The following is a 71,269-nucleotide window of genomic DNA, read 5'->3' as shown; positions in this document are numbered from 1 at the left end:
GTGCTCATCCTGTGTCTCCTTTTCTCTGTAAATCTGCCTTTCAAATAAAAATAAATCTTCAGAATCTGCGGAGTACAGCTGGCTCTTCTTTGTGTGTTTACTCAGGATTTGATCACAACTGGAAGCTCAAATAAGGAGATCTTTGCTAATGGTTTTGTGTGTATGGTTTTTGTATATATATGTGTATATATATACACATATATCTGTCCATTCTACTGAGCTTGGAAACTTCTCCTCAACCTTAAATCCAGAGTGGGATACACTGCTATTTGGGACATCCATGTTCCACATGGGGTGAGCCCTGTTCTTCCTCTTCTAATCCAGTTTTTACTAATGAACTTGGGAAGGGAGCAGGAAATGGCCCTAGGACTTGGGTTCCTGCCACCCACATGGGAAGTTGTCCTGTCTCCAACCTGGTACAGGCATGGCTGTAGCAAGCACTAAGGAAGTAGCAAGCAGATGGAAAAGTGATGTTGCTCTTTGCTGTCTTGCACTTGATTTGAAATAAATAAATTTTAATATATTTTACCAGAAGGATTTTTTATTGTTGGAAAGGCAGATCAGAATTACAGAGAGAAGGAGAGAGGGAAAGATCTTTTATCTCCTGGTTCACTCCTCAAACAGCCTCAATGGTCAGAGTCAAACAGATTCAAAGTCAGGAGCCAGAAGCTTCTTCCAGGTTCCCCACACAGATGCAGAGTCCCAAACACTTGGGCCATCCTCGGCTGCTTTCCCAGGCCACAAGCAGGGAGCTTGATGGGAAGTGTAGCAGATAGGACATGAACCAGTGCCCATATGGGATGCTTGCACTTGCAAGATGAGGATTTAGTCATGGAGTCATTGCCCTTAATGTTTTAATGTGGTAAAAGTAATGTGAACAACAGCAGAGGCTTTTTTTTTTTGTCAGATGGTGGCTGATACGGACCAGTGCTGCACAAGGCAAGAATATCTCCCCCACAAGGACCCATGAGGCCTGTGCCAGACAGGGAGGTGACCCCAGGGAGCTGAGTCCTCAGGTAGAAGCAGCCTGGGTGTGCTGGGGCTGATTTGCCACACAACCCACACTCCAGCTAATGTGCACAGTAACAACAATTTTGAAAAGACCCTGGGCTCACTGCACACAGACCATAGGCAGTCTTTCTCCATCCCTGATCCCCAGTGCCCTAGGTTCCTGAAGAGAAGACTCACTTTCTTTTTTTCTTCTTTGTGCACAGAGCTGCGGGTTGAGGAGGGTGTGAGAGAGAGTCCTCCAGTTTCAGTCCCATTCCACAATGTGCCTTGTTTGGAAATGGGGACTTAAAGTCGACAAGGTGGGATGGAACAGAAAGCCAGGAATGTGGAAAGCCCCAACACTTGCCCTCCTTGTGCACAGCAACAAAGCTGCAGAAGGACATGGCGAGAGTTGCCATCCCCATGCCAGGATCTCTGTGTCCTGGTGCCTTGACCTTCACTTCACTTCACTGAGTGTTTGGGTCCCCCCAACCGTCTCCACTGAAGTTCTGTAATATAAAGGTCTGGACCTTTGGGGGTGATGAGGCTCAGATGAAGCTGGAGTACAGGGCAGTTACTATGATGGGATTAAAGTTAAAAAAAGAAAGAGAGGCAAGGCCAGCACTGTGGTGTATCTGTTACCACTACCACCTACAATACCAACTTCCCTTATCTGGATGCTGGTCCCAGCGCTGCAGCTCTGCTCCTGGTCCAGCTCCCTGCTAATGTGCCTGAGGAGGAAAATGACCCAGTGTTAGGCTCCTGCCACTCATCAGGGAGACCCAAAGTTCCAGGCTCCTGGTTTCAAACTTGCACAGCCCCAACAGCAGTTATGGCCACCTAGTGAGTGAACCAGGGATTGAAAGACTTCTGGCTGTTTCTCTATTTCACCATATCTTTCTCTGTACCATTGCCTTTCAAGTAAGCAAATAATTATTTGAAGAAAACAAAGAAAAGATAGAACCCCTGGGTGTGTACTGAGTGAGGTGATAGCAGAAGGTTGGCCATTTAAAACCAGGACTTGGCCCTCTGCAGAAGCCACATTTGCCAGCACCTTGAACTTGGGCCTTCAGCATCCAGAGCTGTGGTATAAGCCCCAAGTTTATGCTGTTTTGTTCCTGTGGCCCAAGCTGACTGATACACCCCTCAAAACCAAATTCCGGGAAACTTCCCTGTTTCAGTATCAGATGTAGCTGTGTGAGAATTCTGGTCAGGGTATGTGTTCACTAAAGTAACAGATAATTCTTGAGTGCCTCTGTGCCAGGCCTGGTCCTGCTGAACCACAGCTGACCAGATGCCTCTGTCCCTGATGCTGCTGCTGCAAAAAAGAAAAAAAAAAAACAGAGAAATGGCAATATAACTAGGAGGGTGTTCCTGTCATCTACTTTTGTATGCATGATAGATTTTTAAATATTTATTTGAAAGGCAGAGATACAAAGAGAAGAAGAGCCTGAGAGAGATAGAGATCTTCCATTCACTGGTTCACTCCCCAAATGGTCACAGCTGGTGGAGCTGAGCCCATCAAAGGCTGGGAGCCAGGAGCTTCTTCCTGATTTCCCAAGTGGGCACAAGGGCCTAAAGAGGGAGCTGCATCAGAAGTGCAGTAGGTAGGAGACTGACTGGTAGCCAAAGAGATGCAGGCACTACAGGCAGACACTTAACCTACTAAGCCAAAATGTCAGCCTGTGTTGTCTTTTTCATTTTGATTTTATTTATATTCAGGTCTTTATAATGTCTTGCCTTCTACTAATTTGCAGTTTAGGATATTCTTACTTTTCTAGGTCCTTATATATATATTCTTTCCTAAAAATATATTTTAAAATATTTATTTATTTTTATTATAAAGTCAGATATACAGAGAGGAGAGACAAAGAGGAAGATCTTCCATCTGATGATTCACTCCCCAAGTGAGCACAATGGCTAGTGCTGCACCGATCCGAAGCCGGGAACCAGGAACCTCCTCCAGGTCTCCCAAATGGGTGCAGGATCCCAAATTTTTGGGTCATCCTTGACTGCCCTTCCAGGACACAAGCAGTTGTCGGGGTCCCTTGGCCAGCAAGTCAAACCCAGACACTCGTTGTCTTTGTGGAACCTTTATTGTAGAGATGACACAGCAAAACCGGTGCGCAGCGGCTGCACAGCGGCCGCCATGCAGCCGCCGCGCAGCCGCCACATCGCGAGGCACACAGCAGCTACATCTTGGCGAGACGTGCTCTCTCCCTCTCTCCCTCCCCCCCCCCCAGGCGCGCTCTCTCCCCCCCCCCCATTCGTGCTCCCTTATATATTGGGTAACCCGGCCAATCAACGTAAAGGTCACCTGTGCACGCAGCGGGCAGGCCAATCATCACACAGATCACGCGCTGTCCACGCGCCATCCACGCACCCCTGGGCCAATCACAGCAGACTTCCTGTGACTTGTTTTTTCTAGCACAGCAGGAAGCAGCAGTTCGGCGCCCGTCTGTCTAGGGTGTGGGCTGCAGGCTCTCTACAGCTCCCCACAAGCAGGGAGCTGGATGGGAAGCTGGGCTGCTGATATTAGAACCAGCGCCCACAGGGGAACCCCGGGTCCGTTCAATGAGAGGACTTTTAGCTGCTAGGCCTCCCTGCCACACCCCTTACATATATTCTTAAGCTATTTATCTGAAGTCTTTCTGTTTTTGATGTCTGCACTTAATTTTTTCAAAGATTTATTTATTTTTATTGCAAAGTCAGATGTACAGAGAGAAGGAGAGACAGAAGATCCTCTTTTCAATGATTCACTCCCCAAGTGACCGCAACAACCAGAGCTGAGCCGATCCGAAGCCAGGAGCCCAGAGCCTCCTGGAGGTCTCCCACATGGGTCGTTCCCCACTGCTTTCCCAGGCCACAAGCAGGGAGCTGGATGGGAAGTAGGGCTGCAGAGATTAGAACGGCTACCCATATGTGATCTAGAATGTTCAAGCAGAGGAAATGAATGCCTTGTAGGCAGCCCACACTTATATCTTGGCTTTTTGTTATAGATTTACTTATATATTTCTTTAAGCATTTATTTGAAAGACAGAACATCAGAAAGCATGAGAGGAAGAGACATATTTATTCTTTTGTCACCGTCAGCCAGGTTGAAGCCAGGAATAAGGAATCTTACTGACCTCCTAAGTGAGTGGAGGAGGCCCAAGCAATTGCACCATCCCCCACTGCTCTCACAGGCACATTAGCAGGGAGCTGCAGCTGACTGGAGCAGCCAGGACTTGAAACAGCTCTGTGATATCACGTAATAGATCTAATGGAGCATCTTAACCTGCCACTGCTGGCCCCAACAGTCTTGCTTTATGTTTTGTTTTGTTTTGTTTTATCCATTTGACAAGCCTATATTCTTTTATTGTGAAATTTTATGTATTTACATTCAAGTTTATTATTGGAAGTCAAGAACTCACTCTGTTATTTTGTTAATTCTTACTGAATGTCACATATTCTTTGACTGCCTCTCCTGTTTCTCATCTTTGAGTCTTGGCAGTGTTCTGTTGATAAGTTCTGATCCTGTTCTCCTTCGTGTATTTTCTCTACTAATTGTACTTTCCACCTGTTTTCATGAGGACAAGTATAATCTGTTTATTTCTAACATCAGACCTCCTGAAGCATTAAGGCATTTTTTGTAGAGAGGGACGGCAGTGATTTTCTGTTATTGCTAGCCAGCAAAAACTTACATTCACCTTTATTTCTGATGGAGCTGGATGTGTTTCCTTGGCTGGTGATCTTCTTTCTCAAAACTTTGAGTGCATCATCCCAGCAAGGTTTCTGAGGAGCAGTCTGCTGTTGAGGCAATGGGTTTTCCTTTACAGGTAACTTGACATTCTCTTGCCTGTTATAAATATCCTCCTGTGTCCACATTTACCAATTTAATTATCATACACCTCAGAGAGATTTTTGGGGGGAGGGGGCTGGGTCTGGTTGAGTCCTTCGAGGTTCCTTGACCTGGATGTCCATGTCTCTTTTAAGGTGTGGGAATTTTCAGCTGCTATCTCATTAAGCAGGTTTTCTTTCTTTTCTCCTTCAGGCAGCTCATAGGCAAGTATGCTCTGCCCTGTACATCTCAAAGGCTTTCTTTATTCTTTTAAATGATTCTTCTCCTTTTTCTTCTTCTTCTTATTGCTTTGTTGTTGGATTAACGGGCTTGTGTCTCTGAATTACCTATCTGTATTCTCTTCAATCTCAGGGACTTTCCCTGAGAACATTGCTTTGAATTCGTGAGATCATTATGTTGAATTCTTTTCCAGGCATTTTATAAACTTCCTCCTCATTGGGATCTATTTCTGGAGAAGTGTTGAGCTCCCTTGGAGGTGTCCTGCTTCCTTGCTGCTTCTTGTTTCTCGCGTCCCTGTGCTGATGTCTGTGCATCTAGTGTCCCAGTCCCTTCTCTTTGAAGCAGCTTTCACTGGGAAATACTTCTTCTGATAGGATGGGGGACGATGTCAGCTGGGTAATTTATTCATTTGGGTTGCAGATGAGTCTGGAAGTATGGCCTCTGTGTCATTTCTTCAGCCACAGCCAATACCAACCATGTCCGCATGTGCGGTGATAGTCCAGACTGCAGCTCTTCATGGAGGTGGCGGAGTGACTGTGCCATGAACAGGAGCTTCCAAATACAAACGCTGGTCACACTGGTGTTCTGACAGCAGCAGCCATGGTCTTGGGGCTGCAGGGCACAGAGGGATCCTCCCTATTTCCTGTTGGATCTGTGTCAGCAGGACCCATGATCCTGGATCTGTGGGATCCAGAAGAAAAGTTCCTTAGGCTCTGTTTCGCAAGTGAGGGAGGACCAGAATTTAAAGTGGCAACAGCAACTTTCAGAGCTGGGGTTGTAGGGAGAGACCTGACCCAGGACCACAGGGTTTGTTTGCACAGGTGGTGCTGAGGGTGTGGCAGCAACATTGGTGGTCCTGAAGCTGTGGGACCAGGGAAACCCTGTCTGTGTCTCCAGCTCCAAAGGGACAAGCAAAGCATGTACTGAGGACTGTGTCCTGACAGCTGAGTGCCTTGAGCTGTGTGGCACTGATAGGCCTTCTCCAGCTGTCACAGGGTGAGCACAGCTGAGTCCAGGACGGGCCACATCAACAGTGGGATCTTCAGGATGTGGAGGGAGCCTGTCCCCTGGGGTCAGTGAGCATGGCTGACACCGTGCTTGTGACTTTGATGGCTGTAATCATAGAGCTGCAGGATGAAGGTCGGGGGATCCAGCGACTGGGCTGCAGCAGCCTCCATCCTTGGGATGGGAGGAGGCCTGATGTGGGTTTTTTGGTAAAGAGGTCATTTGCTATAACTACAAGTGTTTGCCAGTCGGTTTCAGAAAGTGGATTTAAAACCCCTGAGGGCTGCACAGCACTTTGGAAATTACAGCTGCCTGTGTGCAGTAAGGGTAGGGATCCCTAATCTTTTCCCAGCCATCTGGAGTCCCCTCCCCACGCGGTGACACCATGATCTGTCAGTCTCCAGCAATTTGCAGAGCCTCTGTGCTATTCCCACCACCTGTCTGATAATTCAAAGGGATCTCTCACTCTCCTCAAAATGCTGCCCTTCACTGTCCTGGATCTTCTCTGAGGCAGAGGCAAGCACAGGGCATCTCTGTGTAGCCCCTGGGATTCATCTGAAGTTGTTGTCCACTTCAATTTTTCCATGGCCATTTGGAAGTAGCCTCCTGTAAGCTCAGGAGCCATGCTTCAATGCTTGCTAGGATTTACCTCTAAAACAAGATGGATACAATTAAAGGAGATGAATTTTTATACTCTTTCAGCTTGCACTTAGCCTCCCTGTCAATACACCTTTCCCGAGATGTTCAGATTGTTTGAATCTCTGCTATATTGGTGGTCATGTGTTCAACTCTGACAATTCTGTTTTGCTCATCAGAAAAAGGTTTACATCTCTTTTCAAAGAAAGAATTCTTTTGAGCGGGCATCCCCAGACCAGCCTTAGAGATTAGAATATTGATCACTTTGCCCAGGCTACACATAGCCAATTAGGAATCAGGTTGGTGACATCATCAGCAGTACTGTGATGCTGGAGCAAGAGGCTGAAGAGGGGTGACAGGTGTCAGTCACCTCACCCCCTGGTGACCACAGCCTCTTGTGCTGGGTATCAGCATGCAGCCACTATCTGCATGTTCTTCCCATTGCAAGATCCAAAGCCCTCAGCTTTCATGCATCCCTTTGTTACCTCCCGTTCTTCTAATTTTCCCCAAATTCTTGCTAGAGGGTCAGTCCAATTCATTAGTCCCTGCTCATGATTCTCTCACGTATCACTAGGGCATCATTTCACCCACCCACTGCCACAGGCTTGTTGGGGATTTGATTCCTAGTTCTGGAATCAAGTCCCACAGCTCTTCTGCTGTCTGCTCCTAAGCATACCACTCTTTACATTTTCCTCTTCAAGTCTTCTCCATGGGCACCTATTTCCTGGAATTTAAAGACTTATATCACACTTTCTTCAACACAGCATTTCTAAGGGCTTCAGTAGGATTGGATATTGGCTTACAAAAGTTGATTCAGAGACCAGAACCATAGACTCAAATGCAGGAGAGCACGCATGGAGAAGGGTAAGCAAATAGTGAGTGTGCAGTGCACTGTCACAGTGACCCCCTGGTAAACACGAGCCACACCAGGGAGCATCTACAGCCTCCAGGACACAGCTGGGCTCCTGGGGATCATAAACCATTCTTGGCACCTCCAGCAGCCATTGGCCTGATTTTCAAAGTATGAATCAGGCTGAGAATTTAAAAAAAAAAAGTTTTAAACTTATTTATTTCATATTTTTTAGAGAAATGGAGTCGGAGAGCTCTTCCGTTGACTATTTCACTCTCCAGATGCCTGTTCGGCCACAGCTAGGCCAGACCTGAAATAGCAGCCTGGAACTCAGTTGGAGTCTCCCATGTGGGGGGCTGGTGACAAAAGGAAGGAAAAAAGGGGTACCAGCTGGTAATCCCCTTCTTGCTGGACCTGTTGCTCCTGTGGTCACAGTGGTGGTCAGGGCAGCAGCTCCCACCACAGTCCTTAGGTGCAGCATGAGAGGGGGATGTTCTTGTTTGCATTGCACAATACAGTTGCTGCCAGCTTCCTCACTTTCTCTTATGTTTTTTCAAAGATTTTTAAAAAATTATGATTGCAGGGCCCGGCGCAGTGGCGCAAGTGGTTAAGGTCCTCGCCTAGCACGCCCGGGATCCCATATGGGCGCCGGTTCTAATCCCGCCAGCCCCGCTTCCCTTCCAGCTCCCTGCCTGTGGCCCAGGAAAGCAGTCGAGGACAGCCCAAAGCTTTGGGAACCTGCACCCGCGTGGGAGACCCGGAAGAGGCTCCTGGCTTCGGATCAGCATAGCATCGACCGTTGCGCTCACTTGGGGAGTGAATCATCGGATGGAAGATCTTCCTCTCTGTCTCTCCTCTCTGTATATCCGCCTTTCCAATGCAAAAATAATAAAAATAAATCTTTAAAAAAATTTTGATTACAAAGGCAGATTAATATAAAAGGGGAGAAAGAAAGATCTCCCATCCTCTGGTTCACTTGCTAGATGCCACAATGGTCAGAACTGAGCTAATTCAAAGCCAGGAGCTTCTTCAGGGTACTCCCACACAGGTGCAGGGTCCTAAAGATTTGGGCCACCTCTACGGCTTTCTCCGACCACAACCAAGGAACTGGAAGGAAAGTGGGGCAGCAGGAACACAAACCAGAGCCCATATGGAACCCTGAAGATGCAAGGTGAGGATTTAGCCACTGAGCAATCACATCGGACCCTGTATTTCTCTAAATACATAAGGGCACAGTTGCTGGGCCATGGGGTGAGTGAATGCTTGTCTTTAACAGGTAGGAACTGTGAAATCATTTTCTCAAAGAAATGGAATCAGTTTACTTTCCAACAAATGAGATATAAGAGATTGGATCAGTTTGAATTCTTGGCAATACTTGATGGTGTCGACTTTCATTTTATCCATTCTGGTAACTGTGCAGTAATACCACATTACGCTATGATTTTAATTTCATCTCTGACTAAAGGAGTTAAATGAATTCTGAATATATTATTGTCTATCCAATAGTCCTTTTCCTGGCATCCCTGTTTAATAACTTTGCCATGTTTCTGTGACATTACCTTTCTCTTGTTGAATTCCTAAATCCATTTTATTTATAAGAAATATTATTATATTTTATTTATTATTAAATTTTATTTTGTTTTTGATGTTGTTTATATAGTTGAGGACCCTGATTAGGGTGGAGAGATTCAAGGCATGGGGGAAGGTGGGAGAAATGATTCCAATATTCCTTTCTTCCTTTTCTCCAGTATCTTGGGGGCTGGGAGAGGAAGGTTGAGAGGCTGTTCCCAGATGCCAAACTACATCAGTACCTGGAAATGGAGAATGTCCACTTGATGTCTTCTTAAAAATCCCAATGTGTGAAGGATGTTTCAAGGGCATTGCTTGAGTGGTATTGATAGTTCTGTTATGCTGTTGCTGTTCCAAGATGGTGAAACCCTTCCAAGGTGCACTGGATGACAGAGTCCACCTTGGTGCTGCTACTAACCGAGACACCTGCTGCCAAAGCTCACCCAGGAGGTTCGCCAAACCTATTCTGCTCTCCATCTTCTTACATGGCACTTGCCATTCCCTGCAGGCCCGAATGAGCTGGCTGTTGTGTCTGCTTTATGCACCTGAGCATGCTGTCCACTGCACAGGCATTAGCAACCAAGGCAGCCCTATCCTGATACATGCATTCCAAGGTCAGAGCATGAATCGTATGATTCTCAATGTGGTCAGAATTTTGAGCCCAGTGATCCAGTTTGGGAGTACCCCCAAAACCTCACCTGGAGCGACCCTAGTCTTGACTCTTGCATGGGTCAGCCACGACAGGGTCCAGTTTAGTCCATCACTCGTATCAGCCTATGCACACACTGGTGATTGTAGTTGCCTGATTAGCTCTGTCCCCACCTCCACATCCTGTGCACACTGACAAGTGCTGCAACCCATCCCAACCCAGCATGGCTTAGACCTGGCCCTTGCACACACTAGCAAGAAGGGCAGCCTAGCTGGGGCAACCTCCAATAATTCCTGCCAGGCCCACCCCAAGTCCAAGTTCCTACACACGCCAACATGTGCAGCAGACTAGTTCAGTCCATCATGTATCCCAGTTGGGCTATTGTAGACACCTATAGGTGCTGCTGCTTAGCTCCACTCACCACATCCCACGACCCAGTCCGCATGTATGCCAATAGGGTGCTGCTGCCTTGTCCAGAATGGCCTGCCCCCATCCCTGGCTCTCATGCACAACAGTAGGAGCTGCAGCCAAGCAGTGGAGTACCCAGAGTTTCCCTACTAGGCCCAGACCCAGTCAAGGATCTTGCACTTTCCAGGGGATACTGTGGCCCAGTCTGTTACAGCTTGGTACCCTGTCCCAGAACTTAGCAGGACATTTTTTGCATCTAGTATTTGCATCTACTTTCTGGGAGGTTGCCTAAAATATGTGGTGCAGAAGCTTTGGCATAGCAAGCTAAGCTTCTGCCTCTGGAGTTGGCATCACATATGTATACTGATTCAAACCCAGCTGTTCCCCTTCTGATCCAGCTCCCTGCTGGTGGACTAAGAAAGCAGCTGAAGATGGTCCAAGACCATGGGCTCCTGCACCCTGGTGGGCGACCTGGAGAAATCTGTGAAATCCAGTCACAAAATGGAGTCACTTTGGTTCAGGCCTGCACAAGTTTGCTAACCTGTTCTTTATGCTTCTGTACAAAACACATTGCCAGTTTCCTGTTTTGGGGGGTCAGATCACAAGGAGTAACATGCCCTGCCTACAAGACTCAGTTCCAACAATCAGTATCGTGTGATTTATTCACTCATTGTTCCGATAACTGCCTCCTGTGGCTGCCCAAGCCCACCCATTGTCCCCATGGCAGCCTGCTGTGGCTGTCCAGTTCACCTGGTTCCCACGGCTATATAACTCTTTCTATAAAAGCCCATCTAACCCTCACCTCAGGGTCACTCTCTGAAGGAAAGGAGAGCTGACCCCAGCTGGTTGGTCTGTTTACCTGTCTCCTCAATAAAACTTTGCTGCTTTGCAGAACTGTCCAGCCTGCATTTCTTGGGGAGAGACTCCAGTTGGATGCAACACTTCATGCTCCTAACTTTAGATGTGTTCTTCTCTGGCAATTAGGACAATTTGGAGAGTGAGTCAGTGGATGGAAATCTCTCACTCTGTCTCTCCTTCTCTGTGACTCTATCTTTCAAGTAGAAATAAATAAATTCACACACACACACACACGCATCCTTACTTATGGTAATTGAAGGAAACGGGTTAAGGATCCAGGTAAAGTTGTTGCAGGACGTCAGCCCAACAATTCCCCAGCCCTGGTGAAGTGCACACTGAGGGCTCTGACCTGCTCTAGCCAGCAGGTGACAGAAGCTTGAACATGCTGGCTGACACATTCTGTACTGATGATTTTTTCCTAATACCTGATGTGGGCCTTTGAGCATTATAACAAGGATTTCATACACTTTTATACATGAAGAATAAAGCCACTGCTTTACAGATTAGATTGCAGATCACTGTAGTTAAACCCGAAGGAAACTGGTATCTACCAGGACCTGTGTGTGGTGACTGAGCAGGACTTCTCCAGAGAGGAACAGGAAGTCAAAGTTTCTTCACCTTCCCTCCCAGGCCAGCTAACACTGACATTGCATTTTCTGGGTGCAAATTTCCTTCTGTAAGACTCCAGGGCACAGTTCAGGAGCCAGAGGATACCAGAGTGTTATCCTGGAAAAAACCAGAAGAGGAGAAGGGGCTGGGCTGGACTGTGGCTGGGGTTGGGGAGTCTCCCCCAGCTTCCTCAGACAGCACCCCAGGCCAGGCCCCTGGGATCCATGTGGAAAAGGGGCATTCAGTGCAGAGCAGGGGAGGCAGATCCACTCCCAGTCCCAGTCCAAGGCGTGGCTCTTATTTAAGGTGAGGTTCTTATATGGGTGGAGCACAGGGCTAGGAATTCCACATATTTTCACTTGCAGTTTTGATTCTGACAAGCTGGGCCTGGGCCTTCTGCCTGCATACTCATGCCCTCACATTGCTTGCTCCCGGATGATCACCCTCGCCATTCCCAAACCACCTCTCCCCACCCCAGGATACTCAGATGCCCAGACCCTCAGGATCTAGTTCACAGAGCTTTGAGCCAGCTTCTTGCTGTTCTTGGGGGGCAGAGAGGTGGAGTTGGGGGCTGCTCTACCCGAAGCTCAGGCGGGTGAGTATGGGGTGGGCTGGGAGATAGCACCCATGGGAGATGGCCATGTGGTCCATACAGCCAGGAAAGGGCTCTAGGGACCCCTGCCCGCCGGCAACCACTCACTACCAGTGCTACCTCCACATCGCAGTGTCCCAGCCAGCACACTGGGAGCTCCACTACACCTCGGTGGGCTTGGTGGACGTCACGCTGTTCCTGAGCTTTGACAGCTACACCGTGAAGCCGCGAGTGGAGCAGCGGGCGCCACGGGTGGATCATGAGGGGACCTAGTATGGGCAGAGGCAGGACGGGACTGTGGGTGTGACCAGCCCAAGAACACGAGGGTCTCAAGAATATATGTCCCCACACCCTGGCTCCAGGTGGGCACAACCTCAGGGCAATGTCCGCATGCCAGACCAAGCTCTGGTGGAGCCCTGAGGCACTACCTCCTGACTCACCTGGGTCCTGCCCACCTTAGAGGGCAGCCCCCGGTGCCATGGGTGAAGAAGGCTAGGGACACTGTGTTTCCAGCCTGCATCAGGACTGACTGACTTTGTCTCCTCCAGTTCAGGGAGGAGTCTGGTTAACCAGGCCTGGCTGGGGTCCTAGCTTACGGCATTAGGATTCAGGGTCCCACATGCAGCAGACACAGCAAGGCCTCGGGGTGGCATGGAAAAGCACCTTCCTGGGGGGCCTTCTTTGCACCACCTTCTTTCTGCCTCCCACCATGAGAACTGAGGACTCCTTCACCCAGCACAGGACTAACAGGTGCCCACAGCAGCGCAGACCCTGCAACAAGGGGCAGCGACCACCCACCCCGTGAGGCTGTGGGGATCCCTGATGGTTCCTGCACTCAGGGTCTTCCCAGAGCCCAGCACAGCTCACCTGGACTTCAGGGCACAGGCCAGGACCTCCCTGAGCTGAAGGCACTCAGTAGTTCTCTGGTGTGACTCCCTGGAGGACCTAACCTCTAGGCCAAATAGCTGCCCGAGCCCCTGGCTCACACACCCGCCCCTCCCACACTCAACAGGCAGACACAGGCCAATGCACACATTTCCCCACTATACACATGGTTACACACACAGCATGGACACCCAACATAGCACGGCTGCACTCACTCATGAATGTGAATTATTTAATAAAGAGACACAGAGGAAAATGCGATGTCTTCCACTTTCCCTGTTGTTGTTTTTTCTTTTCTTTTCTTTTGTTTTCTATTTGGGATGTCCACATGACAAAAGGCAGGTTAACCCTCTGCATCACAATGCCAGCCCCCAACTTTCGTTTTTCAAAGTATTTGTTTATTTAGGGGTCCAGTATGATGGCTCAATAACTAAACCCTCACCTTGGAAGTGCCAGGATCTCTGTTGGACACTGGTTCAAGTCCCAGCTACTCCACTTCCCAGCCAGCTCTCTGGTTATGATTTGGGAGAACAGCAGAGTTGGCCCAAGGCCTTGGGGCCCTAAACCCATATGGGAGACCCAGAGGAGTCTCCTGGCTTCAGATAGGGTCAGTTTCAGGCATTATAGCCATTTGGGGAGTGAAATAGCAGATGGAAGACTTTTCTCTCTGTCTCTTTTTCTCTCTGTAAATATGTCTTTCCAATAAAATAAATACATCTCTTAAAAAGGATATTTATTTATTTGAAAATTACAGTTACAGAGAGAGTAAGAGGGAGGGAGGGAGACAGACCCTCCATCCCCAAATGATCCCAGGCAGGTCTCTGAGTCTGGAAGAAGCCAGGAACCGGGAGCTTCCTTCAGGTCTCCTAAGGGGGTGTAGAAGCCAAACCACGTATCCCATCTTCTGCTGCTTTTCACAGACACATAAGCAGGGAGCTGGATCAGAATCCGAGCAGCCAGGACAAGAACAGGTGCTCATAGGAGACTTTGGCTTTCCAGGTGACAGATTGACCCAAGGTGCCACAACGCCAGCTCCATTTTTTTCCAATACGGAGATGAGGAAATTGAAGCACCCAGGATGATGCTGGTGAGACCAGGGCAGGAGGGCACCCAGGCCCTTCCCTGCAGGAGACACAGAAGTTGATTCCACAGCCTGACCACTTGGCTGCTTGCTGCCATCGTGGTCTCTTGGCGCCCTCTGCTGGTCATCCAGTGGGACAGGCTCACAGATTGCAAGAGAAATCAATGGGGAAGGAGAGGGGTTGCTTTTTATTCCCTCAGGACCTTCTACTCCTCAGCTGCTCTAAACTCAGATCCAGCCCTGTGGAGAAGCCAACGCAGCACAGCGCTCATATCATCCCCTTTGTCAGCAATGATTCCCCTCCTGCAATTCCGTCCACATGCCCCCTGCCCCTGCTGTCACCACACAGCAAGGGAATGGGGAATGGAGGGCAGCAGAGTGAAGGATGAGACCCGAGAGGGAGTGCAGCCCCTCCCCACAGATCCCACTTGCCCACAGGGCTTTGGCTCTGTCCTCCAGGCCCATACAGAGTCATACTTGCTCCTTCTCCTGTGGTCCCAGCTGCCCCTTCTCACAGAGCTTCTGCAAGCCAAGTCACACTCCACCCCACACTGCACTCAACCTCCTCTCCCTGTCCAGCCCTGAGCCAGCCCCTTCCACCTACACAGCCCAGCCCTAGGCCAGGGGCACAGCAGGCCCAGAGCTGCAACCATGGGCAGCTTTAGCTGTCCCTGCCCTCCCAGGGACATCTTAGGACAGGGAGGTCACCAGCCCCTGCCCTGCCCAGCTCCCAGGCTACACTGCATCCTCCTGACCCTACAGGAGCTGCACCCATGGGCTGCCATGGGCCTGAGGCTCCATGGCCGTCCTGCCCCATCCTAATGCAGACCCACATACCACAGCCTTCAGCAATCCTCTTCCCAGTGGGGACTGAGGGAATCTGAGGCCCTGGTATACACTGTGCCTGCCTCTGCCTGCCTTCCATGCCCTCAGCTAGTCTGCCATAGCCACCCTCACCACAGGCACTCCTCTGGACAGAGATCTCCTACGCTGAGCTCCTGATCCATCTTTCAGCTCCCAGTCCTGGTGATGGAAGACACCCCAGGGAACCTGTCCCCAGAGAGGGGGCTTGTAAAGGCCACCAGCACTAGAGCAGGAATCCTGAGCAATCCCTCCCTCACTGCACGCTCTGCCACAGAGGACCAGAAGGAACATGTCCACCACAGGAGATGCGACAGAGAGAACAAGATCCACCTAACATCTGCCCTGCCCTGCCAGGGGTGTCAACTTGACAGGGTCTCCTGGCTGTGACACAAAGGCCGTGTCATCCTGTGCTGCCCAGGCCACAGGCCTGTCTAATTATAGAGCTGGGTTTATGGATGAGAAAGTGTAGGGGTCAGGTCACACTGGAGGAGAAGCCCCACACAGTCCCAGACCCACGCCCAGCCCATGTACCATGCTGGCTCTGCATTGGCACAAATCTCCCTGACTCCCTGTCCCTCTCCCTCAGGCAGCCTCCTATGGACGTCCCTAGTGCCAGCCCTGGAAACCTGGAAGCCAGGAAAGGGTTCAGCCAGGCCCAGGGGAGGCGGGGAGGACACACAGATGGCCTAACACACAGGATGGGGCAGGGCATGGTCACAGAAATGCTGCGCTCACTCCTCCCATTCAGCCTGACTCCCAGGGGCCCCAGCACCACCCTGGCTTTGCCTGCACTGAGCCTGTGGGGAGAGACAAGGCTCCTTTCCTACTCACTGAGACCCCAAATTCCATTCCCAGTTCTGCTGGGCCCCTCCTGCCTGTGCAGAAGAAAGTGCCAAGGGCCCCACCTCCCAGACAGACCACCCTCATCCCCACTCCCCACAGGGCTCCCCTGGGGCTTCCTGAGTTGACTTCCTGCTGCAGATGACCCCAAAGGAATGGCAGCTAACAGAGCAGGAGCAGCAAGGGGCCCAGGCAAGGGACAAGGGACACTTGGCTTAAGGGAAAACAAAACCTGGGTGTGCTCCTGTGGGAAGGCGTGTCCTCCCCACCTCTCCCTGTGCCTCCATGATCTTCTCAGCCCTTCCCTGTCCAGTGCTGCTCCGTGGCACCACAGTGCCCAGTATGAGTGCCTCACGCTCCCTGGCACAGCTGAACCTCTGCTCCCTAGTGATACCCATGAATGGAAGGTCTCCCTCCCATTGGGCAGGGCATGCCCGGCCAGTGGCCAGCAGGACCAGGGCCAGGGTGATGTTCCCGGATAGCAGCCAATGACCCAGCACATCAGGTCGAATTCTTGGCTGGAGGAACTGCCATGGCCAGAGTGGGGCCAGTGGGACAGAGACCATGCCCCCTTGTGCTCTAAGGAGGCAGGAAGGGATAGGTCTGCTCCCCCTGCCACTGGAAATCCCGACCTTGGGCAATCCCTCTCACGTACTCAGACCTCTGTCTTGATCCTGGACAGCTGAGTCCCTGAACCCCCTGCGCCAGCACGACAGTCAGAGTAATGCCCACGAAGCTGGCACAGCCCTGGCTTCCAGACAGAGCAGGGAAAGTCGCAGGTGTCTCCATAGTCGCACACAGAGCTTGTGCTGCACTGGCCTGGGCCTGGGATGCCCTGCTCTTGACACCATTTGAGTCCAGAGTTTCTGCTTCTGCACACTGGAGCTGAGCGCTAAGCAGCCCACGCCTCCCATGGCCTTTACCTCGACTCTAGGGAGTATAAGAGGAGAAATCGTCAAAGGCCCAGGTGTCTCATAGCTCTGGGTCCTCACCTGTGCTGACTTTTTCTCTTGGGCCACGGAGAAGCTTCACCCATAAGGGACCTCCCTGGCCTCCCAGGACCCCCATCCTCAAACCACCTGCTACACTAGAGAAAGAGCCTGTCACCTGAGCATGTCTCCACTGCAAGAGAAATGAGGGGAAGGGAAAATACAGCCAGAGCTCCAAGAAACACAGCGGCACCATGTTTGTCAAGCAGAGACAAGAAAGACTCCTGACAGGCCTAGGGTCTGCAGGAGGAAGAGAAAGACCAGGAGGAAGAGGCCCAGACCACCCTGGATGCTGACTCTGTCAGCCACACACACACACCTGCCCAAGCCTCAGGGTAGCTGGTGTCCCTAAGAACAGAGGGAAGCCTCCTGGTGTCCACACCCAACTTCACAAAGACCCACACATGCTCAGCGTGCGCATCCCACAGCCAAGGACAGTGGTCAAGAGCCTGAAATCCCTCCTGCCCTACCCTGGTCCAAGGTCCACCCCAGGGGGGCAGGAAGCTGAGGCCTGTTGGGCTCTCCCGAATAGCAGGGACTAAGAGAGGAATCAGAAAGCACATGCATGGTCTCTGCACCCAGCAGACAGGGTCTGGGCTCCACAAGGCCATGCTGCCGGCTCTGAGGGTCACCTGACAGGTACACAGGTGCTGGAGGAAGCTTTCCTGGTCACACTGAGCCTCCAGGACTAGTTCATCACTCACAGTCACCTCCCTCCAGTAGTGTCTGTGTTGGCTGTCATGCAGTTTGATGGGTGAATATCAAAAGATGAGAGATAAGGGTCAATGTTGCATAGTGGGTAAAGCCTCTGCCTGTGATGCTGGTATCCTATTCAGCTGCTGCTTTGTGTCCCGGATCCTCTGCTTCTGATGCAGCTCCCTGCTAATGCACCTGGGAAGGCAGTGGGAGATGACCGATGTGATTGGGCTGCTGCACTAATGTGGGAGACCTGGAAGAAGCTGCTGCCTCCTAGTGTGAGACCCACCCTGCTTCGCCACTGCAGCTTTTTGGGAGGTGAGCGGCAGATGTACAACTTGTCTCTCCTACCCTAATCCTTCCACTTCTCTCCTCCTTTCTTCCTCTCTTCATTTTCACCTCTCTTTCTGTAGTTCTTTCAAATAAATAATATTTTTTTCAAAATGAATAATATCATTTACAGCATAATGGATAGAGCTGAAAAACGTTTATGCTAAACGACAAGTCAGACATGAAGAGACAGATGTGTCCTGTTCTCTCTTATATGTGCACGCTAAACAGCAAACAGGGGTTGGCACTGTGGAGAGAAACAGGTTGAGAGACAAACACCCTTCTTATATGGGCACCACTTCGAGTCCCAGCTGCTCCATCTCTCATCCAGCTTCCTGCTGTGTCATGGAAAGTAATGGAAGATGCCCAAGTGCTTGGATCCCTGTCACCCACAGGGGAGAGCTGGATGAAGGCTCAGGCTCCTGACTCTGGCCTGGTCAGTGTCAGCCTGTGCAGCTCTCACTCTCCCTGTGCAACTCTGCCTTTCCAATACAGAAATAAATCTTCAAAACATAAAGAGAAGATAATGTACTGAAAAAGACATGGAAATCATAATTGACCATTTTGATCAGTACACACTGCACACATGCATTAAAATGCCACAGTGTCCCGGAACGCATGCAGTAAACATGCATGTGAAGATCAGGATATATGGGACAAAAGTTCCAGTTCTGAGCATGAGGCTGGCCTAGCATGGATTCTGGTTCAGGATGGTAAACATGTTGGAGCTTCCACTGTTCTCTCTCTCTCTCTCTCTATCTCTATCTCTGTCTCCACCCATCAGATCTGGAAAAGCCATCTCCCTTGGCACAGACAGCCTCAGGTGGAAGGACCTGAGGCCTCTAACACCGCCCACCAGAGGCCCAGCCTCAGTCGGGGCAGCCCTGGCTCTCAGCTCCACTGCTCCCTGGGACAGTCTCAGCAGAAGCCTTCATTTCAAACAAATGAAAATGACCAGATGAACATTTCTATAGAAAACAATGGGAGACAATAAATGTTCATTGTTTCCAGTAGCTAAATTTTGGGAAATTTATTATACACCATACTATGTAAAACAGCTTCCAGAGAGGAGGAATGATTGCAATTTAATTGACAATAACTAGATGATGATAAATGTGTCCTTTGGCTTCAAGATACAAGAATGACCATGGTTAGTCAGGATGCAGTTAATTACTGTTCACAATCATCTATCTGACTTTCCATTTTCAACCTGGATTCAGTTAAACATCAAAAGAAGAGCTAAACCATGCAGCCTGATCCTATACACACCCCTGAGCCGTTGCACACGTCCCTGTATTCCATCAACTGCTGATGTAGATGCCACTGGGAACTGATTTTTCCAAACGAAATGAAGGTCTTCATCAGTTGGCGCTGAGATGGGGTTACTCTGGGTTGGACTGGTCCGTCTGGGGAGCCCTTCAAAGCACCGGGTTCTCCCTGTGTGCAGATTCACGTGTTTGTCCCTCTCTGTCTGTAACAGCCATTCTGACAGGGCCAGGGGTCATCTCCTTGGGGTCTTGACTTGCCTTTCCCCGAGAGCTGGTGCTGTTGAGCGTTTTCCATATAATGATCATTTCTGGTTCTTTTGAGAACTGCTTATTAGGTCCTATGCCCATGTCTTAACTGGACTGACTGGATGGTTTGTTTTGGTTTATTCTGATTTTAACAAATGCTGGCACAGATGTAGAGAAAGGGAAGATCATATACAATGTGATTAGGAATGTAAATTAATGCAACCATGGTGCAAAACAGTGTGGAGATTTCTTTCAATCTTTGAACTGCAGCTTCCATATGATCCAGCAATCTCATTCCTGGACACATAACAAAAGACCTGAACTCATTGTGTCACAGTGGAACCTGCTGCACTGCTTACAGCAGCACTGCTCACAACAGCCCAGATTTGACATCAACTAAGATGTCCATCATCAGATGAATGGATAGAGAGAATATGGCATACACACATGATGGAATACTATTCAGCTACAAAAAGAGTCAAGTTCTCTCATTTGCATCCAAATGGTTGGAACTGGAGGACATCATGCTGAGTGAAATGAGCCAGACACTAAAACAAATACCGCACGCTGTCTGATGTGGGAGCTAAAAATTTAAATAGTAAACCTTCCCTCTGAGCACAGAATGTTATGATTGGAGGCCAGAGAAGAAGAGGAGTTAAAGGAGTTGTGACCAAGATAAAGAGAGGGACTGAGAGTGGGAGGGGTTCAGTGTCAGGCATGACATCCCCCCAGTCCCTGACTCTGACGACCCCCGGGAAGAGTAGGTGGGTGCCCTGCCTGTGGGCTCTGCTCCCCACTGAACCCTGACCTCTGTCCCTCACACAGGACCCCAGGCCTCCACCTGCAAGGAGCTTGACTCTGCCCCAAGCTCCAAGGAGGCTAGAAGAGGACTCCAACCTCAGGAGGACAGCTCAGCTCTGTGAGAGCCTGCCCAGAGAGCACGGCCACACCAGGCTTGGACTCTGACCAGGGAATGGGAACAGGGAGGAGTGTGGTTCTGAGCACCCAGGTGTGGTAACCTGTGATGCAGGAATGCAAAGCTAGCACTACCTGGGTCCCAGTGTGCACCTGACACCCCAGGAAGTGTCATCCTTGCTGGAGGGAATCGTGAACTCTGGTGAACACTCCTCCCATGAGACAAAACCTTCCCTAATGTTTGTTTTGTATGCTTGTCACATGATGCAATTAAACACTAATACAATCTTATTTGGCTCTTTGGATTGACTGAGTGCCTTTTGTCAGCATGTATCACCATGTGTTGGAGTCACAGCTTTGACCAACACCCCTAAGTCTGTGCTTATGGGCCCTACATTCTAGTAAAAGCTAGATGGAGCCATTTCAGTGAGTTACCTAACAGTCTACTTGTTTATATGAAAGGCAGTGTCAGGGAAGGCACTGTGGCACTGGGCAGGGTAAGCTGCCACCTGCAACCCAAGCACCCCAGATGAGAGCACCTGTGTGACTCCTGACTGCCCTGCTCGCTGCTCGCCCACCTGCAGAGCAGGGAAAGATGGTCCATGTGCATGGGTCCCTGCATCCACAAGGAGGCCTAGATGGAGTTGTGGGCTCCTGGATTCAGCCCAGGACACAGCAACCTTTGGAGCGTGAACCAGTGAGTGTGAAATCCCTTGGGGATTTTCTGCTGCCTCCCCAGGTACATCAACAGGAAGGTGGCTGGAAGCAGAACAGCCTAGACTCCAAGAAGCCCAGGATGTGTGATGTTGACCTTGCAAATGACAGTTAACTCACTGACCACAGCAAATGCTGCCGCTGAGCTGTTTTCATGAAGCAATGACCCCCTGACACACATCAGCAAGGCAGCTGACCACAGCGGGAAGTTTCCCTGGGTGGCAGGAGAGGGACCCTGCTAAGGCCCCAGTTCAGGACTGAGGTGGGGTGGGAGGGACCACAGGGAGAGGAGGAAATGATAAAGGAAGAGCTAAGAGGAGGTGAGGACAGGGGACAGGAATCTTTCGTTTTCTTTTGTTTTAAGAATTATTTTTATTAGAAAGTCAGAAACACAGAGAGGAGGAGAGGCGGAGAAAAGTTCACTCCCCAAGTCATCACAAATGGCTGGAGCTGAGTCAATCCAAAGTGAGGAGTCCACAGCTTCTTCTGGGTCTATAATGGGGGTCCAGGGTCCCAAGTCTTTGGGTCTTCCTCTACTACTTTCCCAGACAGGGAGTGGGATGAGAAGCAGAGCTGCTGGGTTAGAAATGCCATCCATACGAGATTGAGGCACATGCAAGATGAAACTTTAGCCCATAGGCCACTGGGCAGGGCCAGAGCTCAGGAGTCTAAAGCAGCAGGTGCTCAGGTCTCAACATGCTTTGTCCTGAATATTAACAGGAATGTTCACAGAGCCCAGCTGGGATCCCAGCATTCTGTATTTAATGCATCCTGTGAGGCTGCCTGAAATCTAATATACTCCTAATGTGAATCAAGTTGAACAATAAAACACGCATGGGTCTAGGTATAACTAATCATAAAAATGGGCACGTCCTGATCAGGTCTCTCAGGATCCCTCAGCCGGCCCAGGGCCAACTCTCAGGGAGGGGACATCACACAGGCCTGGGCAGCCGGGCACAGGGTCAGGGCATAGTCCCTGGTACCCGCCTGGCCCTCAGGGTCTCAGTCCCAGGGCTGGTCTGGGCCAGGGAAGCAAGTGCAGGGGAGTCCCCACCTCCTCCAGGGTCACTTCCCCTCTCACAGCCTGAGTGAGCTCCTTCTGCCCGGACACTCGTGACGCGGGCACAACTCGCACTCCCATTGGGCGAGCGGCTTCCAGCGGACTCAAACAGCGTCGCCCAACTCGGATCTGATCTCCTCAGCCCCCCAGGATGGGGTTCATGGCGCCCCGGACCCTCCTCCTGCTGCTCGCGGGGGCCCTGGCCCTGACCGAGACCCGGGCGGGTGAGTGCGGGTCGGGAGGGAGACGGGCTCTGCGGGGCAGGAGCGAGGGGAGCGCGGAGGGGACACAGGACCCCGGGGAGCCGCCTCTCCCAGACCTCACACCCCCTACACCTCGCCATCTCACCGACCCCGGCTTATTCAAGACCCTCCCCTCTCCTCGCCGCCTCATCTCGAGGTCCCCACACTTCCTTAGTCTCCGCCCCAACCCAGCTCCGCACTCCTCGGTCCCAAGGGTCCCGCTCCGGGCGGGGTCGGCCCTGGTCTCAGCCCCTCTCTCCCCCAGGCTTCCACTCCCTGATGTATTTCCACACCGCCGTGTCCCGGCCCGAACTCGGGGATTCCCGCTTCATCGCCGTGGGCTACGTGGACGACACGCAGTTCGTGCGCTTCGACAGCAACGCCGAGAACCCAAGACAGGAACCCAGTGTGCCCTGGATGCAGCCGGTGGAGCAGGAGTACTGGGACCGGGAGACACAGATCTCCAAGAAGGAAGCACAGAATGTACCCGTGGTTCTGAACAACCTGCGCGGCTACTACAACCAGAGCGAGGCCGGTGAGTGACCCGACCCTCCCCACGTGCGCCCAGGGCGCTCCGGGTCCCCGGGGCCGAGGTCCCCCACCCCGAGACTGCGCGCCCCGCGGAGACCCTCGGCTGGAGTAGCCCGCGTTGCGCAACCGGGTTTCGTTTTCGGTTTCGGGCGAAATCCCCGCGGTCGGTGAGGGCGGGGCGGAGCTGCGTGGCCAGGGCTGACCGCGGGCGGGACAGGCTCTCACACCTACCAGGTGATGTACGGCTGCGAGGTCGGGGAGGACGGGCGCCTCCTCCGCGGGTACCAGCAGTATGCCTATGATGGCAAGGACTACCTCGCCCTGAATGAGGACCTGAGCTCCTGGACCGCGGCCGACATGGCGGCTCAGAACACCAAGCGCAAGTTCGAGGCAGTGGGTTATGCTGAGCAGCACAGGGCCTACCTGGAGGGCGAGTGCATGGAGTGGCTGCGCAGATACCTGGAGATGGGAAAGGACACTCTGCAGAGAGCAGGTGCGCGGGGCTGGGAGGGGCCGCCCTCACCCACCTCTCCCAGGGCTGGGGCAGCAAGGAGGGGAGGAAAGCAGGAGCCAGGCCAGTGTACCCCTCTTCTGCAAGCCACAGCAGGGAAAGTCCACCTGGGTTTGAGGTTCAGAGCCAGAGACCCACTGTTCCCTCAGGGGAGAAGGACCCGGGGAGGGACACGGGCAGGGGAGGGGGAGAGGCACAGAAGATTCTGGAAAGGACCCTCTCAGTACCCTGCACTCAACCAAGATTTTGTTGATCCTGGCCCCTCCCAGGCCAGTCGTCAGCCTCAAGCCAGTGAACTGGGAGGTTTCATTCCAGGCTATCTTCCCCTCAGACACCTGGGCCCTCCTACCCTAGCCAGATACCTGATTCTAGAACTTTCCAAACACTACATTTGTCGCATTGTCTTTATCCAGGCAGGGTCAAGATTTTGACCTCCTCCACCACCCCTTTTCCCCTGTCCACTCTCAGGAAGGTTACTGAGTGTAACTTTAGTGTCAGGGGAAGAACATGAAAGGCCTGAATTTTCTAAATCTTTCTTCAGACCCACCCACAACACATGTGACTCACCACCCAGTCTCTGAGCAGAAGGCCACCCTGAGGTGCTGGGCCCTGGGCTTCTACCCCAAGAACATCACACTCACCTGGCAGCGAGATGGGGAGGACCTGACCCAGGACACAGAGCTGGTGGAGACCAGGCCTGCAGGGGACAGAACATTCCACAAGTGGGCAGCTGTGCTGGTGCCTTCTGGAGAGGAGCAGAGATACACGTGCCATGTGGAGCATGAGGGGCTGCCTGAGCCCCTTACCCTGAGATGGGGTAAGGAGGGCGGGAGTGATGGAGTCTCCAGCAAGGGTGGGAATGAGCCCTGGGGTCAGAGCCCCTTATTGTCCCTTCCCCTCTCAGAGCCTCCTCAGCCCACTGTGCCCATGTGGGGAGTCATCGCTGGGCTGGTCCTCCTGGCAGCTGTGCTCATTGGAGCTGTGGTCACTGTTGTGGTGATGATGAGGAGGAAGCGCTCAGGTAGGGCAGGGTGAGGGCTGGGTCTGAGTCTCCTGTCCCCTGGGGAGATGGTCCCCCTACCCCGTTCCTGGGAAGCACTGTTCACACACACCTGCACCCCAAGCTGAGCCCCGGGTGCTCACACTGGCTCTAATGTAAACCTTGAGTGAAGGTGGAGAACAAACACTCCATGGGGATGACTCTGCTCACAGGGACCTGAGTTCCAGCAGCCCTAGGTCAAGGGGAGGTCCCAGCTGAGGACATACCTCCAGCGGAGGTGCCTCCTAACCTTTCCTGGGTCTGTAGCCACAGTTCTAGAAACTTCTCTGAGATGAGTCAGTACTCTGTCCCTGCCTTCTCCCTGCCTCTCACTGGATGTTTTCTGTCACAGGTGGGCCTGCAGGGCTAAGTCAAGGGGGAGAAGGAAGGGGGTAAAACCACAGCCCCACTACCTGCAGGGCTAGGGTCACTGGGAGAACGAGGGTCCACAGACATGCTGAGGGGATCCCGTGAGCACTGGGAGGATTGGGACAGTCTGGAGCGGTCAAGGGTCTGCAAGTGGCTCAGGTGGGTGCTGATGGCACCACCTCCAGAGCACACTCTGGCAGCAGGAAGGAAGACAGGACTCCCACCTGGACCTCAGCCTCCCCTGAAGGATGGTCACATGAGCATATATCTGGGCCCTGGACACCACACAGTGAGGGGCTGCTCTGGCAGAGACCTGGGTGCAGGCAACCTAGTTTACAGCAGTGTCACTTATGATGTTCCAGGCTTACAAAGTGGGAAACACATACACCTGGTTCTGAGCCACACCTCCCCCCTGACCTCTGATCTTCTCTATGCCGCTGTGCTGGGCAATGGTGCCAGGCAGGGAAGGGAGTCCCAAGTCCAGGCCTCACCCTCACCAAGAACCTTCCTGTTTAGCTGGGATGTCAGGGGAGAGGGGCAGTCACTGCAGTCTCAGCTTGTGATGTTTCAGCTCCCAGTGTTCACATCAGGACATGGCACAGCCAAGGTCAAAGGTGCCTGTGTTCTCTGAGAGCCCCACGATCAACACTGCTGTCACCCACACTGCGAACCCCTGGGCCTTTGAACAAAGAGCACTACAAGATAGGGGAGGCATAAAAAATTGTTTTTATTTATTTGAAGATTTTCTTTTTATCTTTTTGAAAAGGAGATTGTTCTCCCATCCCCTGGCTCACTCCCCAAATGTCCACACAGCTCAAGGAGGGGCAAGCCAAAGCTCAGAGCCCAGAACTCAGTCCAGGTGTCCTGGTGCATCATCTGCTGCCTCCCAGGGCGTGCACTGGGTGGACACTGGGCTGGAAGTGGAGCCAGGACTCCAACAGAGCACTGAGAGTGGATCAGGTGTCCCAAGCTGCATCTCCACCTCTGTGTCCAGGTTGTCAGGGACGACAGACAAGACAGGATGTTGGAAATACGTGATGTTCTCTCTCCTGTGGGGCAGCCCAGGAGGAAGGTTCAGGAAGAGGCCACAGCTGAAAATACAGAACCTCCCTGGATCCTGCTGCCTCACACGGTGCTCCACATGGATTCTCCCTCCTTGGAGCCCACAATGAAATCTAGGAGTTTCTCATTTGCCCCTCACCTGGCTGTGTGACACTGTAGCTGACTGAAGGCAGAGGAAATACAGAGACCCTGGTTGAGGCTGCACAGCCAGCAGCAGAATCCTTGGCCTCACTTTGGGTGGTCCCACCTGGGAAAAACAGCCCTGCTGCTGGGCACAGAGGGCACAGCTCACACCCCTGACCCTGATTCTGATGCTGGACCCGGGCCTGCACCAGGACTGCTATCTCTGGTGCCCTGATTTTTACAGTAGAGATGTCACTGACAGCCCAGGGGTCCTGATCTTGCAGCCCTGAGGTGAGATAGAAATGCTTTTGTTGGGACACAGCACGGTGGCCCAGTAGCTAAATCCTCACCTTGCATCTCCTGGGATCCAGTTCATGTTCCGGCTCTAGTTCATGTTTTGGCTGCTCCACTTTCCATCCAGCTTCCTGCTTGTGTCCTGGAAAAGCAGGAGAGGATAGCCCAAAGTCTTGGGAGCCCGGACCCATCTGGTAGACCTGGAAGAAGCTCCTGCCTCCTGGCTTTGGATTGTCTCATCACTGGCCGTTACAGCCACTTGGGGAGTTAGCCAGCAGATGGAAGATCTTTCTCGCTGTATCTCCTTCTCTCTGTAAATCTGCCAGGGGATGGGGGCGCTCTGGCAGGAAGGGGAGAAGAGGTGAGGAAGTGAAGGTTGCTCCCCCGAGGCAGGCAGGCACATCCTGGATCCAGTGGGGGCAAGGAGGGTGTGGCCCCAGAGGACTAGATTATTGCTCATAATCACATCTGTCCAGCAGTGTCTGTGGGTCCCTGACTCTTCATCCCTACATCCCAGCAGGTTCTTCTGACCCAGGAACATTTACCCAGAACCCTCCACTGAACAATGCAGCCTCTCCCCTACTCCTGTCCTGAGGGATGAAGCATCTGGTCCCTCCTGGTCTCTGTGGGAAAGCCGCCTTGTGCTGGAGGGGCCACTGCACAGGCCGCTCCCTCTGCTGGGACTGTGCTGCCCCTGATGCCCCAGGGACAGTTCCCACCTGGGAATCTCTGCTCACCCCTCAGTCTAAGGAAAATTGGAGCCCTGCCTCCACCCAGCCCCCAGACTCCAGCTGCTCTTCTCTTCTCTGTAGATGCATTACCAGCTGAAGCATTGTGAAATGCACATGGTCATAACTTTTTTTCATTACTTGCTCTGAATCAAGTGTAAGGTCAAAGAACAAGCACATCTGTTGTTTGTCAAGCACTCACAACCATAGCTGTACATAGGAGACCCAGTGAGTGTCTGATGAGTGACTTAATTCCCACAGCAAACTGCGAGCATACACAGGCAGCTATTGACATTTGGGGGGTTTAGCCCATTATAAATACCAGTTGATAATGTAACATTAGATAGAAATTGTAACTGTTCAATAATAAAAAAGCAGCCTGCACTCCTGGCCATAGGACCTTCTCCCCTTGGACACAGCTCCCCGTCCTGCCACACTCTCTCTCTTTTAGCTTCTCTCCTCTCTTGTTTTCAGCACTGCAGCAGAACCCCAGGGAAACTGTGGCTTCTCCTTCCTACTGGCCAGGGCAAGCCTGTCCTCTTTCCATGACACGTTCATAAGATCTGCCCAGGGGTTGCATCTTCATCACTCAGAAGAGCCTGTGTGGAAAACTTTGAGATCTCTCAAGCACAGAAGCTTCAGGCTGGAAGCCACCCCAGCCCCTCCTACCCAGGGGTGAGCAGGGAGGGCTGCAGGAAGCAGAACCTGCCTCTACTGCTCACTCCCAGGCAGCACATCCAGGACCCAGTCCCAAACAGCAACCTCCTGCAGGAGACTAATGCTGGCTGCTGCTTTCTGCTGTGCTTACTTGATTCTTTATTTGTTCCAAAGTTTCCACATCCTTGTGAAATACATTTTATACAAAGCCACACCCACAGCAGGGAAGGACACTGTCATCAGTGAGTGGCACTGTGAGAACCAGACCCCACAGGGGACACTCGGCATGAAGCATCACCCACCCCTGAGCACCTCCAAGTGGACTGAAGATATCAATGTCGCATCTGCTCCTGGAACCTGCAGAAGGACGTGGAGAGGGACATGCTCTGGTGGAAACTGGGGAACAGACTTCCCTCATAAGACCCCAAACCCAGAGGCAATGGGGGAAATAGACCCAGGGACTGTGTCCACGTGAGCAGCTCCTGCAGCAGAGGAAACAGGCCAGAGAGCCAAGATGGGAGAAAGTGTCTGCACATCCCACTCCACACCAGAGGCTCATGGCCAAACATCCACAGGACTCAGCAACCACAACTTCAGCAAACAAGATATAGGACTGGCATGGATGTTCTTCAGAGAAAGACACACAGGTGGCCACCAGACACAGGGAAAGTGCTCGGGGTGGCACTGGGATGCACTGGGTTACCCCATGTCCAGTACTTGGAATTGATCCCACATCCACAATGATCCAGCTTTCTCCTAATGCACCCCTGGGGTTTGCCAGTGATGCCTCAAGCGTTGTTCCTGTGCAGTCCATGGGGAAACCTGAATCAAGTTAATGGCTTCTGACCTTGGCCTGGCTCAGGCCATCTGCTACAGGAAGTGAGGCAGTAACCAGAAGATACATGAACTTTATCTGCTTATCAATCTATTATATATTTATTTATAGTGTATTAATATGTATATACAATATGTATCTCTAATTTTCCTAGAAAGGATTTAAAACAAAATACTTGAAAGAAATGACATTGAACTTGCTGTAATCCCGCTGCTCTGGCTCAACAGACCATTACTCTTAGAAATGGGGATGTCAGAACTATCTGGATGGGGCTGATGTGTGGGAAAAAGCAAGAGCTTCCCAGGTGACAAATCAGACCTGAGAAATGTCCAGTGACAGATCAAGGATCCAGATTATAAGATTCATTTGTATCGGCAGTGGGTGGGTCCCGGGACAGGGCGTCTCATGCCCGGATCCCATACGCCCGCCATCATGGGCACATGGTGAACCGGGCTTGGGCCTGCCGGGGTTCCAAGGCGGCTTCCTTCCTTCGGGGTGAGTACACCAACCGAGGGGGGAGGTCTCTGGAGCCTGGCTAGGCAGGCCCACCCGCCGCTCTCATTGGGCGGCGGACGGGATTGGGGTGGGGCGCAACCTTGGTCCTGGGAGCTTTACACCTCCCATTGCCTCTCGGCAGCGGGTGGGTCCCGGGACGGGGCGTCTCATGCCCGGCAGGGGAGCCCTGGGATTTTGGTGGTTTGAATTGCTGCTTATGTAGCTCCACGTTGAACCCGATGTGTTTCTGGGAGTTGGAGTTGAATACATCCTACAGTTTCCCAATGACAGTTCCTCTTCCTTTAAAGAAGGTGTACCACTTAGCAATGCTGACCACCAAATACCAGTTCATGCTAAAGCTTTGGCATGTGTCTTGTCCAGTAGACACACTAACTGGATTAAGGCTACCGCCAAGGAGCACGTGGGCTGGAATGGGGGCTGTGTTCTGATCCGGTAACAGTGAAATCCCCCTTGGCACAAGTGTGGACTGGGATTGGACGCACCAGGCTGGACCAGACCCCAGTACTGTCTGGTGCTCCTGGAGGACCAGGATAGAAGTGGGACGGATTATGCTAGGTCGCAACCCCTACTGAACCATGTGTGAGCCGTATGTGGGAATGGACTGGATGAGCCATGGCTGGGCTGAAATATCCAACAACAAGAACCAGCTTGGGTCAAAAGCTAGTCAGGAACTGGGCTAGGGCTGGCTCATGGACCCACTGGCATGCGCAAATGCCGGCACTGGGAGAGGTTCTGATGGAGGAGCCTGGGCAACTCCTCTGGCAGGACACAGACCCCACTGGTAAGCGCAAGAAGCATGAATGGAAACAGCCCAGAGCAGGCCACAAGAAGTTTCCCACTGGCAAACATTAGGCATGGATTGGGGGCAGACCAGGCTAATCAGTTAACATCATCACTGGCAAATCCGAGCACCAGAACAGAGTAAGGGTCGAGCCAGGTTTGGTTGCGATAAAAACCAGTCCACACTACAGAATGCCAGGATGAGGTTGACTGTGCCGAATATGACTGCAGTGCCCATCCAGCACACGTGAGAAACAGGAGGGGAGGGGACAGAGCCAGCGGGGGAATAAGGGGAGGTTCCCCTGCTGGACAGCTACTCCCACTGGAGAGCATGAACTGGGATGGGGGCAGACCAGACTAAGCAGGGCTACAACACCTGTGCGCCTCATGTGGATTAGACCAGGGAAAAGCCAGGATGGGTTGATTGTTCCTTGGGTGCAACCTACAATTAGAATGGGAGAGGGCTGTTTGGGCATAGCCATAGCATCAGCTGGCAGAAACTGGCACTGGGGGCTAATCCTGTCAAGTTAAACTGCAGAACCACCTGGAAAGTGCACAATCCGGGAGTGAGAGACTTGGGAGGGAAATAGTGGGTTCCCCCCTCTTGGGTTACCACTGCCACGGGAAGGCACGAGAACTAGGACAGGGGCTGGGGTAGCTGGACAGAGAGGCACTCAACCACGCCCGTGAAGGCTTGACAGTTGAGCTGGGTAGATGGATCCAAGCTTCAATGCCATTTGCCATGTACGACAACCAGGGGGATGTGGGTCAGATTAGACTAGTCTGCCACACATATTGGCAAACCAGGGTAGGGGGTTGGCCTGGTGGGGGTTATTGTGGGCCGCTCTCATCAGGATGCAGCTCCCACTGGTTTAGGTGAAGACCAAGTATGTGCTGTACAGAACCAGGCTGGACTGCAACACCCATTGGTTCCAGTAGAAGGTGGGGCTGAAAACAGAAGCAACCTAGCACTTGCAACTACCAGCTGACTGGGTGATGGACTGTGCTGGGCCCTGTGCTTGCTGGTGCATACGAGTATCTGGCCTGGGAACACCTCAGACGAAGTTTCTTTGGTGATCTGCCCAATTGAAATGCCAGACTCAGAACACAAACCATGAAGGGACAGAAGATGGAACAAGTTAATCAACCACCTCAGCAACAAAATACCGGGCAAATAGAGACGCTATGATGGACAATGTCAATTAATGGATTTTTCAACAACCTCATCGTGTTTGGAGAGGCAAGATTGGCAGCAATTTCAAAACTGGTGACCTATTGAAACCACTTCAATGAGTATCTCGGAGCATGCCCCACATGCGGGACTTGGGGTGGGTGGGAAATCAGGTGGGGCTTCTCCCTCAATATCCCCCTCTACCTCAGATATATGAAGGAAACAATATGGAAATAATAGTCTTACCCACTTTCCTGTAGCCCTTGACCCTTTATGCACAAATTAACCATGTAAAGATTGTTAAAATAAAAAATATTTTAAAAAATAATAAAAAAAGAAAAAATAAATTCATATTTATATAATATACATGCATAAAAAAAGATTCATTTGTAATATTTAAATGAGAAAATGACGTACTAATCTGAGGTGAGGGGAGAATAACAGTAAGATATCAGTTCACGCAGCTTGATGGATAATTATCAAAAGATGAGAGATAAGGGCCAGGGTGGTGTAGTGGGTAAAGCCTCTGCCTGTGATGCTGGTATCCTATTCAGGTGCTACTTTGTGTCCCAGATCCTCTGCTTCTGATCCAGCTCCCTGCTAATGCACCTGGGAATACAGTGGGGATGACCCAGGTGCTTGGGCTGCTGGAATCATATGGGAGCCACAGAAGAAGCTCCTGACTGCTGGTGGCTAGTTGCTGGCTCCAAGGTCTTGGTATCAGGCCTGCCCTGTTCCTGCCACGTGGGTCTTTGGGAGGTGAGAAGCAGATGGATACTTCGTCTCTCCTTGTGTATCTCTCCTTCCTTATTCCTTTCTCTGTAACTTTCAAATGAATAAGCCTTTTTCAAGATGAACAGTATAATTTGCAGGGTAATGGAAAGAATTAGAAAACATTGGAGATCTGGAGATAGAGATGTCTCCTGTTCTCCCCTATGTGGACACTAAACAAGCAAACAGGGGCTGGAACTGTTGTGTAGCACTTGACCTGCCAACACCCATCTCATATGGGCCCCAGTTCCAGTCTCAGCTGTTCTACTTCCAATCCACCTCCCTGCTGATGCAGCTGAAAAAGTAATGCAAGACGCCGCAATGCTCAGATTTCTGTCAGTCACACGGGAGAGCTGATGAAGGCTCAGGCTCCTGACTCTGACCTGGCCAGTGTCAGCCTGTGCAGCTCTCACTCTCCCTGTATAACTCTGCCTTTCCAATACAGAAATCAGTTTTTAAAGAAAAAAGAATAAATACAAAGCACATGAAAATCATATTTGCTTATATTGATCAGTATACACCCTACACATACATTGAAATGCTACAATGCCCAGAATGTGTCCAGTAATCATGTGTGTGTGCAAATCAAGATACTTCTGTAATGTTTCAGGAGGTGGAAATGCTGACTTTTCTGATTCAGTCATCACATGCTGTGCCATGGACTGAAGGCTCCCCCTGCACCGCCACAATGTGCAATTAGATACATGCAAAGTGACAATTCAGGAGCCACAGAAATGGACACAGGCACATTTACTTTTACTTCAACTGTATTTTTAAAACTATAACTGGGATTCTGTAATCCAAAGTTGAAATACTTATTATTCATACTTTCAGAATCCAAGCAACTCCAAACCATGCTTCCTAAACAGTCTTCTTTCCTATTTTTACAGATCTCAGAGAGCTTGCATTTACACTACACAATTCTCAATGTACAATTTAAAAATTTTAATTGCACATATACTGATAAGACAGTTTTCTGAAATTAGTCTACCAAATATAAAGAATGATTTCTTGCCTCTGCAGCAGACCACATGCCCAGATACACATGGGCAACATGACAACGAGCTCAGTGAGGCCTGCAGAGGATGTCTATTACCAAGGAGGACAGAACAAATTGGACAGCTCTCCAGGTCAAGCTTTGACAGCAAGTATCTGGGTGAGTGGAGACTCTAAGGTGGACTATGTCAGCCAATGGACCTTGGAAGGATTTTCTCAACCTTGAAGCAACAAAATCAACAGCATCTCAGAACTATCAAAGCCATTTAAGTAGTACCTTCAGAACTTGCTCCACACTGGAGACCCTGGAATGACATCCAGTGGTTGTCCCCCATCCCGTGTACTGACATGGTAAGGATGCTGGTGCAGCTCCTCCCCTTCTCTTCCTCCTTCCCTCAGATACAGGAAGAGGAAAAAAAGATTAGAAACAGTTTTCTCATCCTCCACCCATAAGTGGTGGACCACTTATGCATGCATCCTTGTAACTATGTAAACAGCATCAAAAAGAAAAGAAATCTGTTATATAAATACATTAATTATTAATTACTGATTAATAATACTTGATAAGTAAATACATACATAAGAATCCAGGACTCATGGGGGCACCAAGAGTATGAGCACCAGCAGCCTGGAAGTCAGTAAGATCTGCCAGTCTCCCGGCCCCATGTCCACGGCCAAACAGACCAAGAAGCTCACACACGGGCTGTGCCATGGTGGAGAACCACATGAGGAGTGACCCAGCGCTGGGAACCTGATGTGTCTGCTTACAATGAATAGAGTGAAGCCAGCCCAGCCTTGTCTGTGTTCCCCCTTCCTTCCACCCCACCTGGATGGACTCCCAGGGACCCAGCTCGCTGTCCATGGTGCTGACGCAGTGGGTGCTCATCCTGTGTCTCCTTCTCTGTAAATCTGCCTTTCAAATGAAAATAAATCTTCAGAATCTGTGGAATACAGCTGGCTCTTCTTTGTGTGTTTACTCAGGATTTGATCGCAAATGGAAACTCAAATAAGGAGATCTTTGCTAATGGTTTTGTGTGTATATATATGTGTATGTATATATATATGTATGTATATATATACACATATATATACACACACACACACACACACACACATATATATATATATATATATCTGTCCATTCTACTGAGCTTGGAAACTTCTCCTCAACCTTAAATCCAGAGTGGGATACACTGCTATTTAGGACATCCATGTTCCACATGGGGTGAGCCCTGTTCTTCCTCTTCTAATCCAGTTTTTACTAATGAACTTGGGAAGGGAGCAGGAAATGGCCCTAGGACTTGGGTTCCTGCCACCCACATGGGAAGTTGTCCTGTCTCCAACCTCGTACAGGCATGGCTGTAGCAAGCACTTAGGAAGTAGCAAGCAGATGGAAAAGTGATGTTGCTCTTTGCTGTCTTGCACTTGATTTGAAATAAATAAATTTTAATATATTTTACCAGAAGGATTTTTTTATTGTTGGAAAGGCAGATCAGAATTACAGAGAGAAGGAGAGAGGGAAAGATCTTTTATCTCCTGGTTCACTCACTCCTCAAACAGCCTCAATAGTCAGAGTCAAACAGATTCAAAGTCAGGAGCCAGAAGCTTCTTCCAGGTTCCCCACACAGATGCAGGGTCCCAAACACTTAGGCCATCCTCGGCTGCTTTCCCAGGCCACAAGCAGGGAGCTTGATGGGAAGTGTAGCAGAGAGGACATGAACCAGTGCCCATATGGGATGCTTGCACTTGCAAGATGAGGATATAGCCATGGAGTCATTGCCCTTAATGTTTTAATGTGGCAAAAGTAATGTGAACAACAGCAGAGGCTTTTTTTTGTCAGAGGGTGGCTGATATGGACCAGTGCTGCACAAGGCAAGAATATCTCCCCCACAAGGACCCATGAGGACTGTGCCAGGCAGGGAGGTGACCCCAGGGAGCTGAGTCCTCAGGTAGAAGCAGCCTGGGTGTGCTGGGGCTGATTTGCCACACAACCCACACTCCAGCTAATGTGCACAGTAACAACACTTTTTGAAAAGACTCTGGGCTCACTGCACACAGACCATAGGCAGGCTTCCTCCATCCCAGAACCCCAGTGCCCTAGGTTCCTGAAGAGAAGACTCACTTTCTTTTTTTCTTCTTTGTGCACAGAGCTGCGGGTTGAGGAGGGTGTGAGAGAGAGTCCTCCAGTTTCAGTCCCATTCCACAAAGTGCCTTGTTTGGAAATGGGGACTTAAAGACAACAAGGTGGGATGGAACAGAAAGCCAGGAATGTGGAAAGCCCCAACACTTGCCCTCCTTGTGCACAGCAACAAAGCTGCAGAAGGACATGGTGAGAGTTGCCATCCCCACGCCAGGATCTCTGTGTCCTGGTGCCTTGATCTTCACTTCACTTCACTGAGTGTTTGGGTCCCCCCAACCGTCTCCACTGAAGTTCTGTAATATAAAGGTCTGGACCTTTGGGGGTGATGAGGCTCAGATGAAGCTGGAGTACAGGGCAGTTACTATGATGGGATTAAAGTTAAAAAAAGAAAGAGAGGCAAGGCCAGCACTGTGGTGTACCTGTTACCACTACCACCTACAATACCAACTTCCCTTATCCAGATGCTGGTTCCAGCGCTGCAGCTCTGCTCCTGGTCCAGTTCCCTGCTAATGTGCCTGAGGAGGAAAATGACCCAGTGTTGGGCTCCTGCCACTCATCAGGGAGACCCAGACGAAGTTCCAGGCTCCTGGTTTCAAACTTGCACAGCCCCAACAGCAGTTATGGCCACCTAGTGAGTGAACCAGGGTTTGAAAGACTTCTGGCTGTCTCTCTATTTCACCATATCTTTCTCTGTACCATTGCCTTTCAAGTAAGCAAATAATTATTTGAAGAAAACAAAGAAAAGATAGAACCCCTGGGTGTGTACTGAGTGAGGTGATAGCAGAAGGTTGGCCATTTAAAACCAGGACTTGGCCCTCTGCAGAAGCCACATTTGCCAGCACCTTGAACTTGGGCCTTCAGCATCCAGAGCTGTGGTATAAGCCCCAAGTTTATGCTGTTTTGTTCCTGTGGCCCAAGCTGACTGCTACACCCCTCAAAACCAAATTCCAGGAAACTTCCCTGTTTCAGTATCAGATGTAGCTGTGTGAGAATTCTGGTCAGGGTATGTGTTCACTAAAGTAACAGATAATTCTTGAGTGCCTCTGTGCCAGGCCTGGTCCTGCTGAACCACAGCTGACCAGATGCCTCTGTCCCTGATGCTGCTGCTACAAAAAAAAAACAAAAACAAAACAAAAAAAAAAACAGAGAAATGGCAATATAACTAGGAGGGTGTTCCTGTCATCTACTTTTGGGTATGCATGGGGCCACTTTTGACAACCCCCTCCCAACACAGAGAGAACACCAAGGAACTGCAAAACAGTGTCATGGAACTCAGCACTGGGCTGGTAAAACACAGTACTGGGTAGACCCAGGACAGTGCCAGCAGGTGACACTACTGGACTATGGTGGTGACATATGAAGTCATGTGGCACAATGGATCACAGATGCCAGCTGGCTCCAGGTGTGGCTTCCTGCAGGGCTCTGCACTGTGAGCACACCATACCAGCAGGCAGCCCACAGTGGATACACCTTGTTCCTTTGCCGAGTTGCATTGGTCTCAGCCGTGTGACCTCCAGCGAAGTCTGGCACTGTGGCACTGGTGCCCATGGGTATCATGGGGCCATGGGCCAGAGGCCTATAGGGAAGGATAGGCTCTTTCAGACACTTGCCCAATTCATTTAAAACTTGTGTTTTTGAAGAAAAATCTGAGCTACCAGCACCTTCCTGGAACAAAGAGTGACAAGACACCCATCATGGACTTGCAACAAACCCTGGCCTAGGGCTCCATCTGGCTTTGAAATAGGCAGAGGCTGAGAGTTTCTGGAGAGATGGCTACTTACCAAGAGTATGACAACTAACAGTGTAAACACATTGAACAGAAGCAAATACAAAGAACTTTCAGGAACCATGACCTCACAAAGGAACAAAATCAGATGCTAGAATGTGTCAGAGTGGCCGAGCGGTCTAAGACACCAGATACAAACCAGGTGCTAGAAAGCAATTACCAAGGGTCAGGCTCAGTGACTCAGTGGCTAAAAAACTCACTTTGAATTCATCCAAATCCCTATCTGAGTGCCAGTTTGCGCCCCAATTGCTCCACTTCCCACCAAGTTCCCTGCTTGTAGCCTAGGGAAGCAGTGGAGGATGGCCCAAAGCATTGGGACCCTGCACCAGTGTGGGAGACCTGGAAGAAGCTCCTGGCTTCAGGTCAGATCTGCCCAGCACTGACTCTTATGGCCACTTGGGGAGTGAAACTATGGATGGAAGAAATTTCTCTGTCTCTCCTTCTCTCTGTAAGTCTGCCTTTCAAAAAAACACACTCACACAACCAGAAACAGAAACCAATCACCCATGAACTGGCATTTCCAAATGCTCAGAAGAAAAGGCTGTTATAAGCAAATTCAATAAATTTTCAAAGAACACAGAGAGGGGCTGCCATCACAGTGCAGCAGATTAAGCCACTGCTTGAAACATTGCATCCCATATCAGAGTCCTGGATACTCTACTTCCAGTCCAGCTCCCTGCTAACGCACCTGGGAAAGCAGTGGGAAATAGCCCAAGTTACTTGGTTTCATGCCAACCATGTGGAGGCCAGAACGGAGTTTCTGGTGTAGCCCTGCATGTATATACTCACAACTAACAGTGTAAAACTTTGCACAGCAGCAAAACAAACAAACAAACAAACAAAACACCATGCATATATGTATATATACACACACACACAATTCTGCGTTTCAAATAAAAATAAGTCTTTTTAAAGAAACACAGAGAATCAGTTTAATATTGTCTTCAGAGATGGATGTAATTTTAAAAAATGAGATAAAATGATTGGTGTTAGGCCTAGCCATTAATACAGCCCTATTAGGACACCCACATGCCACTTCGCATGCCAGTGTTCAGTCTTGGCTCCACTTTCAATCCTGCTTCCTTTCATCAGGTCAATTTTTTGTGTTTTATTAAAATTTTTAATTTTATTGATAGATTTTTAAATATTTATTTGAAAGGCAGAGATACAAAGAGAAGAAGAGCCTGAGAGAGATAGAGATCTTCCATTCACTGGTTCACTCCCCAAATGGTCACAGCTGGTGGAGCTGAGCCCATCAAAGGCTGGGAGCCAGGAGCTTCTTCCTGATTTCCTAAAGGGCGCAAGGCCTAAAGAGGGAGCTGCATCAGAAGTGCAGTAGGTAGGAGACTGACTGGTAGCCAAAGAGATGCAGGCACTATAGGCAGACACTTAACCTACTAAGCCAAAATGTCAGCCTGTGTTGTCTTTTTCATTTTGATTTTATTTATATTCAGGTCTTTATAATGTCTTGCCTTCTACTAATTTGCAGTTTAGGATATTCTTACTTTTCTAGGTCCTTATATATATATTCTTTCCTAAAAATATTTTTTAGATATTTATTTATTTTTATTATAAAGTCAGATATACAGAGAGGAGAGACAAAGAGGAAGATCTTCCATCTGATGATTCACCCCCCAAGTGAGCACAATGGCTAGTGCTGCACCAATCTGAAGCCGGGAACCAGGAACCTCCTCCAGGTCTCCCACATGGGTGTAGGATCCCAAATTTTTGGGTCATCCTCGACTGCCCTCCCAGGACACAAGCAGGGAGCTGGATGGGAAGCTGGGCTGCTGGGATTAGAACCAACGCCCACATGGGATCCCAGCCCGTTCAATGAGAGGACTTTTAGCTGCTAGGCCTCCCTGCCACACCCCTTACATATATTCTTAAGCTATTTATCTGAAGTCTTTCTGTTTATGATGTCTGCACTTAATTTTTTCAAAGATTTATTTATTTTTATTGCAAAGTCAGATGTACAGAGAGAAGGAGAGACAGAAGATCCTCCTTTCAATGATTCACTCCCCAAGTGACCACAACAACCAGAGCTGAGCCGATCCGAAGCCAGGAGCCCAGAGCCTCCTGGAGGTCTCCCACATGGGTCGTTCCCCACTGCTTTCCCAGGCCACAAGCAGGGAGCTGGATGGGAAGTAGGGCTGCCGGGACTAGAACGGCTACCCATATGTGATCTAGAATGTTCAAGCGGAGGAAATGAATGCCTTGTAGGCAGCCCACACTTATATCTTGGCTTTTTGTTATAGATTTACTTATATATTTCTTTAAGCATTTATTTGAAAGACAGAACATCAGAAAGCATGAGAGGAAGAGACATATTTATTCTTTTGTCACCATCAGCCAGGCTGAAGCCAGGAATAAGGAATCTTACTGACCTCCTAAGTGAGTGGAGGAGGCCCAAGCACTTGCACCGTCCTCCACTGCTCTCACAGGCACATTAGCAGGGAGCTGCAGCTGACTGGAGCAGCCAGGACTTGAAACAGCTCTGTGATATCAGGTAATAGATCTAATGGAGCATCTTAACCTGCCACTGCTGGCCCCAACAGTCTTGCTTTTATGTTTTTATTTTGTTGTTGTTATTGTTGTTTTGCTTTGTTTTGTTTTATCCATTTGACAAGCCTATATTCTTTTATTGTGAAATTTTATGTATTTACATTCAAGTTTATTATTGGAAGACAAGAACTCACTCTGTTATTTTGTTCATTCTTACTGAATGTTTTCTATATTCTTTGAGTGCCTCTCCTGTTTCTCATCTTTGAGTCTTGGTAGTGTTCTGTCTTGATAAGTTCTGATCCTGTTCTCCTTCGTGTATTTTCTCTACTAATTGTACTTTCCACCTGTTTTCATGAGGACAAGTATAATCTGTTTATTTCTAACATCAGACCTCCTGAAGCATTGAGGCATTTTTTGTAGAGAGGGACGGTAGTGATTTTCTGTTTTTGCTAGCCAGCAAAAATTACATTCACCTTTATTTCTGATGGAGCTGGATATGTTTCCTTGGCTGGTGATCTTTTTTCCCAAAACTTTGAGTGCATCATCCCAGCAAGGTTTCTGAGGAGCAGTCTGCTCTTGAGGCAATGGGTTTTCCTTTACAGGTAATTTGACATTCTCTTGCCTGTTATAAATATCCTTCTGTGTCCACATTTACCAATTTAATTATCATACACCTCAGAGAGTTTTTTGGGTAGGGGGCTGGGTCTGGTTGAGTCCTTCAAGGTTCCTTAACCTGTATGTCCATGTCTCTTTTAAGGTGTGGGAATTTTCAGCTGCTATCTCATTAAGCAGGTTTTCTTTCTTTTCTCCTTCAGGCAGCTCATAGGCAAGTATGCTCTGCCCTGTTCATCTCAAAGGCTTTCTTTATTCTTTTAAATGATTCTTCTCCTTTTTCTTCTTCTTCTTATTGCTTTGTTGTTGGATTAACGGGCTTGTGTCTCTGAATTATCTATCTGTATTCTCTTCAATCTCAGGGACTTTCCCTGAGAACATTGCTTTGAATTCTTGAGATCATTATGATGAATTCTTTTCCAGGCATTTTATAAACTTCCTCCTTACTGGCATCTATTTCTGGAGAAGTGCTCTGCTCCCTTGGAAGTGTCCTGCTTCCTTGCTGCTTCTTGTTTCTCATGTCCCTGTGCTGATGTCTGTGCATCTAGTGTCTCAGTCCCTTCTCTTTGAAGCAGCTTTCACTGGAAAATAATTCTTCTAGATGGGATGGGGGACGATGTCAGCTGGGTAACTGCTTCATTTGGGTTGCAGATGAGTCTAGAAGTGTGGCCTCTGTGTGATTTCTTCAGCCACAGCCAACACCAGCCATGTCCACACGTGCGGTGATAGTCCAGACTGCAGCTCTTCATGGAGGCGGCGGAGTGACTGTGCCATGAACAGGAGCTTCCAAATACAAACGCTGGTCACACTGGTGTTCTGACAGCAGCAGCCATGGTCTTGGGGCTGCAGGGCACAGAGGGATCCTCCCTACTTCCTGTTGGAGCTGTGTCAGCAGGACCCATGATCCTGGATCTGTGGGATGCAGAAGAAAAGTTCCTTAGGCTCTGCTTGGCAAGTGAGGGTAGGACCAGAATTTAAAGTGGCAACAGCAACTTTCAGAGCTGGGATTGCGGGGGGGAGACCTGACCCAGGTCCACAGGTTTGCACAGGTGGTGCTGAGGGTGTGGCAGCAACATTTGTGGTCCTGAAGCTGTGGGACCTAGGAAAGCCCTGTCTGTCTCTAGCTCCAGAGGGACAAAGTCTGTGTCCTGACAGCTGGGAGCCTGGAGCTGTGTGACACTGATAGGCCTTCACCAGTTTTCAAAGATGAGCACAGCTGAGTCCAGGACGGGTAGCATCAACAATGGGATCTTCAGGATGTGGAGGGAGCCTGTCCCCTGGGGTCAGTGAGCATGGCTGACACTGTGCTTGTGACTTTGATGGCTGTGATCATAAAGCTGCAGGATGAAGGTCGGGGGATCCAGCGACTGGGCTGCAGCAGCCTCCATCCTTGGGATAGGAGGAGGATCGATGTGGGTTTTTGGTAAAGAGGTCATTTGCTATAACTACAAGTGTTTGCCAGTCGGTTTCAGAAAGTGGATTTAAAACCCCTGAGGGCTGCACAGCACTTTGGAAATTACAGCTGCCTGTGTGCAGTGAGGGTGGGGATCCCTAATCTTTTCCCAGCCATCTGGAGTCCCCTCCCACGTGGTGACACCATGATCTGTCAGTCTCCAGCAATTTGCAGAGCCTCTGTGCTATTCCCACCACCTGTCTGATAATTCAAAGGGATCTCTCACTCTCCTCAAAATGCTGCCCTTCACTGTCCTGGATCTTCCCTGAGGCAGAGGCAAGCACAGGGCATCTCTGTGTAACCCCTAGGATTCATCTGAAGTTGTTGTCCACTTCAGTTTTTCCATGGCTGCTTGGAAGTAGCCTCCTGTAAGCTCAGGAGCCATGCTTCAATGCTTGCTAGGATTTACCTCTACAACCAGATGGATACAGTTGAAGGAGATGAATTTTTATACTCTTTCAGCTTGCACTTAGCCTCCCTGTCAATATACCTTTCCCGTGGTGTTCGGATTGTTTGAATCTCTGCTATATTGGTGGTCATGTGTTCAACTCTGACAATTCTGTTTTGCTCTTCAGAAAATGGTTTACATCTCTTTTCAAAGAAACTTTTGAGCGGGCATCACCAGACCAGCCTTAGAGATTAGAATATTGATCACTTTGCCCAGGCTACACATAGCCAATTGGGAATCAGGTTGGTGACATCATCAGCAGTACTGTGATATTAGAGCAAGAGGCTGAAGAGGGGTGACAGGTGTCAGTCACCTCACCACCCTGGTGACCACAGCCTCTTGTGCTGGGTATCAGCATGCAGCCACTATCTGCATGTTCTTCCCATTGCAAGATCCAAGGCCCTCAGCTTTCATGCATCCCTTTGTTACCTCCTGTTCTCCTAATTTTCCCCAAATTCTTGCTAGAGGGTCAGTCCAATTCATTAGTCCCTGCTCATGATTCTCTCATGTATCACTAGGGCATCATTTCACCCACCCACTGCCATAGGCTTGTTGGGGATTTGATTCCTAGTTCTGGAATCAAGTCCCACAGCTCTTCTGCTGTCTGCTCCTAAGCATACCACTCTTTTTTTTTTTTTAATTTATTTTTAACTTGGTGGTTACATTGTCTTATGGGGTACAGTTCCATAGGTACTGGGATTCCCTCCCACCCCTCCCCCCATGGTGGATTCCTCCACCCTGTTGTGAGACCTCAGTTCAAAATCAGTTGATACCCCTTCACCGCAAGCATATACCAGACTCAGAGTCCAGCATCTTATTATCCAGATAAGTTCATCTGCTTCTTGGGGTGACTTTCCCTGGTCTGAAGGTATGGCCCAAAGAGCAAGATCCCGCTCAATTAAGAGCCCCAGCAGCAACAGTATATTTCGTTATGGAGTTAATTGACATAGTATTGAGTAAACAATATGTTAAAATTACATGTAAGTTCTTGACAACCTCCTGCAACTATTTCAATGACACCTCATCAATTGAGGTGCACAACGAGTTTGGGGGGTGTTGCAGAGAAATCTCTCATACCTTGCTGATGGGTACTTGTTCTTTGTGTTCCATCTAACAGGACATGTGTGAGTCCTTGATGACCTATCTTTCTTTATTGTTCTCTGCTTATCTATTCCTATTAGTGTGTGTATATGAGAGTGTGTGAATGTGTGTGTGTGTGTGTGTAGGGGGGGAGGGGGTTTAGGAGGAACCTTGTTGGTCATTATAGAGGGTGGAGGCCCAGAGCTGGAACTAGGTAAGGACTGGAGAAGGTTCCTCTCCCATTGTCCCGCAGGAAGTTTATTGATCTTCTGGTTCTGATGACCGATCGTGGTTCCTGGCTGTTGTTCTGATGTCGTTAGTTCCTATGTGGAAGGACTCGGGCTTCTTCCATCTCGTGTAGTTTGTCCAAAGAGGGGGGATGTCTGTCCTCTGGGTTCTCGGCATCCGGAGGCATTCCAGATCCCCGTGTTCTCTTTGGCAGTTGTGATGACGTTCTTGGTGTCCGTTCTGATAGACCTTGGTGGGAGTCCAGGAGTCCTTGTGGGTGGGATATAAGCCTCCTCCTGTCCCGCTGTTCCGCTCTGGGGTTCTCCCCTATTCTGTGCATATGACCACCTGTTAATAGATTGTTTGGGTCGTTCCTGATTCCCCCTGTATGTCATTGTAGTTTTTGCTATTGTCTAATGCTGATCTGGATCTATCAACTTTAAGATACCTATCCAGTTCCTGTAGGTTACACTACGCGGATTCCTAGCTTTTTCAAAGGAGATGAGAGATTTCTCTGTGTTCCCACCCAGTTACTGTGTATCACAAGGAATTGGCAGTATATTGGGAATTACAATCATTCAGAACATGTGGGGTGAGACCATATTAGCTGCAGGTTCATCTGAGGAAGATTTACAGTCATTGGAAATCTTTAGGGTTGCTTGGTGTCCCCAAAACACTGCAGTTTCGGCATGGAGCTGTCTGAAATCCCCCGGGCCTAGGCTCCTCATACCACTCTTAACATTTTCCTCTTCAAGTCTTCTCCATGGGCACCTATTTCCTGGAATTTAAAGACTTATATCACACTTTCTTCAACACAGCATTTCTAAGGGCTTCAGTAGGATTGGATATTGGCTTACAGAAGTTGATTCAGAGTCCAGAACCATAGACTCAAATGCAGGAGAGCACGCATGGAGAAGGGTAAGCAAATAGTGAGTGTGCAGTGCACTGTCACAGTGACCCCCTGGCAAACACCAGCCACACCAGGAAGCATCTCTAGCCTCCAGGACACAGCTGGGCTCCTGTGGATCATAAACCATCCTCGGCACCTCCCGCAGCCACTGGCCTGATTTTCAAAGTATGAATCAGGCTGAGAATTAAAAAAAAAACTTTTTGAACTTATTTATTTCATATTTTTTAGAGAAATGGAGTTGGAGAGCTCTTCCATTGACTATTTCACTCTCCAGATACCTGGGACAGCCACAGCTGAGCCAGGCCTGAAATAGCAGCCTGGAACTCAGTTGGAGTCTCCCATGTGGGGGGCTGGACAAAAGGAAGAAAAAAAGGGGTACCAGCTGGTAATCCCCTTCTTGCTGGACCTGTTGCTCCTGTGGTCACAGTGGTGGTCAGGGCAGCAGCTCCCACCACAGTCCTTAGGTGCAGCATGAGAGGGGGATGTTCTTGTTTGCATTGCACACTACAGTTGCTACCAGCTTCCTCACTTTCTCTTATCTTTTTTCAAATTTTTTTTTAAATTTTGAAGGCAAAGGCAGATTAATAGAAAAGGGGAGAAAAAAAGATCTCCCATCCTCTGGTTCACTTGCTAGATGCCACAATGGTCAGAGCTGAGCTAATTCAAAGCCAGGAGCTTCTTTTTTTTTCTTTTTTTTTTTTAATTTATTTTATGTGATACAGTTTTATAGGCACTGGGGATTCCCCCCACCCCTCCCACAACCCTCCCCCCATAGTGGATTCCTCCACCTTGCTGCATAACCACAGTTCAAGTTCAGTTGAGATTCTTTCTTTTTTTTTCTTTTATTTATTTATTTATTTATTTATTTATTTGTTATTAACATTGTATTATGTGATACAGTTTTATAGGCACTGGGGATTCCCCCCACCCCTCCCATACCCCTCCCCCCATAGTGGATTCCTCCACCTTGCTGCATAACCACAGTTCAAGTTCAGTTGAGATTCCTTCATTGCAAACATATACCTAGCATAAAGTCCAGCGTCTTATTGTCCAGATAAGTTCAGTGGCCTCTTGGGGAGACCTTCTCTGGTCTGAAGGTAGAGCTAACAGAGTAAAGTTCCGGTCAGTTAAAATCCCCAACAAAACCTCAGTATCAATATACAACATTATGGAATTAATTGACATAGTATTGAGTAAACAATATGTTAAAAATAATGCAAGTTCAATTCTTCAAAACATCTGGGTTGAGACAGTATCAATGACAGGTTCAAAAAATAACAAACAACCAAGCAAAAATTACAGGTTAAATCAAGGCAAACATGTGGTATCTAACCTTTTGGGATTCACTCATTTCCCTTGGCATTATGGTTTCCAGTTGGGCCCATTTGGCCACAAAGAACTGCATTTTTTTTTAATAGCTGAGTAGTATTTTATGGAGTAAATGAACCATAGCTTTCTTATCCAGTCTTCTGTTGATGGGCATTTTGGTTGCTTCCAAGTTTTTGCAATTACTGATTGTGCTGCTATGAACATAGGGGTGCATGTTGGTTTCTCATGTAACAGGTGTTTTGGATATATTCCTAGGAGTGCTATTGCTGGGTCATATGGTATGCAGATTTTGAGTTGTTTGAGTGTTCTCCAGACTGATTTCCATAGAGGCTGTACCAACTTGCAGCTCCACCAGCAGTGGAGTAGGGTTCCCTTTTCCCCGCATCCTCGCCAACAAGTGTCGTTGGTGTTCTTGTTTATGTGGGCCAATCTTACTGGTGTTAGGTGGTACCTCATCGATGTCTTAATTTGGATTTCCCTTATTGCCAGGGAACTGGAGCATTTTTTCATATGTTTGTTTGCCATTTGGGCTTGTTCCTTTGTGAAATGTTTGCCCATTTCCCGTGCCCATTTCTTGAGTGGCTTGTTTGTTTTGGTTTTTTGGTTGTTTTGGAGTTCTTTGTATATTCTGGAGATTAGCCCACTATCTCCTACATAGTGCGCGAAGATCTTCTCCCATTCTGTGGGTTGCTTTTTTACTTTGCTGATTGTTTCCCTTGCTGTGCAGGGTGGAGAGGTTCAAGGCATGGGGGAAGGTGGGACAAATGCTTCCAATAGTCCTGTCTTCCTTTTCTCCAGTATCTTGGGGCTGGGAGAGGAAGGTTGAGGGGCTGATCCCGGATTCCAAACGACATCAGTACCTGGAAATGGAGAATGTCCACTTGATGTCTTCTTAAAAATCCCAATGTGTGAAGGATGTTTCAAGGGCATTGCTTGAGTGGTATTGATAGTTCTGTTATGCTGTTGCTGTTCCAAGATGGTGAAACCCTTCCAAGGTGCACTGGATGACAGAGTCCACCTTGGTGCTGCTACTAACCGAGACACCTGCTGCCAAAGCTCACTCAGGAGGTTCACCAAACCTATTCTGCTCTCCATCTTCTTATATGGCACTTGCCATTCCCTGCAGGCCCGGATGAGTTGGCTGTGGTGTCTGCTTTATGCACCTGAGCATGCTGTCCATGGCACAGACATTAGCAACAACGGAGGCCCTATTCTGACACATGCATTCCAAGGTCAGAGCATGAATCCAATGTGGTCAGAATTTTGAGCCCAGTGATCCAGTTTGGGAGTACCCCAAAACCTCACCTGGAGTGACCCTAGTCTTGACTCTTGCATGGGTCAGCCACGACAGGGTCCAGTTTAGTCCATCACTCATATCAGCCTATGCACACACTGGTGATTGTAGTTGCCTGGTCAGCTCTGTCCCCACCTCCACATCCTGTGCACACTGACAAGTGCTGCAACCCATCCCAACCCAGCATGGCTTAGACCTGGCCCTTGCACACACTAGCAAGAATGGCAGCCTAGCTGGGACAACCTCCAATAATTCCTGCCAGGCCCACCCCAAGTCCAAGTTCCTACACACACCAACATGTGCAGCAGACTAGTTCAGTCCATCATGTATCCCAGTTGAGCTATTGTAGACTCCTATAGGTGCTGCTGCTTAGCTCCACTCACCACATCCCACGACCCAGTCCACATGTATGCCAACAGGGTGCTGCTGCCTTGTCCAGCCTGGCCTGCCCCCAGCCCTGGCTCTCATGCACACCAGTAGGAGCTGCAGCCAAGCAGAGGAGTGCCCAGAGTCCCCCTGCTAGGCCCAGACCCAGTCAAGGATCTTGCACTTTCCAGGGGATACTGTGGCCCAGTCTGTCACAGCTTGGTACCCTGTCCCAGAACTTAACAGGACATTTTTTTGCATCTAGTATTTGCATCTACTTTCTGGGAGGTTGCCTAAAATATGTGGTGCAGAAGCTTTGGCATAGCAAGCTAAGCTTCTGCCTCTGGAGTTGGCATCACATATGTATACTGATTCAAATCCAGCTGTTCCCCTTCTGATCCAGCTCCCTGCTGGTGGACTAAGAAAGCAGCTGAAGATGGTCCAAGACCATGGGCTCCTGCACCCTGGTGGGCGACCTGGAGAAATCTGTGAAATCCAGTCACAAAATGGAGTCACTTTGGTTCAGGCCTGCACAAGCTTACTAACCTGTTCCTTATGTTTCTGTACAAAACACATTGCTAGTTTCCTGTTTTGGGGGGTCAGATCACAAGGAGTAACATGCCCTGCCTGCAAGCCTCAGTTCCAACAATCAGTATTGTGTGATTTATTCACCAATTGTTCCGATAACTGCCTCCTGTGGCTGCCCAAGCCCACCCATTGCTCTCATGGCAGCCTGCTGTGACTGTCCAACTCACGTGGTTCTCACGGCTATATAACTCTTTCTATAAAAACCCATCTAACCCTCACCTCAGGGTCACTCTCTGAAGGAAAGGAGAGCTGACCCCAGCTGGTTGGTCTGTTTACCTGTCTCCTCAATAAAACTTTGCTGCTTTGCAGAACTGTCCAGCCTGCATTTCTTGGGGAGAGGCTCCAGTTGGATGCAACACTTCATGCTCCTAACTTTAGATGTGTTCTTCTCTGGCAATTAGGACAATTTGGAGAGTGAGTCAGTGGATGGAAATCTCTCACTCTGTCTCTCCTTCTCTGTGACTCTATCTTTCAAGTAGAAATGAATAAATTCACACACACACACACACACACACACGCATCCTTATTTATGGCAATTGAAGGAAACGTGTTAAGGATCCAGGTAAAGTTGTTGCAGAACATCAGCCCAACAATTCCCCAGCCCTGGTGAAGTGCACACTGAGGGCTCTGACCTGCTCTAGCCAGCAGGTGACAGACGCTTGGACACACTGGCTGACATAATCTGTATTCATGATGTTTTCCTAACACCTGATGCAGGCCTTTGAGCATTATAACAAGGATTTCATACACTTTTATACATGAAGAATAAAGCCACTGCTTTACAGATTAGATTGCAGATCACTGTAGTTAAACCCAAAGGTATCTACCAGGACCTGTGTGTGGTGACTGAGCAGGACTTCTCCAGAGATGAGCAGGAAGTCAAAGTTTCTTCACCTTCCCTCCCAGGCCAGCTAACACTGACATTGCATTTTCTGGGTGCAAATTTCCTTCTGTAAGACTCCAGGGCACAGTTCAGGAGCCCAGAGGATACCAGAGAGTTATCCTGGAAAAAACCAGAAGAGGAGAAGGGGCTGGGCTGAACTGTGGCTGGGGTTGGGGAGTCTCCCCCAGCTTCCTCAGACAGCCCCCCAGGCCAGGCCCCTGGGATCCATGTGGAAAAGGGGCATTCAGTGCAGAGCAGGGGAGGCAGATCCACTCCCAGTCCCAGTCCAAGGCGTGGCTCTTATTTAAGGTGAGGTTCTTATATGGGTGGAGCACAGGGCTAGGAATTCCACATATTTTCACTTGCAGTTTTGTTTCTGACAAGCTGGGCCTGGGCCTTCTGCCTGCATACTCATGCCCTCACATTGCTTGCTCCCGGATGATCACCCTCGCCATTCCCAAACCACCTCTCCCCACCCCAGGATTCTCAGATGCCCAGACCCTCAGGATCTAGTTCACAGAGCTTTGAGCCAGCTTCTTGCTGTTCTTGGGGGGCAGAGAGGTGGAGTTGGGGGCTGCTCTACCCAAAGCTCAGGCGGGTGAGTATGGGGTGGGCTGGGAGATAGCACCCATGGGAGATGGCCATGTGGTCCATACAGCCAGGAAAAGGCTCTAGGGACCCCTGCCCACCGGCAACCACTCACTACCAGTGCTACCTCCACATCGCAGTGTCCCAGCCAGCACACTGGGAGCTCCACTACACCTCAGTGGGCTTGGTGGACGTCACGCTGTTCCTGAGCTTTGACAGCAACACCGTGAAGCTGCAAGTGGAGCAGCGGGCGCCACGGGTGGATTATCAGGGGACCTAGTATGGGCAGAGGCAGGACGGGACTGTGGGTGTGACCAGCCCAAGAACACGAGGGTCTCAAGAGTGTATGTCCCCACACCCTGGCTCCAGGCGGGCACAACCTCAGGGCAATGTCCGCGTGCCAGACCAAGCTCTGGTGGAGCCCTGAGGCACTACCTCCTAACCCACCTGGGTCCTGCCCACCTTAGAGGGCAGCCCCCGGTGCCATGGGTGAAGAAGGCTAGGAACACTGTGTTTCCAGCCTGCATCAGGACTGACTGACTTTGTCTCCTCCAGTTCAGGGAGGAGTCTGGGTAACCCAGGCCTGGCTGGGGTCCTAGCTTACGGCATTAGGATTCAGGGTCCCACATGCAGCAGACACAGCAAGGCCGCGGGGTGGCATGGAAAAGCACCTTACTGGGGGGCCTTCTTTGCACCACCTTCATTCTGCCTCCCACCGTGAGAACTGAGGACTCCTTCACCCAGCACAGGACTGACAGGCGCCCACAGCAGCGCAGACCCTGCCCCGAGGAACAGTCACCATCCTGTGAAGCTGCGGGGATCCCTGATGGTTCCTGCACCCAGGGCCTTCCCAGAGCCCAGCACAGCTCACCTGGACTGCAGGGCACAGGCCAGGACCTCCCTGAGCTGAAGGCACTCAGTAGTTCTCTGGTGTGACTCCCTGGAGGACCTAACCTCTAGGCCAAATAGCTGCCCGAGCCCCCGGCTCACACACCCGCCCCTCCCACACTCAACAGGGAGACACAGGCCAACGCACACATTTCCCCACTATACACATGGTTACACACACAGCATGGACACCCAACATAGCACGGCTGCACTCACTCATGAATGTGAATTATTTAATAAAGAGACACAGAGGAAAATGCGATGTCTTCCACTTTCCCTGTTGTTGTTTTTTCTTTTCTTTTCTTTTGTTTTCTATTTGGGATGTCCACATGGCAAAAAGCAAGTTAACCCTCTGCATCACAATGCCAGCCCCCAACTTTTGTTTTTCAAAATATTTGTTTATTTAGGGGTCCAGTGCGATGGCTCAATAACTAAACCCTCACCTTGGAAGTGCCAGGATCTCTGTTGGACGCTGGTTCAAGTCCCAGCTACTCCACTTCCCCGCCAGCTCTCTGGTTATGGTTTGGGAGAACAGCAGAGTTGGCCCAAGGCCTTGGGGCCCTAAACCCATATGGGAGACCCAGAGGAGTCTCCTGGCCTCAGAGAGGGTCAGTTTCAGGCATTGTGGCCATTTGGGGAGTGAAATAGCAGATGGAAGACTTTTCTCTCTGTCTCTTTTTCTCTCTGTAAATATGTCTTTCCAATAACATAAATAAATCTCTTAAAAAGGTTATTTATTTGAAAATTACAGTTACAGAGAGAGTAAGAGGGAGAGATGGAGACAGACCCTCCATCCCCAAATGATCCCAGGCAGGTCTCTGAGTCTGGCAGAAGCCAGGATCCGGAAGCTTCCTTCAGGTCTCCTAAGGGGGTGTAGAAGCCAAACCACGTATCCCATCTTCTGCTGCTTTTCACAGACACATAAGCAGGGAGCTGGATCAGAATCCGAGCAGCCAGGACAAGAACAGGTGCTCATAGGAGACTTTGGCTTTCCAGGTGACAGATTGACCCAAGGTGCCACAACGCCAGCTCCATTTTTTCCCAATACGGAGATGAGGAAATTGAAGCACCCAGGATGATGCTGGTGAGACCAGGGCAGGAGGGCACCCAGGCCCTTCCCTGCAGGAGACACAGAAGTTGATTCCACAGCCTGACCACTTGGCTGCTTCCTGCCATCGTGGTCCCATGGCGCCTTCTGCTGGTCATCCAGTGGGGCAGGCTCACAGACTGCAAGAGAAATCAATGGGGAAGGAGAGGGGTTGCTTTTTATTCCCTCAGGACCTGCTGCTTCTCAGCTGCTCTAAACTCAGATCCAGCCCTGTGGAGAAGCCGACGCAGTACAGCGCTCATATCATCCCCTTTGTCAGCAGTGATTCCCCTCCTGCTACTCCGTCCACATGCTTCCTGCCCCTGCTCTCACCACACAGCAAGGGAATGGGGAATGGAGGGCAGCAGAGTGAAGGATGAGACCCGAGAGGGAGTGCAGCCCTCTCCTCCCCACAGATCCCACATGCCCACAGGGCTTTGGCTCTGTCCTCCAGGCCCATACAGAGTCATACTCGCTCCTTCTCCTGTGGTCCCAGCTGCCCCTTCTCGCAGAGCTTCTGCAAGCCAAGTCACACTCCACCCCACACTGCACTCAGCCTCCTCTCCCTGTCCAGCCTTGAGCCAGCCCCTCCTACACAGCCCAGCCCTAGGCCACGGGCACAGCAGGCCCAGAGCTGCAACCATGGGCAGCTTTAGCTGTCCCTGCCCTGCCAGGGACATCTCAGGACAAGGAGGTCACCAGCCCCTGCCCTGCCCAGCTCCCAGGCTACACCACATCCTCCTGCCCTACAGGAGCTGCACCCATGGGCTGTCATGGGTCTGAGGCTCCATGGCCGTCCTGCCCCATCCTAATGCAGACCCACATACCACAGCCCTCAGCAATCCTCTTCCCAGTGGGGACTGAGGGAATCTGAGGCCCCGGTACACACTGTGCCTGGCTCTGCCTGCCCTCCATGCCCTCAGCTAGTCTGCCATAGCCACCCTCACCACAGGCACTCCTCTGGACTGGGATCTCTACGCTGAACTCCTGATCCATCTTTCAGCTCCCAGTCCTGGTGATGGAAGACACCCCAGGGAGCCTGTCCCCAGAGAGGGGGGCTTGTAAAGGCCACGAACACTAGAGCAGGAATCCTGAGCAATCCCTCCCTCACTGCACACTCTGCCACAGGATATCAGAGGGATATGCTGTCCACAGGAGAGGCTACAGAGAGAACAGCAGCAACCTCACACCTGCCCTGCCCTGCCAGTGGTGTCAACTTGACAAGATCTCCTGGCTGTGACACATGGGCCATGTCCTCCTGTGCTGCCCAGGCCACAGGGCTTCCTGATTATGAAGCTGGGACCGTGAATGAGAAAGTGTACAGGGCAGCCCACTCTGGAGGAGGGGCCCCACACAGCCCCAGACCCATCGCCTTGACCCGTGCCCAGCCTGTGCCCCACGCTGGGTCTGCACTGGCACAAACCTCCCTGACTCCCCATCCCTCTCCCTCAGGCAGCCTCCTATGGAAGCAATCACACGGACATCCCTAGTGCCAGCCCTGAGCACCTGGAGGCCGGGAAAGGACCCAGCCAGGCCCAGGGGCAGCGGGGAGGACACATAGCCAACAGACACAGAGGATGCGGCCGGGCATGGCCACAGAAATGTTGTATTCACCCCTCCCATTCAGCCTGACTCCCAGGGGCCCCAGCAGCACCCTAGCTTTGCCTGCACTGAGCCTGTGGGGAGAGACAAGCCTCCTTTCCTACTCATTGAGACCCCACATTCTATTCCCAGTTCTGCTGGGCCCCTCCTGCCTGTGCAGAAGAAAGTGCTAGGGGACCCACCTCCCAGACAGACCACCCTCATCCCCACTCCCCACAAGGCTCCCCTGGGGCCTCCTGAGGTGACTTCCTGCTGCAGATGACCCCCAAATGAATGGCAGCTAACAGAGCAGGAGCAGCAAGGGGCCCAGGCAAGGGACAAGGGACACTCAGCTTAAGGGAAAACAAAACCTGGGTGTGCTCCTGTGGGAAGGCATGTCCTCCCCACCTCTCCCTGTGCCTCAATGATCTTCTCAGCCCTTCCCTGTCCAGTGCTGCTCCGTGGCACCACAGTGCCCAGTGTGAGTGCCTCACGCTCCCTGGCACAGCTGAACCTCTGCTCCCTATGATACCCATGAATGGAAGGTCTCCCTCCCATTGGGCAGGGCATGCCCGGCCAGTGGCCAGCGGGACCAGGGCCAGGGTGATGATCCCAGATAGCAGCCAATGACCCAGCACATCAGGTCAAATTCTTGACTGGAGGAACTGCCATGGCCAGAGTGGGCCCAGTGGGACAGAGACCAAGGCCCCTTGTGCTCTAAGGAGGCAGGAAGGGATACGTCTGCTCCTTCTGCCCCTGGAAATCCCGACCTTGGGCAATCCCTCTCACGTACTCAGACCTCTGTCTTGATCCTGGACAGCTGAGTCCCTGAACCCCCTATGCCAGCACGACAGTCAGAGTAATGCCCATGAAGCTGGCACAGCCCTGGCTTCCAGACAGAGCAGGGAAAGTCGCAGGTGTCTCCATAGTCGCACACAGAGCTTGTACTGCACTGGCCTGGGCCTGGGATGCCCTGCTCTTGAGTCCAGAGTTTCTGCTTCTGCACACTGGTGCTGAGCGCTAACCAGCCCACGCCTCCCATGGCCTTTACCTCGACTCTAGGGAGTATAAGAGGAGAAATCGTCAAAGGCCCAGGTGTCTCATAGCTCTGGGTCCTCACCTGTGCTGACTTTTTCTCTTGGGCCACAGAGAAGCTTCACCCATAAGGGACCTCCCTGGCCTCCCAGGACCCCCGTCCTCAAACCACCTGCGACACTAGAGAAAGAGCCTGTCGCCTGAGCATGTCTCCACTGCAAGAGAAATGAGGGGAAGGGAAAATACAGCCAGAGCTCCAAGAAACACAGCGGCACCATGTTTGTCAAGCAGAGACAAGAAAGACTCCTGACAGGCCTAGGGTTTGCAGGAGGAAGAGAAAGACCAGGAGGAAGAGGCCCAGACCACCCTGGATGCTGACTCTGTCAACCACACACACACACCTGCCCAAGCCTCAGGGTAGCTGGTGTCCCTAAGAACAGAGGGAAGCCTCCTGGTGTCCACACCCAACTTCACAAAGACCCACACATGCTCAGCGTGCGCATCCCACAGCCAAGGACAGTGGTCAAGAGCCTGAAATCCCTCCTGCCCTACCCTGGTCCATGGCCCACCCCAGGGGGACAGGAAGCTGAGGCCTGTTGGGCTCTCCCGAATAGTAGGGACTAAGAGAGGAATCAGAAAGCACAAGCATGGCCTCTGCACCCAGCAGACAGGGCCTGGACTCCACAAGGCCACGCTGTCGGCTCTGAGGGTCACCTGACAGGTACACAGGTGCTGGAGGAAGCTTTCCTGGTCATACTGAGCCTCCAGGACTAGTTCATCACTCACAATCACCTCCCTCCAGTAGTGTCTGTGTTGGCTGTCATGCAATTTGATGGGTGAATATCAAAAGATGAGAGATAAGGGTCAATGTTGCATAGTGGGTAAAGCCTCTGCCTGTGATGCTGGTATCCCATTCAGGTGCTGCTTTGTGTCCCGGATCCTCTGCTTCTGATCAGCTCCCTGCTAATGCACCTGGGAAGGCAGTGGGAGATGCCCGATGTGATTGGGGTGCTGCACTAATGTGGGAGACCCGGAAGAAGCTGCTGGCTCCTAGTGTGAGACCCACCCTGCTTCGTCACTGCAGCTCTTTGGGAGGTGAGCGGCAGATGTACAACTTGTCTCTCCTACCCTAATCCTTCCACTTCTCTCCTCCTTTCTTCCTCTCTTCATTTTCACCTCTCTTTCTGTAGTTCTTTCAAATAAGTAATATTTTTTCAAAATGAATAATATCATTTACAGCATAATGGATAGACTAAAAAACATTTATGCTAAACGACAAGTCAGACATGAAGAGACAGATGTGTCCTGTTCTCTCTTATATGTGCACGCTAAACAGCAAACAGGGGCCGGCACTGTGGAGGGTAACAGGTTGAGAGACAAACACCCTTCTTATATGGGCACCACTTCGAGTCCCAGCTGCTCCATCTCTCATCCAGCTTCCTGCTGTGTCATGGAAAGTAATGGAAGATGCCCAAGTGCTTGGATCCCTGTCACCCACGGGGGAGAGCTGGATGAAGGCTCAGGCTCCTGACTCTGGCCTGGTCAGTGTCAGCCTGTGCAGCTCTCACTCTCCCTGTGTAACTCTGCCTTTCCAATACAGAAATAAATCTTCAAAACATAAAGAGAAGATAATGTACTGAAAAGGACATGGAAATCATAATTGACCATATGGATCAGTACACACTGCACACATGCATTAAAATGCCACAGTTTACAGAAACGCATACAGTAATCATGTATGTGAAGATCAGGATACTTAGGACTTAAAGTCCCAGTTTCAAGCATGAGACTGGCCTAGCATGGATTCTGGTTCAAGACGTTAAGCATTTTGGAGCTTCCACTGTTCTCTGTCTTCTGGAAACCCACATGCTCTGGAAAAGCCATCTCCCTTGGCACACACAGCCCTGAGGAAAGGACCTGAGGCCTCTAACACCGACCACCAGAGGGCGCCACAGCCCAGCCTCAGACGGGGCAGCCCTGGCTCTCAGCTCCACTGCTCCCTGGGACAGTCCTAGCAGAAGTCTTCATTTCAAACAAATGAAAACAAACAGATGTACATTTCTATGTAAAACAATGGGATACAATAAACTTTTGGTCATTGTTTCCAGTTGCTAAATTATGAGAAATTTGGTATGTGCCATAATATATGAAAGAGCTTCCAAAGAGGATGATTGATTGCAATTTAACTGACAGTAACTGAAAGATGATAAATGTGTCCTTTGGCTTCAAGACACAAGAATGACCATGGTTAATCAGGATGCAGTTAATTACTGTTCATGAGAATCTATTTGACCTTCATTTTCAACCTGGATTCAGTTAAACATCAAAAGAAGAGCCAAGCCAGGCAGTCTGATCCTATAGTGGCCCAAATCATATCCCATGAACAATTGCACACATCCCTGTTCAACCAACTGTTGATGTGGATGTCCCTGGAAACTGATTTTTTAAACGAAATGAAGGTCACCATCAGTTGGCCCTGAGACAGGGGTTACTCTGGGTTGGACTGGCCCGTCTGGGGAGCCCTCCAAAGGACCAGGCTCTCTCTGCACAGATTGAAGTGTCCGTCACTGTTTGTAACAATCATTCTGACGGGGCCAGGGGACAGCACCTCGGAGTATTGATTTACATTTCCCTGACAGCTGCTACTGTTGAGCATTTTCCAAATATTGGCCATTTCTAGTTCTTCCAAGAACTCCAAACTAGTTCCTTTACCCATGTCTGTACTGGACTGACTGGATTGGTTTGCTTTGGTTTATTCTGGTTTTAACAAATACTGGCAAAAATGTGTGGAAAGGAAAATCACACACAAAGTTATCAGAAATATAAATTAGTACAACTATGGTAGAAAACACTGTGTTAATGTTTGAACTGCAGCTTCCATGTGATCCAGCAATCCCATCCTGAGCACACAACAGAAGACCTGAACTCATTGTGTCATGGAACCTGCTGCACTGCTTAGAGCAGCACTGCTCACAATGGCCCAGATTTGACATCAACTAAGATGTCCATCATCAGATGAATGGATATAGAAAATACAGTATACAAACATGATGGAATACCATTCAGCTATGCAAAGAGTCCTGTCTTCTCATTTGCATCCAAATGGTTGGAAGTGGAGAACATTATGTTGAGTGAAATGAGCCAGACACTAAAACAAATATTGCATGCTGTCTCTCATGTGGGAGCTAAAAATGGAAACAATGTATTCCGTTTAAACACAGAATGCTAAAACTGGAGGCTAGAGAAGTAGGGGAGTTAAAGGAGTTGTGACCAAGATAAAGAGAGGGACTGAGAGTGGGAGGGGTTCAATGTCAGGCGTGACATCCCCCCAGTCCCTGACTCTGAGGACCCCCGGGAAGAGTAGGTGGGTGCCCTGCCTGTGGGCTCTGCTCCCCTGAACCCTGACCTCTGTCCCTCACACAGGACCCCAGGCCTCCACCTGCAAGGAGCTGGACTCTGCCCCAAGCTCCAAAGAGGCTGGAAGAGGACTCCAACCTCAAGAGGACAGCTCAGCTCTGTGAGAGCCTGCCCAGGAGCACGGCCACACCAGGCTTGGACTCTGACCAGGGAATGGGAACAGGGAGGAGTGTGGTTCTGAGCACCCAGGTGTGGTAACCTGTGATGCAGGAATGGAAAGCTAGCAATACCTGGGTCCCAGTGTGCACCTGACACCCCAGGAAGTGTCATCCTTGCTGGAGGGATTCGTGAACTCTGGTGAACACTCCTCCCATGAGACAAAACCTTCCCTAATGTTTGTTTTGTATGCTTGTCATATGATGCAATTAAACACTAATACAATCTTATTTGGCTCTTTGGATTAATTGAGTGCCTTTTGTCAGCATCTCTATGTGCTGGGGTTACAGCTTTGACCAACAGCCCTAAGTCTGTGCTTATGGGCCCTACATTCTAGTAAAAGTGAGATGCAGCCATTTCAGTGAGTTACCTAACAGTCTACTTGTTGATATGAAAGGCACTGTGGCACTGGGCAGGGTAAGCTGCCACCTGCAATCCAATCACCCCAGATGAGAGCACCTGTGTGACTCCTGACTGCCCTGCTCGCTGCTCGTCCACCTGGGAGAGCAGGGGAACATGGTCCATGTGCATGGGTCCCTGCAACCACATGGAGGCCTAGATGGAGCTGTGGAATCCTGGCTCCAGCCCAGGACACCGCAACCTTTGGAGAGTGAACCAGTGGGTGAGAAATCCCTTGGGGATTGTCTGCTGCCTTCCCAGGTACATCAACAGGAAGGTGGATGGAAGCAGAACAGTCTGGACTCCAAGAAGCCCAGGATGTGTGATGTTGACCTTGCAAATGACAGTTAACTCACTGACCCACAGCAAACGCTGCTGTTGGGCTGTTTCCATGACGCAATGATTCCCGGACTCACATCAGCGAGGCAGCTGACCACAACAGGAATGACTGTCCCTGGGTGGCAGGAGAGGGACCCTGCTATGGCCTCAGCTCAAGACTGAAAGAGGTGGTGGGAGGGACCACAGGGAGAGGAGGAAATGATAAAGGAAGAGCTAAGAGGAGGTGAGGACACGGGACAGGAATCTTTTGTTTTGTTTTAAGATTCATTTTTATTAGAAAGTCAGATACACAGAGAGGAGGAGAGACAGAGAAAAGCTCACTCCCCAAGTAGTCAAAAACGGCTGGAGCTGAGTCAATCCGAAGTTAGGAGTCCACAGCTTCTTCTGGGTCTAAAATGGGGGTCCAGGGTCCCAAGTCTTTGGGTCTTCCTCTACTGCTTTCCCAGGCAGGGAGTGGGATGAGAAGCAGAGCTGCTGGGTTAGGAATGGCGTCCATACGAGATCAAGGCACATGCAAGATGACACTTTAGCCTCTAGGCCACTGGGCAGGGCCCAGAGCTCAGGATTCTAAAGCAGCAGGTGCTCAGGTCTCAACATGCTGTGCCCTGGATATTAACAGGAATGTCCACAGAGCCCAGCTGGGATCCCAGCATTCTGTATTTAATGCATCCTGTGGGGCTGCCTGAAATCTAATAAATTCCTGATGAGAATCAAGTTGAACAATAAAACACGCATGGGTCTAGGTATAACTAATCATAAAAATGGGCACGTCCTGATCAGGTCTCTCAGGATCCCTCAGCCGGCCCCGGGCCTATTCTCAGGGAGGGGACATCACACAGGCCTGGGCAGCCAGGCACGGGGTCAGGGCACAGTCCCTGGTACCCGCCTGGCCCTCAGGGTCTCAGTCCCAGGGCGGGTCTGGGCCAGGGAAGCAAGTGCAGGGGAGTCCCCACCTCCTCCAGGGTCACTTCCCCTCTCACAGCCTGAGTGAGTTGCTTCTGCCCGGACACTCGTGACGCGGGCACATCTCGCACTTCCATTGGGCGAGCGGCTTCCAGACGAGCCAATCAGCGCCTTCCTAACCCTTGTATAAAGTCGACTGCGAGGCTTCAGCATCGGAGTCGGCTCAGCCGTCCAGGATGGAGTCCAAGGCGCCCCGGATCCTCCTCCTGCTGCTCGCGGGGGCCCTGGCCCTGACCGAGACCCGGGCGGGTGAGTGCGGGTCGGGAGGGAGACGGGCTCTGCGGGGCAGGAGCGAGGGGAGCGCGGAGGGACACAGGACCCCGGGGAGCCGCCTCTCCCAGACCTCACACCCCCTACACCTCCTGTTCTCCCCTCTCACCATATATAAGACCCTCCCCTCTCCTCACCGCCTCATCTCGCGGTCCCCACACTCCCTTAGTCTCCGCCCCAACCCAGCTCCGCACTCCTCGGTCCCAAGGGTCCCGCTCCGGGCGGGGTCGGCCCTGGTCTCAGCCCCTCTCTCCCCCAGGCTCCCACTCCCTGACGTATTTCTACACCGCCGTGTCCCGGCCCGAACTCGGTGATTCCCGCTTCATCACCGTGGGCTACGTGGACGACACGCAGTTCACCCGCTTCGACAGCGACGCCGAGAACCCGAGAGAGGAACCGAAGACGGAATGGATTCGGCAGGTGGAGCTGGAGTACTGGGACCGGGAGACACAGATCTCCAAGAACGACGCACAGGTTTTCCGCGGGAGCCTGAACACCCTGCGCGGCTACTACAACCAGAGCGAGGCCGGTGAGTGACCCGACCCTCCCCACGTGCGCCCAGGGCGCTCCGGGTCCCCGGGGCCGAGGTCCCCCACCCCGAGACTGCGCGCCCCGCGGAGACCCTCGGCGGGAGGAGCCGCGGGACACGCCCGGGTTTCGCTTTCGGTTTCAGCTGAAATCCCCGCGGGTCGGTGAGGGCGGGGCGGAGCTGCGTGGCCAGGGCTGACCGCGGGCGGGACAGGCTCTCACACCTACCAGGATATGTACGGCTGCGAGGTCGGGGCGGACGGGCGCCTCCTCCGCGGGTATGAGCAGTATGCCTATGATGGCACGGACTACATCGCCCTGAATGAGGACCTGAGCTCCTGGACCGCGGCCGACATGGCGGCTCAGAACACCAAGCGCAAGTGGGAGGCGGAGGGTTATGCTGAGAGATACAAGGCCTACGTGGAGGGCGAGTGCGTGGAGTGGCTGCGCAGATACCTGGAGATGGGAAAGGACACTCTGCAGAGAGCAGGTGCGCGGGGCTGGAAGGGGCCGCCCTCACCCACCTCCCCCGGGGCTGGGGCAGCAAGGAGGGGAGGAAAGTGGGAGCCAGGCCAGTGTCCCCCTCTCCTGCAAGCCACAGCAGGGACGTCCACCTGGGTTTGGGGTTCAGAGCCAGAGACCCACTGTTCCCAGAGGGGAGAAGGAACCCTGGAAGGGACACAGGCGGGGAGGGGGAGAGGCACAGAAGATTCTGGAAAGGACCCTCTCAGTACCCTGGACTCCACCAAGATTTTGTGAGCTGTCGCACCTCCCAAGCCAGTCCTCAGCCTCGAGCCAGTGAACTGGAAGGTTTCATTCCAGGCTATCTTCCCCTCAGACACCTGGGCTCTCCTACCCTAGCCAGATACCTGATTCTAGAACTTTCCAAATACTACATTTGTCGCATTGTCTTTATCCAGGCAGGGTCAGGGTTTTGACCTCCTTCACCACCCCATTTCCCCTGTCCACTCTCAGGAAGGTCACTGAGTGTAACTTTAGTGTCAGGGGAAGAACATGAAAGGCCTGAATTTTCCAAATCTTCCCTCAGACCCTCCCACAGCACATGTGACCCACCACCCAGTCTCTGAGCAGAAGGCCACCCTGAGGTGCTGGGCCCTCGGCTTCTACCCCAAGGACATCACACTCACCTGGCAGCGGGATGGGGAGGACCTGACCCAGGACACAGAGCTGGTGGAGACCAGGCCTGCAGGGGATGGAACCTTCCAGAAGTGGGCAGCTGTGCTGGTGCCTTCTGGAGAGGAACAGAGATACACGTGCCATGTGGAGCATGAGGGGCTGCCTGAGCCCCTCACCGTGAGATGGGGTAAGGAGGACAGGAGGGATGGAGTCTCCAGCAAGGGTGGGAATGAGCCCTGGGGTCAGAGCCCCTTATTGTCCCTTCCCCTCTCAGAGCCTCCTCAGCCCACTGTGCCCATGTGGGGAGTCATCGCTGGCCTGGTCCTCCTGGCAGCTGTGCTCGTTGGAGCTGTGGTCACTGTTGTGATGAAGAGGAAGTGCTCAGGTAGGGCAGGGTGAGGGCTGGGTCTGAGTCTCCTGTCCCCCAGAGAGAAGGTCCCCCTACCCCGTTCCTGGGAAGCACCATGCACACACACCTGCACCCCTAGCTGAGCCCAGGGTGTTCACATTGGCTTTGATGTGAAGCTTGAGTGAAGGTGAAGGATGAACACTCCACTAGGATGACTCTGCTCACAGGGACCTGAGTTCCAGCAACCCCAGATCAGGGGAGGTCCCAGCTGTGGACACACTTCCAGGGGAGGTGCCTCCTAACCTTTCCTGGGTCTGTAGCCACTGTTCTAGAAACTTCTCTGAGATGAGCCAGTATTCTGGCCCTGCCTTCTCCCTGCCTCTCACTGGATGTTTTCTCTCACAGGTGGGAAAGGAGGGAGCTACACTAAGGCTGCAGGTAAGCACTGGGGTGTGTTTGGGGTGGGGGAGTCCCCAAAGCCCTTGCTCTAGTCAGTTGCCCCTAGAGGTGCTGCCCCACCCACCCTGTAGCTCCTCCCTCAGCCACACCCCCGGGCTCTCACCAAGTCCTGATTGGTTCTCCCAGGTGGGGACAGTGCCCAGGGCTCTGACTCCTCTCTCACACCTTGAAAGGTGAGACATGGAGGGCCTGGAGGGGAGAGGGACCTGGGTGAGGGGGACACAGAGGGGCTGGGGGATTCGTTGAATCTGGACATTTTCAGTGTGCTGTGCTGTTCCTGTCCCCAAAAGCAATGACCTCAAATTTTCACCTTGTTTCTGTAGTGTGAGACAACCGCCTTGTTGAGACAGACCTGCTGAAGTCCCCATCTTGGTTTTCTTCAAAAAGCCCTGCCCTCCCTTCCTGCACAGGCAGCTGAGTGTGTTCCTGTGGGCACAGTGTGAGGTGGGAGCCTAGCCCACCCAGCCCAGCATGGGCACCTCTGTCCCTATCTCAAGTGGATCATCTGCAGCAGCTTCATCCTTCACTGTGCAATTCTTTTTTAACAATTCCAATCACAGGGTGTTGGTGAGAAAATTAAAAGAGGAAATTACAAAATTTTGACCGGGGGAGGGGAATTTAGGGAGGGGTGTGCAGAATCCCAGTGCCTATAAAAATGTGTCACGCAATGCAATGTAATCAATAAAAAAAAAATAAAATTTGACAGAGAGAAATAAACAGAAGCACCAAGAACCTTCCAGAACCTGTGTTTCCTGTGTTGAGTCTGTTGCAGGTGGGGACAGGAGAGGCTGGGAGGCTCTGGGTGAGGATGAGGCTGTGCCCAGGCAGTGCTCCATCCATCATGCTTTCTCTTGGTCGCTGCTGACCTGGTTCAGCTACACCTGTGTCCTGGTCTCTCTGGTAGTACATGCTCACCAACACCTGCCATCACAGGACTCAGTCGTGGCTAGGCTGCCCTGTCTCATGGACCTCAGGCAATGGAGGCTGCATGGGTCCATGGCCGCCAAATCTAGAGCTTAAGTTCATCCCTCAGCTCCATCTTCCTGTGTTCACTTTGTTCCTTAGTGTCATTGGCTGATTGTATCTACTCTTCCTGTGTGTGAGCTCTGGTGGCCTTCACTTCTGTGTGTGTAGGACACAGTGTAGGAGGGAGGCAGGAGGGCAGGGGACACTTGTGAGAAAGCACAGGCCGTGGGGACACCAGCAGGAGGAAACCTGCTCTGCAGCGGCCACGAGCGGCCTCTGTCTCAGGCTCCACTAATGAACCATGGGGTCTGGAAGGGGCAGGTGCTACATGCTCATCACTCAGCTCACTTTGCTGTGGGTCAGACCCAGTGCTGGGCAAGGTGGTCCAGGGTGGGTGTGAGGGCCAGAGCAGCTGGCTGTCTCACCATCATGGTCAGTGTGCACTGTCCCGAGGGGATGACCCTGAAGAAGGATGAAGGACACAGTGAGTCATCTGCAAAGAAGTTGTGGGGGAGGAAGACGGCCAGTGCAAATGCCCTGGGCAGGAGCTGGTCTGCACACAGAGCAGAGAGCTGTCACGAAGGCTGGGTTGGGACACTGCCATCCAGCAGGCTTCATGCACACTGAGACTGGGCCCTGGCTCTGAGTGAGATGCTAGCCATGAGGCAGCTCGGAGCATAGGAAGGACATGTGCACATTCTGTCCAGGGACCACCCTGGCTGCTGCGTGAGGACGGGGCTGAGAGACTGCGAGGCTGGATACATAGATCTAGGGGATCCTGTGAAGCCCAGACAGGGATGCCAGTCACTGTGGTGGGTGTGGGCATGGGCAGAGTGGAAGATGAGGTTCTGGATCCTTCTGTAGCTAGATGCAGAGCACTTCCTGTGGGCATCCAGGGAAAGAGAAGGAGGTGAGGGGGACACCCAGGGCTTCAGGCCGTGCCGGTGGGCGGATGGCATCACCATAGGAGAAGGGCAGCCTGGGAGGGTGGATTCCATAAGGGACCACCCAGGCATTCAGTGCAGAAACCAGGATGTTGGTGAGAAGTGAGTGACACTGCAGGGCTGGCAGTGACCACGAGGAGAAGAAATGTCTGTGTGGGAGACTCACTGAGGAGTCGGCTCCATATGAACCACATTTGTATTTAGGAGCAGAGAAGGAGCACCCAGGGAGTGAGTGAGAATCATGAGAGAGGGTGCAAGAAGGAGCACTGGGCCTGCAGGGCTAAGTCGAGGGGGAGAAGGAAGGGGGTAAAACCACAGCCCCACTACCTGCAGGGCTAGGGTCACTGGGAGAACGAGGGTCCACAGATATGCTGAGGGGATTCCGTGAGCACTGGGAGGACTGGGACAGTCTGGAGCAGTCAGAGGGTCTGCAAGTGGCTCAGGTGGGTGCTGATGGCACCACCTCCAGAGCACACTCTGGCAGCAGGAGGGAGACAGGACTCCCACCTGGACCTCAGCCTCCCCTGAAGGATGGTCACATGAGCACACCTGGGCCCTGGACACCACACAGTGAGGGGCTGCTCTGACAGAGACCTGGGGGCAGGCAGCCTAGTTTACAGCAGTGTCGCTTATGATCAGGGTTACTAAGTGGGAAACACATACACCTGGTTCTGAGCCACACCTCTTCCCTGACCTCTGATCTTCTCTATGCTGCTGTGCTGGGCAATGGTGCCAAGAATGGAAGGGAGTCCCAAGTCCAGGCCTCACCCTCACCAGGCACCTTCCTGTTTAGCTGGGATGTCAGGGGGGAGGGGCAGTCACTGCAGTCTCAGCTTGTGATGTTTCAGCTCCCAGTGTTCACATCCAGACAGGGCACAGCCAAGGTCAAAGGCGCCTGTGTTCTCTGAGAGCCCCGCGGTCAACACTACTGTCACCCACACTGGGAACCCCTGGGCCTGTGAACAAAGAGCACTATAAGATAGGGGAGGCATAAAAATTTGTTTTTATTTATTTGAAGCTTTTCTTCATCTTTTTGAAAAGGAGAGTGTTCTCCCATCCCCTGGCTCACTCCACAAATGTCCATACTGCTGGGGGGTGGGTCACGCCAAAGCCCAGAGCCCAGAACTCAGTCCAGGTGTCTTGGTCCATCATCTGCTGCCTCCCAGGACATGCACTGGGTGGACACTGGGCCGGAAGTGGAGCCAGGACTCCAACAGAGCCCTGAGATGGGATCAGGTTTCCCAAGCTGCATCTCCACCTCTGTGCCCAGGTGGTCAGCTGAGACAGGACGTTGGCGACACATGATATTCTCTCTCCTGCAGGGACAACCCAGGAGAAAGCTGTAGGAAGAGGCCACAGCCGAGCACACACAACCTCCCTGGACCCTGCTGCCTCACACGGTGCCCCTCATGGATTCTCCCTCCTTGGAGCCCACAATGAAATCTAGGAGTTTCTCATTTGCCCTTTACCTGGCTGTGATTCAATGAAGAGAAAATACAGAGACCCTGGTTGAGGCTGCACAGCCAGCAGCAGAATCCATGGCCTCACCCTGGGTGGTCCCAGCTGGGAACCATAGCCCTGCTGCTGGGCACAGAGGGCACAGCTCACACCCCTGACCCTGATGCTAGACCCGGGCCTGCACCAGGACTGCTATCTCTGGTGCCCTGATTTTTACATTAGAGATGTCGCTGACAGCGTGGGGGTCCTGATGCTACAGCTCTGAGGTGTGATAGAAATGCTTCTGTTGGGGCACAGCGTGGTGGGCCTGTAGCTAAATCCTCACCTTGCATCTGCTGGGAATCCCATAGGGGCTCTGGTTCATGTTCTGGCTGCTCCACTTTCCATCCAGCTTCCTGCTTGTGTCCTGGAAAAGCAGGAGGGAATGGCCCAAAGTCTTGGAACCCTGCACCTATCTGGTAGACCTGGAAGAAGCTCCTGCCTCCTGGCTTTGGATTGTCTCATCACTGGCCATTATAGCCACTTGGGGAGTGAGCCAGCAGATGGAAGGTCTTTCTCTCTGTATCTCCTTCTCTCTGTAAATCTGCCTTTCCAATAAAAAAAATTTTTTTAATCACATCAATGAAAGAAGTAGAAGAGACAAAACAATGCAAAAAGTATTCCAATATCCAGGCTTAGAAGGGTTAATATGATTAAATCATCCATGGTGCTCCAAGCAACTCACATATTCAATTTGACCCCAATAAATTTATCGAGGACTTTGTCCACAAAGAAACAAGCTCAAACAAAACTCCAGATTAGCAGGAGATGAGAAATAAGAGGCAGAGCCACGTAAGTGAAAGTGAAACCAAGAGAAGTGTGAAATATTAACCAAAACCAAAAAATGGCTTGAGAAAAATAAGATAGTCAAATATTTAGCAAGGATAACAAACAGTGTTATCAAAACTCTGATAAGTAAAATTACAAATTAGGGCCCAGTGCTGTGGCCTAGCGGCTAAAGTGCTCACCTTGAACGTGCTGGGATCCCATATGGGCCCTGGTTCTACTCCCAGCAGCCTGCTTCCCATCCAGCTCTCCCTGCTTGTGGCCTGGGAAAGCAATTGAGGACGGCCCAAATCTTTGGGACCATGAACCCACATGGGAGACCCGGAGGAGGTTCCTGGTTCCTGGCTTCGAATCGGCGCAGCACCAGCTGTTGCGGTCACTTGAAGAGCAAATCATCGGACAGAGGTTCTTTCTCTCTGTCTCTCCTCCTTGCTGTATATCTGACTTTGTAATAAAAAATAAGTAAATATTATTATTATTATTATTATTATTATTACCCTCCTCCAAAGCAGGGTCCCAAGACCTTGAGCCATTCTCTACTGCCTTCCCCAGCCACAATCAGGGAGCTGGATGGGAAGTGGAGCTGCCAGGTTTAGAACCAGTGCCGACATGGGATCCAGCTCATACAAGGTAGAACTTTGGCCACTAGGCCACTGCTCCAGGCCCAAAAACAAATCTTAAAACAAAGAAAACCAAAGAGCCTGGTGCTGTACCCTATCGGCTAATGTCAGAAATCCCACACCCACTGGTTCACCCCCAGGTGTTCACAAAGCCAGGGCTGGGCCAGGCCAAAGCAGGATCCACCGGCTTCCTCCTTCTCCCCAATGGGTGCAGGGTCCCAGCACTCAGGCCAGCTTCTGCTGCTCTTCCAGGCACAAGGGCAGGGAGCTGACTGAGAAGTGGAGCACACAGGACTCTGTTCAACAGCCACATGGGACACTGGCATTGCTGGCAGCAGCTTTCCACATTACACCACAATGCCAGCCTCTCATAAGAAAGCTTCAGAAACAATTAACTCCTTCAACTTGTAAGTTTGATTCAAATAAAAACAAAGCCTCCAAGCACGTGAAGGTTTATGGCTGATGACACCTGAGTACTGTAAGTGATATTTGAAGGTCAGTTAAACTTGGGGTATCAAAGCATCTAACACACCTGCAGCAATGTGAGAGAGGCAACAACACTGAGTAATATAGGACAGCACACACCAGCAGGTGCACCTTGCAGGATGCCTGAACAAACTCTCCTCCCACCTGTTTCCTGATTGTAAGGACCCAGGGAGACCCTTTAGGGCCTCTCATCCTCTCCTGCTCCCTGGCAGGCCCTGGTCCACTCTTGCTGCAGGCTCTGCTCCTAGCCCAGCTCAGGCTGCATCACAGGAGCTCTCTGCCACCACTGCCTGGCCTGGGAGGGGCCTGTCCCCAAGGAGCAGCCAAGAGAAGCCAGGAACAACTAGGACCAGCAGGAAAGGACAGAGACCCCACACACCCACACAGGCTGACCCAGAGGCGGCAGCTGCTAGACTGCTTCCTGTGTGACCACCTCATTCATTCCTCACTCACTCAGTCCCACTTCCCATCAGGGACCCTCCCAGGAGCACTGACCCTGCTCTTCATCACCAGCATCCAACACCCTGTCCCCACCCCACAGGTCACCCCAGCTCTGTCCCAACACAGGGGCTGTCTTGGGATGGGCGACTCTGGAATGCAATTCCTAAACCACACCCAGATGTCCCTGCAACAGGACCAGCCCCTCCTGCTCTGTAGGACCCTGTGGCCCTTGTCCCTGGGGCCTGCACAGACTCCTGCACATGTGTCACCATGGAAATGGAGCCCTGCCTCTGCCCCGCCCTCACACCTGCCCCTCCCAGACTCAACAGTGAGATGCCTGCCAACACAAACATTTCCCCATCATACACAGGGATACACACATCCTGGATAACCCATATGGCACAGCTGCACTCACTCATGATTGTGAATTCTTTAATCCACACTGCACATGGAGAAATGCAATTCCTTCCATTTTGTTGCCTTGATTTCCTTATTTTGGTTGTAAAAGGGATGCCTTCATAATAAGAGGAATCTTAACACACTGTATCACAAGCTGGCATCTTTTTTTTTTTTTTTGCTTTTTAAGATTTTTTGTCGCGCCCACGTGTCCTATCGTCCAGCAATAAGAGGCAGACGCGAGTGAAGCCTTCTGCGGTAGTCTTTATTGTGCACACCAAGATGAGGAAGAGGAAAGGGCTCCGACCCCGGCAGGCTGTCTGCTCTTATGTGCTGACTGGCCCCGCCTCCGCCGATGATAGGTCGGCGTCATGATCACGCAGGGTCCTGGGCGACCGGATTCGTCAGTCCCCAGTGTTCATGCGCCGGCCACGCCGCAGCTCACTGCGCATGCGCTAGGCGCCTGCGCAGTACCGCGAAAGCTACGTGACTCTCCACCAGGCACCAAGGTGTGGCTTCTCCGGCCGGCGCCATTTTGGGTACGGCATGTGGCCAGTACATACGGATGCGGCTGGCAACAATTTTTTAATAAACATTTATTATTTTTAATAAGCATTTATTAAAGGCAGATTTGCAACCAGAAAAGGACAGATGGACAGATTCTTCCACTCGCTGGTTCACTCAGCAAGAGGCCTCACTGGCCAGAACTGAGCTGGTCGGAAGCCAGGTGCCAGGATCTTCATCAGGATCTCCCATGTGGGTTCAGGGGCTCAAGGACTTGGGCCATCCTATGCTGCTTTCCCAGTTCGTAACAAGGAGCCAGACTGGAAGTACAGTAGCCATAATACTAACCGCCACCCATATGGGATCCTGGCATTACAGGAAACAACTTTATCCAAAGTGCCATAATGCCTTCCCCATTGTTTTTCCAATTAGGAGATAAGGAAATAGAAGGGCTCAGGATATTGTTGATGAGACCACAGCATGGGGGAAGGGGGATCAGATTCCTCTGCGCAGATGGTAGGCTGCCTCAAGTGGAACCATGGGACACAGTAGACAGCATGGCCTGCCAGCTTGGATTTCTCTTGGCATGGTCTCATGGCGCCACCTGCTGGTCAATTGGGACAATGGCTCACAGACTGCAGAACAGAGCACCAATGTTTCCAGGGAGGCATTTTATCCACTCTGGACCTCCCCCCCTCCCTCAGTCACTCAAAACTCACATCCAGAACTCCTGGGGAGGATGCTGATGACCCACAAGCACTTGCATCACCCCCTTTGTCAGCCCTGGCTACTCTCATGCAGCACTGTCCACATGGAACCCTGCCATTACTGTCACCACAGAGCAAAGGAGCTGAGGGCCACAGGGTGGAGGACAAGACCCAAGAGCAACCCCCCACATGTCCACAGAGCCTTGAACATGTAATCCTGGTCCACAGAGGGTCACACTCATTCCTTCTGCTGGAGCCCCTTCAACAGGCCAGGCCATCTCCTTACTGCGATGCCCCCTCGCTGCACTCAGTCTCTTCTCCCTCCCCAACCCTGAGCCAGCCTCTCCCACTCACAGAGCTCAGCAGGAGGCCAGGGCATCACATGCCCAGAGCAGCAACCCTGGGCTGCCTGAGATGGCCCTGCCCTGCCGGGGAAACCCCAGAATAAGGAGGTTGCCAAGCTCCACCATGCCACCTTCCAGGCTGCACTGCATCCACCTATCCCTGCAGACAGGTGCACCCACAGGATGCAGCAGGCCTGAGGCTCCACAGCTGTCCTGCCCTGCCCTAGCACAGACCCAGCCAGCCCACAACCCTCAGTGGATTCTCTTTCCCATGGAGACTGGGGGATTCTGCCTGCTTTCCACACCCTCAATCTGCCATGGCCACCCTCAGCACAGACACCCTCCCAGACAGAGATTTCCACGCTGAGTTCCTAATCCATTTCTTCTGCTCACAACCTTGGTGATGGAGAACACCCTAGGTGACCTGTCCCCTGAGAGAGGGCCTTGTAAAGGCCACCAGCACCAGAGCAGGAATCCTGAGCAATCCCTACCTCATTGCACACTTTTCCATGGGGAACCAGAAGTGACACGTCCTCCGTGGGAGAGGCCACAGAGAGAACATGAACCACCTCACACCTGCCCTGACCTTCTGGAGGTGTTATCCGGACAAGGTCTCCTGGCTGTGACACAGAGGCTGTGTCCTCCCATGGTACCTAGGCCACCTTGCTGCCTGATCATGGAGATGGGGTCATGGATGAGAGAGTGTAGGGGGCAGCCCACGCTGGAGGAGACCCCCACACAAACCCAGGCCCATGGCCCTGACCCATGCCCAGCCATTCCCCACACTGGATATACACTGGCACAAACCTTCCTAGAACTTGCCAATCTTATCCCTCAGCCAGTCTCTTTTTTAATTTTTTTAATTTTATTTTTGAATTTTCTAGTACCTTTATGTATAGTCTGGGATTCACCTCCCCCAAATTTCCATCCCCTGACTGATTTTTCCCGTAGTGTCACAACAGTGCATTTCTTCATAAGGAGTTACAATTCCATCAGTCTGCTGTTTAAGTGTGCCCCAACATTGCTGGTACAGACAATGTCAGACAGTCCATCACCCCATTATCTAAATATGTTCAACACTTTCACGGGGAGTCCATCTTTTGTTTGGAAGTAGAGATGCATGTTGCTTGTGTCTTCACATTTAGATATGGTAGTCTCCTTTACTCCATCACTATACATTCCAAAATGCGTGATGGCTTCCTTATATTAGAGAGAACATATGGTATTTGTCTTTGGGGGATTGACTTATTTCACTAAGCATAATGGTCTCTAGTTGGGACCATCTAGTTGCAAATGGTATAATTTCATTCTTTTTAATGGCTGAATAATATTCCATAGAGTAGATGTGCCACAGTTTCTTTAGTCACTCCTCTTTGAATGGGCATCTGGGTTGTTTCCATGTCTTTGCTATTGTAGACTGTGCTGCTGCTGAAAATATAAGATTACAGATCCCTGTCTGATATATAGTTTTAATTTATTTTGTGTATATTCCTAGCAGCTGGATAGCTTGATCATATGACAGATTTATTTGCAATTCTCTAAGCACTCTGCATACTGATTTCCACAGTGGTTGTACTAGCCTGCACTCCCACCAGCACTGAAGAGGGATACCTTTCTCCCCACATCTGCACCAGCAGGTGTTGTTAGTTGAGTTCTGAATGTAGGCCAGTCTCACTGGAGGTAGGTGGTAACTCAGTGTGATTTTCATTTTATCTCTGGGATGTTTCGGGAGCCTGAGCATCTTTTCATAGGTCTGTTAGTCAATTGAGTCTGTTCTTTCAAAAAATGTCCATTTCCGTTGCCCAATTTTATTACATATTTTTTTTTTAACTCTCCCTGGGTTTCTGAAGCTCTTTGTAAATCCTGGATATTAGTTCCCTATCACTTATGTAGTGTGCAACAATTTTCTCCCATTCCGTTGGTTGCTTCTTGACTTTGTTTATTGTTTCCCTTGTTGTACAGAAGCTTCTTAGTTTGATGTAGTCCCATGTGTTCATTTTGGCTTTGACTGCCTGTACTTT

At 50.9% G+C, this 71,269-nt stretch overlaps 1 protein-coding gene across 3 annotated transcripts; it reads left to right on the top strand.

Moving 5' to 3' along the window:
• The first annotated feature begins 22,249 nt into the window (after positions 1–22,249).
• Positions 22,250–62,107, top strand: LOC121166808 (patr class I histocompatibility antigen, B-2 alpha chain-like). 3 transcript variants are annotated; one of them, XM_040996097.1, is made up of 8 exons: positions 58,983–59,063; positions 59,344–59,613; positions 59,827–60,102; positions 60,661–60,936; positions 61,024–61,134; positions 61,504–61,536; positions 61,684–61,730; positions 61,881–62,107. In XM_040996097.1, the coding sequence occupies exons 1-7, from the start codon at positions 58,991–58,993 to the stop codon at positions 61,725–61,727; spliced, it is 1,083 nt and encodes a 360-aa protein (XP_040852031.1). In that variant the 5' UTR covers positions 58,983–58,990; the 3' UTR covers positions 61,728–61,730; positions 61,881–62,107. The 3 variants fall into 3 exon arrangements, with proteins under 3 accessions (XP_040852029.1, XP_040852030.1, XP_040852031.1); XM_040996095.1 differs by lacking the exons at positions 58,983–59,063; positions 59,344–59,613; positions 59,827–60,102; positions 60,661–60,936; positions 61,024–61,134 and adding exons at positions 22,250–22,338; positions 22,622–22,891; positions 23,105–23,380; positions 23,940–24,419; XM_040996096.1 differs by having other exon boundaries at positions 58,978–59,063; positions 60,661–61,134.
• The last annotated feature ends 9,162 nt before the right edge of the window (positions 62,108–71,269 follow it).

Source organism: Ochotona curzoniae, unplaced genomic scaffold (assembly GCF_017591425.1).
Source record: "Ochotona curzoniae isolate NIBS_2020 unplaced genomic scaffold, NIBS_Ocur_1.0 patch24, whole genome shotgun sequence".
Classification (NCBI taxonomy): domain Eukaryota; kingdom Metazoa; phylum Chordata; class Mammalia; order Lagomorpha; family Ochotonidae; genus Ochotona; species Ochotona curzoniae.
Note: the sequence above shows the minus strand (reverse complement) of the source record. Positions and strands in the feature narration are given on the sequence as shown.

What these genes read in the sequence shown, in the direction of transcription:
- LOC121166808 (XM_040996095.1), top strand. Translation starts at nt 22,266, where the DNA reads ATGGGGTTCATGGCGCCCCGGACCCTCCTCCTGCTGCTCGCGGGGGCC. An exon ending in GGACACTCTGCAGAGAGCAG is followed by an intron (nt 23,381 to 23,939) that starts GTGCGCGGGGCT and finishes ATCTTTCTTCAG; the next exon opens with ACCCACCCACAACACATGTG. An exon ending in GATGAGGAGGAAGCGCTCAG is followed by an intron (nt 24,420 to 61,503) that starts GTAGGGCAGGGT and finishes TTTCTCTCACAG; the next exon opens with GTGGGAAAGGAGGGAGCTAC.